The sequence below is a fragment of the Notothenia rossii genome (genome assembly GCF_949606895.1).
Source record: "Notothenia rossii genome assembly, chromosome: 4".
NCBI classification, from domain to species: Eukaryota; Metazoa; Chordata; class Actinopteri; order Perciformes; family Nototheniidae; genus Notothenia; species Notothenia rossii.
The window spans coordinates 81,298,416-81,370,504 of NC_136902.1; the positions used below are offsets into that span (position 1 = coordinate 81,298,416).

The following is a 72,089-nucleotide window of genomic DNA, read 5'->3' on the forward strand; positions in this document are numbered from 1 at the left end:
CATCCCTAGTCTAGACTACAGGATGCCGTAACTCAATTTAGAGATACAGAATCTCTAATTACTGACGATTGGGAGGACAACACAGCGGAAGGTAGCATGTATAAAGACACACACCGCACACGCACACCATACACACACAGCACACACACACACCGCACACGCACACCATACACACACAGCACACACACACACAATATGGTAGAAAGAAAGTCTTTCCAATATCGTCACAATTTGGCAAAATAAAGCAAAATCACATGTAAAGTAATATGATTTATTTTGCATTCATTTGCAAACTGCGCTGCCACTGAAATGGCACGCACACGAAGACTGACATAAACACATACACTCCACAGCCGTGCACTCACCTTTCTCCTCCCCTTACACGGCAACATAATGCAAGCCCAGCACATGAAACCAGCCTAACATGAACTGCATGCCTCATTGCTCATACTGCGACAAACATACATGGATAGGCGAACACTCACGTGTTCCTACACACACAGATGATGAGCTCATTAAGAGATTCCCAGAGGGTAGCCAAGAAAGACAGACATGGGAATCTGCCCCTCTGACCTGAACACACACATTGAAGACATACAAGACATACAGGAAATTAATGTTTATGTTACAGTATGTTGAAAACGTAGTCTTAAACTAAGTAATTATTTATTTTAGTTATCGGTTATTTTAAATAATTTGGAAATAGAGCCGCGTCCTAATGTCTATCAGAGCATATTTTTTTAATCTTTCCAACTCGAATAAACCATTATTATTTTTATAGGCCAAAGCTTCTTACAACATTGTATCTTAGAACAAATAACATACAGTACAAGCATACACAAAATCTAATTGTATGTGGAAAAGATATCGTTATCTTTGAATTTCTGCCATAGGAGCAAACATTTAAGGATTTTAGGTGGTGCTAGCCCCCCCAAAAAACATTATTTTAGTATTAAGGAGCCATTTCTGGCAGGCTTTGATGTGCCTGAAAGTTAGAGTTTCTCCCTTGATGATAATAGCTGTTGTGGTCAGCTCAAATGTGTGTTACTTACAAAAGTATGCAATACTAACAACACCTGTCTGAGTCCAAATAAACAGCTGTGGCATTTCAAGCATAGGCAAACACTTTAGTTTTACTATGCTTGAAATGCCACAGCTGCAACACTTGGAGTTCATATATTGTCCCTTTACTTATTTTCTATTCTTTTTTTAGAATTCATTTCGACATGTTATTAATTACTTATTTTAAAAGACGTTTCTTTGACATGGCTCTCAGGCTTTTGGTTAGTACACTTATATATGCCAACACACACACACACACACACACACACACACACACACACACACACACACACACACACACACACACACACACACACACACACACACACACACACACACACACACACACACACACACACACACACACACACACACACACACACAATCCATTCTAAAACACAGCACACGTCTCCCTCTACCGAAGCTAATCCCCCCTCCATCTGACATTAAGCCAAATGATGGAAGGATGAAGAGGTGAGCAGGGGATGAGACTGGGAGGACAAAAGAATAAATAGGCAGAGACATTTAAAAAACAAAATAAAAGAGAACAATGGTCTTTGCCCTGTTCACCTTTGACTTGTCTGGGCTATTAGTGGTGGTGCATATCTGAAATCGAGTAACTGCAGAATTATTATTATTTATTTTTTTTAGACTTTAGACTTAATTGTCTCTCGAGGGAAATTCGTCTCCACAGCACTGTAAACAACAGACAACAATACATACAGCAGCAGAAAATAAACAACTCAAAATGAAAGACAACTGTGGTGAGGTGGTGATTCAGAGGATGTGTGATTTCCTGTTCTATTAAGGTTGCAATGTGTAAAAAAACCTTAATGTAAAGTTCGGGGCAGGGAAATCTCTTGGAATGCATCGGCTATCGGTCATACAATATTAAACCTCTGGGTGCAGGGGATATGTTTTTGGTGTTCTGGTGAAGCCAGTGGATATCAATGCCATGTGCTTTACTGTTGTTTACAGTCTGATTAGCAACTTGAAGCAATAAGGGAGTTGGAGTTCAGAAACCACTTCTATGAAAAGATTGTATAAATAGAAGCCAGTTTACAAGATCATTTTTAATCTAATGAAAGCTGTGCCATTGTCAGATAGCTAATGGGGTCTGTGATTGCATTTAGGCTAGTGCCTTCTGCCTCTTTTGCTCTCTGCATTGACTGTTTGCTTGCATTTAAAGAAAGCCCACTCAAACATGTTCAAATCTTATCCCCTTGCACATTTGGGGACTAATTATCCTGCAGCCCCTGTGTTGGTTATGCGTGTTACTTTAAGACAGGATTTTAACTTTCAACTTTTACCCACATTTCTCATCTAAAAAACTTTTAACACTAGCAGTTTTCATTCAAATATACTGCGAAGCAAATGTCTTACACCCACACTCCATCTGAGTCATTCTAGATCAAAATAAAACCAAGGTTGAAGAATTAATAAAAAAGGAATTTGCATACGTATTCCACACAGGCTTGCATGAATTCAAGGATTTAAGGAAATGTCCAATTCTTATCATGTCCTGTCACCCTACGAACAAGCGAGATACTCAATGTGATTCTAGTATGTGTATTTCATTACTAGATGTATCTTTTTCCTACTCTGTTAGCCAAAGTCTTCCTATCATAGATGAAACAGACTGTCGTCTAAAACAGTACCTGAGGAGGTATTTTATTCATATAATAAGTATGGCTTTAATCAGACACACACACACACACACACACACACACACACACACACACACACACACACACACACACACACACACACACACACACACACACACACACACACACACACACACACACACACACACACACACACACACACACACACACACACACACACACACACACACACACACACACACACACACACACACACACACACACACACACACACACACACACACACACACACACACAAATATATATCATTAAGACCACACCAATTCTGGGAAACCAGCCCGTTTGGGCCAAAACCAGAAGCTGTATTATAACAGCATGTTTGTGTGAGTGTGTGTATTAAAAAGAGAGAGAATAACATAGCATATACAGTATGTCTCTAAAATATGCCGTGTTTGTGTGAAATCAAAACAAAGTTTGTGAAGCTGTTTAGTGAAAGGCACATTCCTTAATGGATGAAAAAATATATATACTATATTAAAAGGGACTTTCCACTAAAACAAAAATGTCCTTTTTGTTTGTATTACCCTGAGTGGCATATTGTGATTCCCATAGTCTTTTCAAGGTATCTGTCTTAAAAATGTGACACTCATGAGAACTGTTGAAAGTGTATTCTGTGGAATGATAGGCCTCGGAAGAGGTCTGCCCTCTTCACCTTTATTTTTCAGAGTTCAAATGTTTTCCTCAGACATACAGTATACAATAATGCCGAAAAATTCCTTTTTATGACGTTGTTAAATACAAATACAGTGCAGCTGTATATCAACCACCATTTTGTTGCATTGTTCAAGTTAAGGTTGGAAATACATAAACTGTTTAGAAGATGCAGCGTAGACCAGTTGTCATACCACAACACGAACCATCACCATTATAATTGTAGCCAGTCTCAACTCAAAGAAGCCTCAGACACCTGCCATGTAGAGTTAGTTTACCATGGGATTAGGCATTGACTATATTGATCTGCTTCTCCCAACATCACCTTGTTAGACAAATGAAAACTACACGTTTCTGTCACGTAACATGTCTTTCAGAGTATTATTTATCAAGCAATATCGATATAAAATCGTATTCGAAATATTCAGAAATGATATTATTTTCTATAGTGCTGAGGTGTCCTTACACCAACGTACTGTATACTGTGTAGAGCCCTGTTCAAGGGAACTTCAGCAATTACAGCAGGTCTATGAATGATGGAGATCACACCAGCGCCTTTTAATTTAATGGTTAACATTCTTGCTGAAAGACAAACCTGCCGTCCCCATATGCACATACACACACTAGACATTAAGGTTACACTGCAATACATCTATTAACTGTGGTGTCTCTTCAGGGAATACAAGACTAATGCAAGATCATTCAAGCAGGAATATGCTGCAACACACACACGCACCCACACACACACGCGCACACATACGCACACAGAAAATCTTCTTCCCATTGAATAGGCAAGGCAAGGCAAGTTTATTTATATAGTACCTTTCAACACAAGGCAATTCAAGGTGCTTAAAGGCATTTAAAAACACTAATTCAAAGCAAAGATATAAAATGGCATTTAAAAACAATTATTTAAAAGCAAAGATAATAAAACATGGATAAAGAAGGTACATGAATAAAAGTTACAGCGCAGTGTGAGATACACACATCTGAAATGTTTGGGTCTGCATTGCTAACTTTTTAGCAGAAGTGGTTTGCTATGACCTCACTTTCTTTCTACTTCCTTTTTTAACTTATCCTTGAGTTATTTCAATTGATACACGCTAAACCAACCCCCCTTTGGAAAATTCTAATCTGACCCCATACCTTTTAGTTTTCGTCGAAACTATCCCTCTTTTTTAAATGCACATTAGTTAAGTTGACCTTGTCTTTCTAGGCTAATCCTCCGCGAACCAGGGTCTTGAAACCAAAACGGATTCCTGTACCCCATGGTACCTTTTAGTTTTTACTCAAATTACGAATAATATACGGGAACGGAAAAGCAGTATCTGCACATCCACAAAACTAATATGTTATATACAGTACAGTATTAAGAAGTATATTTAGGATAAGAACAGACATAGAGCAGAGAGAAGTACTCTTAAGTACTTTTAATATTTTGTTTGGTGCTTTAATATACTCTAGCATTATCACTTTTCAGTGTATTACAGTGTCAGTAGCAGATTTCATCTATATCTTACCTAATTTCCCACTTGTTCTGCCCTTTTGTGTGCGTGTGTGTGCGTGTGCGCGTGTGTGTGTGTGTGTGTGTGTGTGTGTGTGTGTGTGTGTGTGTGTGTGTGTGTGTGTGTGTGTGTGTGTGTGTGTGTGTGTGTGTGTGTGTGTGTGTGTGTGTGTGTGTGTGTGTGTGTGTGTGTGTGTACACATGGAAGTGTGTTCATGACCGGCATTAATGGCATATGATGCATCTGTGCCCACCAGCGATCTTTATGTGTACTTAGAAATTCACTCCTCGGGTGCATTATGCCTTTGAAGCTCACCAGGGTGGTCTAATAGCTTTTAATTATAATTAATTTCCCCTCTCTATTAATAACCTATATCATTCCCTAAGTGGTTCAGAGATTTAAAGGTGCTGCTTTACTCATTAGCCAATTGCTGGGTAATGGGATGGCTTTTGCTGAGTCAGCAAGAACCTAAAGTTGGCAAGTTCAGCCAGTCAAAATAACTCTTAGAGCTAGATGTGATGAACCACATGGACATGGTTGACAAGAACGGAGAGTAAAGGTGAGGAGCTACAGTAAGTATGAGGCAATGAGTGACCAAAAGAGAAGGCGATATGGGCGATGAACACATATTGCTGCAAATATTGCATGTAAACCCTTGACATGTTATAGTTGTGGTTAAAATACTCACTAAAATGATCCCAAATGTTACGACTGTCGGAAATGCCTTTGGCTTACACAATCCTTCCTATTTAATGATTCCCGGCAATTCATTTCACATTATCAGAATCCTCAACAAGTGCTATCATGTCCTCTGTGTTGTGTTAAATGAGTTGGTTTATAAAGTGGGTGATTTGAAGAAGAAAAAAAATATCAGTGTCGGAACAGACAGATGGACGATTGCATTCACTGTATTCGTTTAGATTAAATCCATCTAAAATAGTCAACATTGCACCTTGCAGTCCTTATACGTATAGGACTAATAAGTGGAATGCAATGGCCTCCCTTCTGTCATTAGTTTACAAGTGAAGTCATGCCAGCTGTTTCCTCAGCTCTCTGTGTAATGACTACCAGGGAAAAGCTCACTCCAGAGACTTCCTCTGTAGTGAACCTCCCTGTGCTGTCCTCTGAGGGTTTCCTTTAAAAATGTTCCCTCTGTGATGCATTTCCTTAATCAACTCTAAAGGAAAAAATATACTAAAGTTCTTATTTAAAAAATATATTTTAATTGATACTATGAGTGTAATGATTTTAATAGAATCGTTTGTTTCTCCATGATTCCAGTGCTTTCTTCTGCCCCTCTAAACTCCTGCAGCAGCATCTCACTCAGTTACAGCCCTCCTCCTCCCCTTGCACACAGACACAACGTGAGCGCGCGCACCACTAAGTTGGCAAAGTTTGACGCGCCGACTTTCACAGCACAGACTCGTCTGATAGAAACCAGAAAACTATTCGGGATATTTTCAGTGACTCAACAAAATGTATGTACGATAAGAAGTTCGGCGCCTGTAAGCTCATGTCTGGCCGTGAACGGAGCTATATCACCCTCCACCTGCACTTAATTGTTTCGGAGTTCTGCTCTCGATTCCTGTGGGCGCGTAACTTTTTTAGACCAGGATAAAAACTGGGATTTTTTTGTGCACTTTGGCAGGCGACAGGACATCGTCTGCGCCAGGCAGAGAAGTCAACAAGTGCCTCTCATTTACGGTTAGAGGAGAGAGAGTATGTCAGCTTGAAGTTGCTGAATGGAAAGTTAGTGGCTACTTTCTTGGTCGCAGGGTATTTAGAGTAACATCTAGTTTGAACCACTGGAAGTTGAGGAGGACATTTATTCTTAAGGCGTTTACGAGTTTGTTATCACAATGAACGGACCAGTGGTTTTCCAGATGTGGACGGTTTTACTGTTGGGGACTATCACCGGGGTCTGCAGGGCTCAGGTCGCCACCGCCAAAGTGCTGAGAGGAAACATCAGGAGAGACGGTGAGTTCATTTTTAATTTGTTCTATAGGCCTATATTGTTGCTTGTGTGGTTAGTGTGTCTTTACTGCTAAGAGTCTCTACAACATTCATCAATGATATACTGTAGTAGTGAGCGTTTGTAGGATAATTATATAAGAGGTTTTGTTTCTACAGTATGTCAGTGTGTACAGTAAGTTATTGTATAGGCTACTTGAAGCCCTATAGTTTATAAAGCTTAGATGAGTTTCATGTATTCATTGGATCTATGTGTAGCCCTTTTATTTTCTTCCTAATCTTTAATACTGATTTGAAAAGATCAATGATATTTTATTGACAAATAGGAAATAAACTTCTTACAATTACGTATTGTCTTAGGGTGGTCAATAGCACTACTTAAAATATTCAGGATCAATTATTTGTACAAGAGTATCAGTTAACTAGCATGTTTTGCTGTAGTGAATGATGCAAGACAGAGTGGAAATGCTGGTGAAAGAAGGAGACAATGTAAACGATGTAAAGTGGATACAAAAGAAAAGGAAAAGCAAAGTCTTTTAGATAACAAGCTGCTTCACATTTTCAGACTTCAAAACTAAAAAGGTAGCATTCATATTTCAGACAACTGTACTATGAGTGAGACTCCTGTCATCGGTGCAGTTTGAGTTTCTTGCATCAAGCTTTAGACTCCCTTAGCCTCTTGCCTATCTGACTTCCTGCAGGTGCGCCATGCTTACTTTTTACTTGGCACTGAGGCTAAAGTTGCAGTGTTAACAGTACCTTTGAACACACCCACACACACACACACACCCACACCCACACACACACACACACACAGGATTGCTTTTGGCAGGGAAACATGAAAATACCACTGTATTAGGTTCTAACCTGGATGACTGCCCCTGAGGCCGGTCTCACCTCTCACTCCTTTTTGTGTGTGTGCGTGTGCGTGTGTGTGTGTGTGTGTGTGTGTGTGTGTGTGTGTGTGTGTGTGTGTGTGTGTGTGTGTGTGTGTGTGTGTGTGTGTGTGTGTGTGTGTGTGTGTGTGTGTGTGTGTGTGTTAATAAAATGGAGGTCATGACTTCCAGTCTTACTGTTTACACATAAAGTAGCTCCGGATGAAATTCCTGAGAATTTTCTGAAGTTCAAATAATGTTTTTCTACTGCAGTTACCTTTGATCAATAATGTTATGAACCAAGGCAGCTATACCATGCATGCAATTAGCATAGAGTCTGACATGCAATGATATGTCATAATCTACAGATGTTGATTGCAACCTGCCAAATAACAGTTGTGGGTCTTTTCTAGTCACAACAGCATCTAAAGTTAGAGTATAAATCACACAATTGAAGCCGAAAGTGACAGCTGTGCTGCAGCACTTAATGTAAGACAGGATAAAAAAGCAACAAGTGATGACAAATAAACATCTAGTTACAAAATAAAAGTTGATACTGTTAGGAGACGACAGCTGCACTAACTATTTGGTGAAGGTTTAAAACACCAACAGGACAAAAAATCTCCTATCTAAAAAGTATAAAGGGTTAGTCTGAACTAAAGCAGAGTTAAAGCTTCAACATGGTTTTACAATTGTTAGAAATGATAATTGTTTTATTATTTATAGAGACAAATCTAAAGTGCATCTCAATCTTAAAGAAAGTCTCCAAATTATTATCAGTTTTTTTTTACTTTCACGATAAAATCACCAGATTCTAATTATACACTGCTTCTCATTGTGTTTCAAACCCACACAAGGCCTTAAAGAAACACTTTTTTGTTATAAACACATTGTAAAGTTTTATTAGTTTGGTCACTTTTGAACTTAAAGAGAGAAACTCACTGCAGCACATATAACTGAGCTGTTTACTCTTGCCATCTGTCAAACTAATCCAAACGGAGGGAACTCCCTGTGATGATGTTGCCAGGAAATGATTGGTTTAGTGCACTCACTCAATGAAAAGATGGCCATTAACATCAGAAAAGAATTGTTCCTCACAAGCAGTCAGTGAAACTCATAGTTTTAAAGATGAGATGGTATTTTCTTCAACACTGCACTCTGCTTATTGTTCTCACAGATTTTTCAAACCACCTTTATGTCCTGTTTCTAATATCACATCAGATTGCTTTTATCTGTGATCTCCTATGATCTTTAGTTGCACAAAGGCTATGAGTGGCTGTGATAGTTGCTATTGAGACAGACTGGTTGTTATATGCTGCACAGCCTAATCGTTTTAATCCCCTGCAGTCTTACAAAAAATATACTGTGCTCAGAAGTTATCTTTATGTGTGTGTGTGTTTTTTGCATTACCAGGCGGCTTATGCGGAATATGAGAGCTTAGTTCCCTTGTTTGATTGACTGCTGCTGATTAGCTTGAATTTCCGCGTGCAGGGGTGAACCTCAAGCTGATAGGGGCTCCGCAGCTTTCACTCATCCATTTATCATTGTGGATGTGTGTGGGCACAGTGTAACTGTATATGTGTGTATGCATGTACAAGAGTGCTTTGACAGAATGTCTTAGCGGAATTCCCCCCAAGGTTTCTTCTGCCGTGTTTGTTCAAAGATGTACTTATTTTTCTTCTTATAGCATTCAATAGGTTTTTTTTGGGGGGGGGAACATTGTGTTCTTGTAGCAAAGGAAATACACATGTATGCATATTTACACAAACAACAAAGTAAACAATACCCGGCCAACAATACCTTTAGTTTAAAGTTTCAGGATTTTCCATTGGATTGATTTATTTTTAGGACCAAGTACAGGGATGCTTGCATTATAAGTCACAATCAAAAACAGAAACTGTCAGCAGTCCTTCCTAATTAGCTACAATATACTATTTAGATGTTGTATTATCTACATATATGGACACATGTCTTTCAAAGTGTAATTCCCTGGTACACTTAGGCTATACAGTGTTTCAAAATTCCAAGACCAAGACTCAGAGAAAGGTGTTGCACAACATTCTTAGTCTGAATGTGTAAAATACTTTTGAGATTTGAGTGCACTGTTATCTTTGTTTTTGTTTTGACCCTGTTAACTTTAAGATGAACTAAAGCTAAGCAGAAGTACTACTCCCACAGTATATTCTACACACTCGCATGCATTCGTGCATTCTCAGCTCACAGAATAACGAAGTTCAGGTACACAAACACAATATATGTTAGAAAGGCCTCCTGGCCTCTTTCTGATTCCTCTTCTTCTTTCTTCCAGTAGCCTACTCTTATCTGTTGCCTTCCTCTCTTATCAGTCTTTGCCTCGCTACGTATCACTCCATCGCTCCAGATCCTCCTCTTTCAATCTACCCCTTTCTCATTTCTTTCTTTATCTCCCCCCCATCTGTTTCAGCTGTTTTTAATCAAAAGCTTTTTCACCCTGTCGGCTCTACGAACAAATATAATGCGGCAAACATTTTCACAGACACGCACGTCAACACATCTACCTGCACAAGGACAATACTTTTAGTCACCCTTTCTGAACCAACAGAACTTTACCATCTATCATGGATACACTTAAAAGATTGACATTCACACTACTGTAAATAAAAGTGACAAAAATATTCTAACGGGAACTCTGATATAAATGCAGACAAGTAATATATGATTGGCCGTGTTAACAAAAGCATGTATGTTCTCATGCTGAGCTAAGCTAGGCGTTGGTGCTATCAGGCAGTGTGATGTCATGGTCCTTGACTGTGTCTGAAAACTCAAGGTGGCCTAGCCTCTAAAAACATACACCCTCACACACACACACACACACACACACACACACACACACACACACACACACACACACACACACACACACACACACACACACACACACACACACACACACACACACACACACACACACACACACACACACACACACATGGTCCATTTATTAACAGAGCTTTTGTTCATATCAATAAATAAACATATTATATCACACCACCTCTTACATTTAAACTGACACTTAATGGCAGATATTACAGTATTGTTTCTCTGTGTTTTAAATTACATACTGTATATTTGCTCTTGGGATGTGTAGAGGGCCATCACCCTGGTCACTCCATCCAGCGACCTTTGATTAATTGTAATCAATGAGTCACTCTCAGGCCACCCGACATGGAAGTACTCTCCACCCGCCCACCCAGGCCGACAGACACAATTACAGGATCTCCCTTCCAAGGGAATCCCCAAATAAACAATGTCATCACACACACACACACACACACACACACACACACACACACACACACACACACACACACACACACACACACACACACACACACACACACACACACACACACACACACACACACACACACACACACACACACACACACACACACACACACACACACACACACACACACACACACACACACACACACTTTCCAAGCAAGGAACGGCATGAGCCAAACTTACCCCACCCCAAAACATTTGGCCGACAATGTTTTCTCCTGCAAAGAGGAAAATGGGGTGGTGACCACTTGGACAGGAAAGCAAAAAGTGAGATGATGCCTTGGAAATGAAATGGAGTTAGGGGGAAGCTCAGTTGTGCTCAGGTTTAAGGAGGAGAGGGCAGCGGGACAGAAGTGAAAGTTTAGAAGGGATCTTAGAAGAGTTAGAGGGCACAGAGGAAGAGGATAGGGAAAGGTGTTTTGAGAGAGATATGCCAAGTTGAAAGCCCTGTCCCTTCACTTTTCTGCCCTGTCAGCTCAGAATGAGAGATAGTAAGACCAACGGCAAGCCAAATGGACAGAGTATAAAAGAGGAAATGGAAGAAAGCATCACTTATAGAGGAGTGGAGGGGAGGAAAGATAAGGTATTTCTGGAGAGGGAGAGCGGACAGAGTCTAGTGCCGAACATCAGCAGATGATCTGATCTCCGTATCGGATCAAAGCTTAAAGCAGAAAGAAAAAAGCAGGACAAAAGAGGTCATGACCACAGCTCTATCAGCAAGCATTACTGCACCAATGATGTACGCCCTAGACGGATCTGGCTTCCAAGATTTGGAGGGTCAGGCTACATGTGTGGACACCCAGAACATAATTAAGCTTCTTCACCTCATGCCCCAAATGTGATTGTACAATAGAACAACGAATTCCTCAAGATTATCCAAATACACAGACAATTCAGGAAAACTTTGAATCTTTAATGCTGAAGAAGTTAATTCATCTAAAGCCATCATCAAGTGTGTTCTCCTAGAAGAATTATTATAATAAGGAGTTATTGATAGAATGAGGCAAAGGCCTGACAAGGGGACTGTGAAAAATGATATTGTTCCCAAAAGCTTTGTGCTTTAATTAACTGCATATAAATAATTTAAAAGCAAACTACCTCAACATGACCACAACATCTTACACAATTTGATTTAGTAGTAGCTAAATCCACTGCTTGAATTAGGGGGAAGCGAGGGCTGCTTAGCTCCCCTAAGAGCTCCTCCCAATACAACAAAAGATCAAGCTTGGGCAGACAGACTGGCAGTCGTATTTTGTTGCCTTTGTACAGAGCCATGGTTCCATCTTTTCTACAGTGTTTATGCTAACTACTGTAAGCTGTAGCATCTTACAAACTGATGTGAGAGTAGATCTTCTCATTCAACTATCAGAAAAAAATCCAAGAATTGTAAAATTTGCTTTAAGTTGAACATTTGAACATAACTTTGTGGGTTTGTCTACTTTGACAATTTTGAGTATGTATTTACATTTCAAAGTTTTCTTTAACTTACACTGAAAAAACTGAAGGTTTGAATGAATTATTATTTAATTATTGGCATTCGACTAACCTCATACAATGATGTGACAAGTATAGACATAAGACATTTAATTAAAGTCAATGCTTCAGCTTTTTCAGTGTACTTTCGGTAAAGATAGTTATTTACCTCCAATGTACCATTTTCTTTTGGCTATACTAACTCAATGTGTAAGGCAACACATCTCTTTTTAACCTGAGCTGAGTTGGGGACACAGTAGAGGAGAATTATAGAGCTTGCTTGAAAGAAAGAGAAAGGGAGACAGATGTTTAGCCATTGGACAGTGGGCAGTTCTGTAACTCTGCCATCTGACTTGCACAGTAGATGAATGGTAGATAACGCCAGCAGAGACAGAAAGAAAGTAAGAGATGCATGGATAAATAGATAGGATAGGAGAGAGATGCAGGGAGACATTAGGAAAGAAAGGGGATTAGACCAGTGGATAAAAGAGATGAGAAGACATGGATGGAATAGGATAGGATACGATAGTGTAAATGATAGTCTTGGAGGAAGGTAGCAGAAAGCTTGTAAGAGAGAGAATAATGAACAGTGGTAGAAGTAAACGAGTCAAAGTTATAATTGAAGGGGAAATTAGAGGTCAAGAAGGATAAGATGGAGGAAGAACTGAAGGGATGAAGAAGAGAGATGGTGTTGTGCGCCAAAATGTAATTTAAAACAAAAACAGCTGACAGGGAGGGTGAAGAAAGAGCTGGAGAGGGAGAGAGTGTGAGAGAGAGGTAAGATGAGGCAAAGTAATATGAGAAGAGATAGAGCAGATGTGAGAAAAAAGAGTGATATAGTGCATGGCACTGCATAGCAGGAACAGGAGTGTGCTGAATAAGCAGTGACTGTGAAAAAAAGCACATCAAAGTTTAGAAGGAAAGGTGAGAAGGTTTGTTAACACACATTGAGTCACCCCCAAAGAGTGAAGGAAACACCTATGGATTCGAATGAAGGGTGATAAGGGGAGAAAAAGTGCGTTGATGACCGTATAGCGAGCTACGTTTCCTTTACTTTTGGGGGGTGACTCAATGTGTGTTAACAAACCTTCTCACCTTTTCTTCTAAACTTTGAAATGCTCTGTCTTAGTCCTTCACACACAGAGCTATTGTCACTTAACATTAAGAAAAATGAGAAAACGTATGATCCATTTGTGTAAATGTGGTAGAAATATAGAGATATACAAGAGAAGGATGTGTGTGCTTGTAAACACAAGCACACACATCCTTCTCGTGCATGAATGAAAGTGCAGTTATATTTGAACGCTGAACTCAACTGTAAGTACTACAATTAGCCATTTCCGTGGTATACGTTCATCACGCTAAATTAGCCATTTTTGGAAGTAATACTGCCAGCTACTTTGATTGGAAATGAGTTGGAAAATTAGGCTGGGTCTTTTCATTTGAAACGGTTTGTTAAGCAAAGCAATGCGCTAAAACATACAAGTTTAAAACATACCTGAAAAAAGCTACTTGGCTGTATTAAATACTTTCAGTTCAACAGTTATTTATAATGCAGCCAATAAACACTTTAACATAAATGGACCCAAACAAAGTCACCCCGGAATCAAATAACAAACATTTGGGTGGCAGGCAACATCAACGTTAAGTAATGGTAAAGTGCTGGACCACCACAAGCGGCCAGAAAAGCTTCTAGTAATTATAACAATACACTTCATATACAGTATACACATACAACTGGTGTGTAGCAATGCCACTTTAGCTGCAGGTGGTGGGTTAATAACATTGATATCCCCTCAGGCAAGGTGTTGTATTGAAACAGGACTTCCAAGGGGATGTAAGGGAAATTAAAAGGATCTCCAGTGTAGCTATTGGCAGTTACTTGGATTTAAGTAGAAAAACAGCCAGCTGATCTTTTATCAAGCTGCAGGCACATTATGTATATAACAGCAACGGATTGGTGTAGCAGCTACATCAAAAGAAAGGGTGTTCATTTCGGGATTTGCAAACATTCTCAATATGGCAGAAAATAACATTTTTCTGAGCCTATACAAACTGAAAATGTGTTGTCTGTTTGTGCCGAGTGATGGTAGCTTTGCCAATATGTCACACTTTGAGAAGAGATGTATCACTTTTGTCCTCACATGACTAGAAAATGAGTTGATGGTTAAACAGATGCTGAAAACAATCGTTAAGCTTGAAGGTAGTTGATGCAGATAACAGAAATGCACTGCACCTCACACATAACTTACTGCAACATAAATCTAATGAGTTATTTCCAAGAGGGCTGTTTATGCAGGCTGGAACACCTGCTGCTGCACTAAAGCTGCACCACACATTAACAAGAAAACTACTCTAACTTCTGCGTTTAGTAAACATCGCTGCTGCTGCCTCCAAATACACATCCACCTGTCGCATGTCTAGGTTATCCTGGGAGGGAAATTCCCATTGTCACTCCTCAATCTCTGCCGTGGTGAGTTGGGTGTAATACCTTCCATCAAATCCACCAAAAATCTGTCTTCAAGTAATGCCTTTGTGTACAGACCAATCTGCATCCTCTATGGAAGTTTATATTCTAAGTGTGTGTGAGGGGACACCGAGAGGAAACCGTTCATTCAACCCAAAACTGGCTAGTGCGCCTCTCCATTGAAATGAATGGAAAGGAGCGTGCAAGAAAGGTTCATGTGTACGGCCCCTAAGAGGTTAAGGTAGTTTAAAAACCTGAACTGTCGGCTTTTATCAATGAAAAGTATGTTTTGTGCTGACTGGCTTTGACAGTAATTTGATTGACAGATGGTTCATTAAATCAGCTGCCAAGTATTTTTTTAAACGTACCTGCCCCATTAAAAAAGTTTCCAATGACAGCTCATAAAATGGTTATGGGAAGCCTATCTTATGTGTCATGTTGTTGGGTGCATCTATGAGGAGTTTGAAAAGGTCAGAGCCAAAAATCTATTCTTTATGAATTATTTATAGATATACTATGCACATACTATTCTGGGTTTTGACTGACAGATACAAAGTTATAATAGTCATTTTAGACTTTGCCTTGTCTCTTGTAAGCCTCTTCTTTCATTCATAATCCAGCCCGCCAAGAAGAAGCAATGGGAAATAGGCCAGTAAATAAAACAAAAGCCACAACACTATAGAAGTCTAAATTCTGCACCTCTAGTGGAGGATATTTAGGGTGCTTTTGCGCTCAAAAGACAGCAAAGAATCAAGTGCTCCAAATGTTTTAAGTGCCTACTAAAACTTTTGAAGTACAACATACAGAGTGTTGAAAAAAGAATGTGTGATGCCAGTGAGTTTCAGCCTACAAGGGCTAAGTGAGGGTGAGAACATGACAAATGTCAGAAGTGACACTGCAGAAAGATGAGAGCAGAGCCGCTCTCACCCCAGGAGATTCGCCCCTGCTGAAAGAAAAAGATAAACGCTCTGTGTATTTATGTTGTGTGTTTTATATGTGTGTGTGTGTGTGTGTGTGTGTGAGAGAGAAAATTCCTTTAGTGCACTGTGAGAGCTATGTCTTTGTTACTCTGACAATGGTGCTCTGACACAAATGAAAAATATTATTTTCCTCTGTCAAACACTTTTATCTTCCCCTCTACAACTGTCAGCGTTTCCCCCCATATTCCCCTCACCCTCTCTGATTCTCCATTTGTGTATCTCAGCATTTCTCCTGCTGTCTCTCTCCCTCTCCTTCTGTCTCTTCTTGTCTTCATTAGCTTCCCTTCTCCTGTTTTCATTTAATCATTTTCCCTTCCTGAATTTGGTATCCGGGCAGCAGAGGGTGAGGAAAAGCAGAAAGAGAATTAGAGAATTCAAATATAGAGGAGAGAGGGAGAAATGGGTTTAGGGAACATACATAGGAGCATACAGAGTAGGCTTGTTCAAGGGATAACAGAGGAGAAAAAATGCAGCTGAAAGAAAAGTTAACAGTCAAAAAAAGAAGCAGAAGAGAGAAAGAGTATAAAAAGGAGAAGTGAAATGTCAGGAGGATGGTGCTATGTGCAACTGTGGAGCCGGCAGCAGGATAAGTGATCCCAGTGGTAGATGAAAGGTCAGATACACACTGACAGTGAGACCACTGCGTAACCCTGCGCTCTGACCACACACGCACACACACTGACTGACACTGGCACATATACACAAATGCACACTTCTAGACACACACAGCTGATGTGAGGCAGACAGACTGAGAGCAGGATGGCTGTCAACACATCAGCATCTGCTCAGCATCACACACAACGCTCAGAGCAAACACACAGACATACATCAAGCAAGCAGCGTCCGAGCAGCCCTCAGAGACATCCAGGCTGATATTTGATAAACTTGTGCTACCCGAGCTGGAGCTGAGCAAAAACACACACACACACACACACACACACACACACACACAAACTCTAAGACCAATACACACACACACACAGCACCGCAACAGCCAATTTCACCCAGTTTTTTCTGAAGTTATGTGATGAAACATAATAATAATGAATAATTCCTTATATTTATTATAGCGCTTTTCAATTACTCAAAGCGCTTTACAGACACACATTACACATGCATATCATACATACATCTAATGGTCATGTACTGTGGACAATACCCACAGGAGAAAATAAGGCTAAAGAGATATAAGGGAATTTGCATTTGGTATTTCATTATATTGAAATGTTATTTTGAATGTTTATGTACTTATACACTGAACAAAAATATAAACGCAACACTTTTGTTTTTGCTCCCATTTTTCATGGGATGAACTCAAAGATCTAAAACATTTTATACATACATACACAAAATAACCATTTCTCTCAAATATTGTTCACAAATCTGAAAAGATCTATGATAGTGAGCATTTCTCCTTTGCCGAGATAATCCATCCCACCTCACAGGTGTGGCATATCAAGATGCTGATTAGACAGCATGATTATTGCACATGTGTGCCTTAGGCTGGCCACAATAAAAGGCCACTCTGAAACATGCATTTTTGCTTTATTGGGGGGGTCTGGGGGGGTCCGAAAACCAGTCAGTATCTGGTGTAGGGGTTAGGGTTAGGGTTAGGGTTAGGGTTAGAATTAGGGTAATGTTGTGAATCGAGTGGCCTGTGTTCATCGTCCATACCATACGCCTGCCCATACCATAACCCCACCACCACCATGGGCCACTCGATTCACAACATTGCCCTAACCCTAACCCTAACCCTCACACCAGATACTGACTGGTTTTCGGACCCCCCCAGACCCCCCCAATAAAGCAAAAATACATGTTTCAGAGTGGCCTTTTATTGTGGCCAGCCTAAGGCACACCTGTGCAACAATCATGCTGTCTAATCAGCATCTTGATATGCCACACCTGTGAGGTGGGATGGATTATCTCGGCAAAGGAGAAGTGCTCACTATCACAGATTTTTTCAGATTTGTGAACAATATTTGAGAGAAATGGTTATTTTGTGTATGTAGAAAATGTTTTAGATCTTTGAGTTCATCACATGAAAAACGGGATTAAAAACAAAAGTGTTGCGTTTATATTTTTGTTCAGTGTATAATATACTATATTGTATAATATAATATTGTACTATATAATAGAATATTGTGTTATATTATATTGTATTTTATATATACAGTGTGTGTGCGTGTGCGTGTGCGTGTGTGTGTGTGTGTGTGTGTGTGTGTGTGTGTGTTTGCTAATTGATTGTCCTCATCAGCCCTGCTGTTTAGACTGCAGTAACTGTCAGCAGGAGCCAACTGCTACTCTAACAAGCCTTACAAAAACACAAATGTGTACACTCACACACTTTCATACAGTACTCTCTCACAAGCACACACACACACACACACACACACACACACACACACACACACACACACACACACACACACACACACACACACACACACACACACACACACACACACACACACACACACACACACACACACACACACACACACACACACACACACACACACACACCATCACAGTAGCCCTTCACATAAAAAGAAATGCAGTAACACTTAAGTCCACCTGTAGAGCAGCTCAATAAATCTATAAAATGCGTGGGGGGTGATTGCGTCTATGATGGTTTTCTTGATAATTAGCAGTTTGAATGACAGATGTTTGAACTATCCAAAGAATTCCCTGGCAGTTCTTGGTACGAACAGAAATGCACCTCTATTGGTTTAACTAACAAACTCAGTTCATCTGATTATTCAAACTCCTAAAAAAAAGAATGCACACGCAATGCAACACTCTGCAACAAGCCCCGCATATTGTACACACACACACACACACACACACACACACACACACACACACACACACACACACACACACACACACACACACACACACACACACACACACACACACACACACACACACACACACACACACACACACACACACACACACACACACACACACACACACACAGGAAATTGCTAATGAAGTGTGGGTAAATACACTCCATCACAGTGTAGGAGGTTACACAGGGACAAGCCCCTCTCATCCCTCATCCTCTGCTGCTCTCTATCCTTCCCCTCCTTTAAACCCGCCTCACAATCTGTTGTTACAACTTGAGCTGGCTTCCTACACACACCTGCTCTCTCCTCTCTTCTTCCTGCACTTATGGTCTTATCAACCCCTTCCTTGTCCCACCTCTTCGCTTTTCCTCTAAGTCTTCCTGTCCTCCTCCCTGTCCTTTATTTTTTTTCTTCTCTCATCAATTGTTTGGAGTAATTTGTTCTCCACCTTCCCATTTAGCCAGAGTGAGCTTTCTGTCAGACTCTGTCCTTTGACGCCTCCTTAACATTTCCCTTAGTGCAACACTGTCGCTGTGTATGACTCATGAGCGCATGTGCGCCTGTAAGGCTGTGCAAGCAACACATTAATGAATGTGTATATTAGGACTGGGCAATATATCAATATCAAATTGATGTTGAGATATGAGACTAGATATGGTCTTAGATGTACAATATTGTAAAGTTGTTTTTTTTAAGATTAAACACGTACAGTAAAGTAAAGTGATAGAATTTTCTTAACTTAGCAGACATTTTTCTAGCAGATCTAATATTTGCCTCAACATTAGACTTTACTTTATAACATTATTCGTTATATCCCAATAACTGATATTATATCCTGACTGCAAATATATGATAAATATATAGTAAATACTACATTGTCAATATAAGTATTCATTGGATGAAGTTAGCTTTTCTCCATATTGCTCAGTGTGCGTTTATATCTCTGTGACTGAGAGAAAATGTGTATATGTGCTTATTTGTTGTATACTATTATTGCGAATGTATTTTATTATGCATGTCATCATTTGTAAAAGTTGGTTAAAACCATATAACATGATATCATCATACCTCAGACTACAGTAGGAGGCATGCTGTAATCTGCATTGATAATGCATTTCCTCCCCTCTCTTTACCTTAAGAGCTCAATGCTATACGCAGATCTCTACTTACATTTGATGTGCCCCGGGCTCTCTTTCCCTTTCCAATTGTCTACCCTTTTCTCTTTCCTTATATGTGAATGTGCTACTGCTTTTCAGTTTAACTGACACCATGAATATGTATACATTGACTTATATAACCAGCCATGTATCTGCTTGTGTGGGCCACCCCTCTATTTGTGTTAAGGCTGCTCAAGCCGTTCAACCACAAAGTCTCCACTGACCTGTCCTCAGTGCTGACTCAGCAAGTGTTGGTCCCCTCTGCATTATTCAGTAAGCTTAGCCAAGGCGTTAAACAGGAGCACATCACAGCAGAGGACCGGAGCATGCTAAGTGGACTGGCACCAGAAAGGGGGAATGTAGATATGTTAGCAGAGTGCGATACACAGATTAGCTTGTAGAAACAAGCCTAAAACTTTTTCCCATTTCCATTCATAAATGACTTTGATTTGAGAATGTAGTGTGAAGTTAGCATACATACTAAATGTTATTGATGTTTGAGTGTAAATGCTTTGATACCCACTAGTGTCCCATAATGCAATACACAATAAATGAATCGTCACAGTCAAGAAACATTGATTAAATATGATCAGTCCATTATAGAATATAGAAGAACTGTTATGCTTTTAAACAGAATTGCAGTAATGTAAATTAATGTGTGGCTAACATGTTCAAGTCCATGGCATGGTCTTTTAATTGCAGTTTAAAAAAGTGTGAACATGGTTTATGTGTGTGCATGAAGAAAAAGGCATGTAGTTGTTGAAGTGGAGAAAAAAGAACATTTGAATGCTTTAAGTTTCCTAAACAGAGGATTGTTACAAAGTTAGACTTTAATCTATTCTACGTGTTACGGTATATGCTGGGGTTAATATTCAATGTTATCAATGTGGTATAAAGGTTAAGGAATGACTTGTGGATATTATATTTTCAAATTTTCCAACACAGATTTTCCACCCTAGTTGGCAGTGTTGTTCATCCCTCTTCTTTATACCAATTAGGGTGATTTGTCCCCATCAACAAGTGTTGAGTCATAGATGCCTGAGAGGCACTCGTGGAAGCTAAGTGGATGCTAATGCTAATCAAAGGCCCAACAGGACCATTGAAACTCAATGGTCATGATGTAAAAGCAAAAAATCTCCACCGCCAAAGAAAATGTAAAATGCATTGGGAGTCACAGCTTCCTATATAATTATCTTCTTTGAAATAGACAAGAGCAAGTAGTGCTGCATTTTTGCATTCCAGACACATAACCTCACACATGCACACAAAGCAGTTATAACCTTCTCTTAACTCAGACATGCCCTTTGTTTGCCTAAACTGTGTTTGATGTGTTGAGGCCTTTCAATGTTGTTTTCACAGCACAACCTGTGGCTTTTTCTCTGTGTCTTTCCACTGCTCCCTTTTGTATGTATCGGCTCAGTTTGTACATGAAGTTTCTCTTCCTCTTTCCCCTTTATTTCTTCTCTCTTACTTTACTAAATATATCCTCCATTTCTCTCATCCATTGCACACTCCATCTACTGTATGCTTGAGCTCTTGGTTCTCACCTTCATTTTTGCTTTCTCTGTATTTTTGTCAACGTGTTTTTTCTTCTCTGTTTACACTGAGTTGTGTGTAGTCAAGAGGAAGGTAAGCCCAGTGAACAGTGTTTTGTCATGTCTGTGGCTGTTTGTCTAACCTTCTGTGTCTGTGTCACAGAACATGCCTTTGTGTAGCTTCAAAGGAACACACACACAATTTTCTAAGTCCTTTAAAAGAGGTTTGCTCATCCAAAAACTCACAGAGCACACACACACACATGCTCTCATGCACACTGTCACATACTGACGCTTTTACAATTCATTTTTTGTTTTATTTAAAGTTAAACAGGTTTGCATGAAGTTTTCTGAATAGGATTTCAGTCCGAGTGTGACTTGTCAACATGTCAATATTGTGTCAATATCTAAACCTTCTTGTCACTTGAGTCAACTAAAATCTTGAACATTCTACATCATAAGGTCGCCTGGCAACCAAGATTTATTTTAATTAGATGTTTTAAAGGAAACCTCATTATACAAATAGACAAGTAAGATAATTGGAAGTGGATAGAAAAAGTGAATATAATTTCAAGTTTTAAAAGAGAGTCTGGCTATCATTATGTCTCTCCCTTTCATGGGTCCATTTGTGCTGTACGAATTTAGCAGAGTAATTAATTAAACAATAAATAACTAGAAAAATCAAATCTAACAGGATAAGCTCAAATCACAGATGGACTAAGATAATGACATCGACAGCTGCTGTAGAAGAAGCCGATAATACAGACATTTTCTTTTAAATGTAATGAAATGACACATGGTCAAAACATCACCAAAGGTTTCATCTACAGTTTTTCCTATCAAGCAAAATTAACTTTTTAGTTTGAACTCTGTTTTTAAACAACCATCCATCATTTTACAAAGGGAGTTCATGTTTTGTGTTTGTTTGTCTGTATCTATATTTTCCTTGAGGTTTTTGCTATTTAAATAGATTTCCAAAAGTAATTCAGATATCCATTTATAGGCATGTTATCCTATGACACTTTTCTTACAACAGCTCTTTTGCCATCCAACTATACAGCAGCTCTTGTGTGTACAACTAAAGGCACACGATGCATGTGCTGAGTTCTTGTCTATAATTATATATACAGGCCGGCTGTTCTCTATAATTCATGTGTATGTAAGCTCCAGCTGCATGTAACCCTCAGATGAATGCCTATGTGGCCTGCCTAATGCACTAGATACACTTGTTCTTAAAACATGTATTCTGCTTCCTAATCATCACTTCAGTTAGTCAGACTGGAGAGTGACTGAAAGGTCCCGCCTGTCTATCCCTTGAATATGCTACATTCCCCTCCATGCATTAGATACACTTCATAATCCCAATTCCCCACACTTTTACGCTGACTGCGAAAAACATGCTCTTGTGCATAAAATAGAGTGATGGAAGTTAATTGGATGCAGCAAAGGTGGGGCTGCAGCAAAATGGTTATCTGAAAGAAAAGAGTAAGATATCAGAAGGGAAAGACAGACGCAGTTGTGGCTATTGCTGCAACATTTACTCCAATGAAATCAATTTTCACACATTTCATTGATTAGTGGTTAAATCCCAGTTACATTGAGACATCACAAAAAGAGATGTTTTAAAACATTTGTATGCCATAAGTCAGAGACAGGTATATAATATATATCTTAGTTTTTACCCTTTACTCTCATTGCATGACTGCATCCCCCAATGGCCATTTATTCAATCTGCTGTTTTTTCTTGCTGTAACAATTTCAAAAAAGACAAGGAATACCCCTTTTATTAAATAAAGCGCTGTAAATATGACCATTTTGCTTTTATCTTTTTATCCAATGAATAATCGATCAATCAAATGAATAATCTTTTACCAAATAGTTGTTAGTTGAAGCCCTTGAAGTAACGCACTTGTATTTTCTGATTATTCTCAATGAATTAATATTTAGCGCTGCAGAGAGTAAGTTAAACCTTGGGGTGTATCTTGTGTCTTGGTCCCTGAGCTGTGCAATATTAAAACATGTGAAAATGTAAATCAGGGGTCAATTTGATGTTAACCAAAAATAAAAATTGAGCTTAAGTGTTTTTGTCATGGTCAAAAAGAGAGGGAAGCAGAGGTAGAGAAGATGGTGCAGGATGGAGGGATCAGAGGACGTGAAGAGAGAGGAGCAGAAATGTGGGGAGAGAGCCGATGCTGACCAAAGCTGACACCCCTCGGAATGCAGTGTTCACCTCCAGGGTGTGTGTGTGTGTGTGTGTGTGTGTGTGTGTGTGTGTGTGTGTGTGTGTGTGTGTGTGTGTGTGTGTGTGTGTGTGTGTGTGTGTGTGTGTGTGTGTGTGTGTGTGTGTGTGTGTGTGTGTGTGTGTGTGTGTGTGTGTGTGTGTGTGTGTGTGTGTGTGTGTGTGTGTGTGTGTGTGTGTTTTTCATGCCTCTATGCTTTTGTGGGTGTGACTGAGAAGCAAGGGAGAATATTTAAAGCTGGTTTGTCATGAGAGTGGTAAAGCAGTAGAGCCAGCACAGGCTTGATAAGGATGCAGCATAGTGATGCACAACACACACTTACACACATACACACATACACACATACACACAAACACACACACAGTGTTCAGCGGTCGTTTTGCTGCTAATGGGCACTGTTTTACAATCTGTTGCCAAACACAGATGAATAAACAATTTACCAGATAACCAGGGATGACAGCAAATGGGTCCGTTATAAAGTATATGCAATAATAACAGCAGTAGTGTTGTTGTTAGTAGTAATGATCATTTATTAGAGAACTGTTTAAGATACTAGTCTTTTTTTTTAAGGAGGGTATTTTTGTAGATTATTGAGGTATTCCTCAAGGTTTTTTATTTGATTTTATTTTTTTATTGTCTTGTATCGTACTCACAAAAATTCATTATCTTCACTATTAACTAAAACCCATCGACAGAGCCAGTTACTGTCTCACTATATGAATTGATTTGAAGTAATTAAAAGTTGCATAAAATAACGAAAAGTTATTCCCTTGACATGTCTGACTTTTCAGATACCTGTGTTTAATATCAAAATATTCCCCCCTCAAAGCATTAATTTAACATTTTGGAAAATACAATTAAATCCTTTGGTTGCCAGGCAATAAGGAGACTACAGTACAGGTATAGTTACTGCTCCCAACCAAGACATTCTTGTTTTTCTTGAATTGGTAGATTACATTATCTGTGGATTTAGCCAGAATAGCTGTTTCAAGTCATTGTGCTAAACTTAGCCAACCATAAGCAGCAGTAGCCATATGGTGCATTCACACCATATGGAAAACAGTCTTTTGCGAGTCGCGATTAAAAAAGTGAATGCAAAGGCATGGAAAGCTAATCGTGTACCCAGAACATGTATGGCACTTTTACAACATGCCCAGCAATGGTGCTTGTTTTGGTTTGTATCTCTAGGCATCTGCACTGAGATAAGCCCCGCCTCCTCTCTGGCGGATTTAGTTTGAGTGACACGAGTAAATACAAATCATGCCGCAGTCAAACAGGCGCGAGTAATGAGGTCAATCTTTACCCCGGTAGCACTCTTAGATTAATCGGACATATACGAGTGTTTCCAATCTTTTATCCAACTCTCTGCCAGAATGCAAACCAGCCCATTTCCTAAAATGTCAAACAGTGACAAGGTAAGATTGCTTGCATCTAAACTGATGTAGTTACTTAATTTCACCATTTTATAATACCTAAAAACAGGAATTCCCAATCCATGATGGTTTAAAACACCTTATTTTTAGACAGAATCTGGGAATGCCACCAACATCGAGAAGAGTAACATTGCATGTCTCTGGGGAGTTCTTCACAGCTGAGAGTGAATGTATTATGTCTGTCCTGTTAGGTAGTGTCTGGGCTTATGAGAATTCATCTTGAGAAGATAAAAGTCAAGCACGAGATGTTAGACGGCATGGTGGATGTAGGAAATGGGGCTTCCTTGTTATAGGTAAAGTCCTGTGGGAGTGTGTCTCTGAGTGAGAATGTGTCATAAGCAAACTGTCACTCAAGATGCAATAGTTTGTTTCGGCACAGAAATGAGACTTGGATTTAAAAAAGTGAAGTTTAATATTAGGAGTGTTTGCACACCTGTGGCACTTTTAATTATGAGCGAAATATTAAGAATAATATCTCGTCTACATTATCAGATCTTTTCTCCTGAGTTCTTTGGTTTCTCTTCACTGGTTGCTGAGTGATTAGAGTGTGATTGGCACTTGGATCAGAAATAGATCTCAGAGCCATGAAGAACATCACACCCTGGTACTGGAGGTGGGAGAGACAAGTTTCATTTGTGAGAATGTACCCACATACATCCTGGCAGCCGTGCATCTATACAAATAAACCTTAAACACACAAGACTCACACATCACACAGTCCCACAGCATCATTGTCACGGTTATTCAAGTGTCAGATCAGGAGTCTGAAGGCTTAATTGCCAGTGTGAGACATCGCGTGCGTGCGTGTTCAAATCTAGGCATGTGACTCAGACTGTCAGTTATATTATTATCCTAAGAGACTGCAGAACTTTCTGTTCAGAACAGATCCGCGTTATTCGACTGGTTTAAAACAGGTTTTGTGGCTTAGATGGAAAACATTTGATATCATTTTATGCTAAAATGGTTACAAAGGATTAAAAAAGACCATGAATCGATCAGGGAAAAGAAGGATCAAACATAGAGAATGAAATAAGTTGCAGCAGTACATTCATAAACAGTGGTATTGCGTTTTTCACAAAGATTTCTGACTATTCGTGCAGATGTGCCACCTACTACTTTTTTTTTATCCAAACAAATACAATTATAATTGCATTTATTTAAAAAAAACACTTAAGAAATACTTTGTAAAACACCAATGAGCCATTCAAAAATACATCAAATTAGCTTGAGCTAGATTTTGTAAGACTTGTTTTTATCAATTTCCCATTGAAAGCACCAGATGCTGAGACCTCACACATCAGAGCAGCTGGGATAGTTACTTTTTGAAAAACAATAGCAATTTAATTTAATGTTATAACATATCGTGTGTAACTGACAACATGAAGGGTTTTAAATAGAGATGAAAAAGAGAGAAGAAGTGATGGGTATAAAAAAAGAGACATATTTAATTAGATCCATATTTCAAAATGATTTACTGGAAGAACATGTCTTCCCAGAACAGTAATAACACCGTCTCATGAGCTCAGATATGTTATTCTCCCTGTTCCCACACTGCATTGATATAGTTTGAACAGTATCACTTTCTTTATTTTGTATTAAATATAATTGGATCTGAATAAAGCCTGGCATAGGTTGAAGTGCTGACATGATGGGGTTCACATGTCATAAACAAGTATAGCATTCTTAGCCTTTTCTCCACTTACTGCCTTTTAGAGACATTTAAAACATAAATGTAAAAACTCCAAATATGTTTTTTATTTTGAAGATGTTCTTCAGTCAGTAATTGTGTTAAGTCTATAATCCACTGAAACTAGCTTCCCTAGTGAAGCACTGTCAGGCATGTACTGCTGCCATCTTCGCTGCTGTCTAATTCCTGGCCTTCAGCTGTGAAACACACATTTAGGTGACATGCACAGTTACTGTAGGTACATGCCACTGTTTTTCTTATTATTATGGTTGACTCTTCTGTATGCTTAAGACAATCTGCTGTATTGTGCGTAAAATTGGAAAAATGTAAAGAAAGCTTTTGAATGTTGCCCTTTTTAATCGATACAAATTTGAAAACCTTTATACACTCAAACAATAAGTCAGTTTAGTCTCTGTTTCAGTTCAAGTCAAATATAGGGCAGTCAAATCAAACAGAAAAAACGTAATGTGTCTCTTTCCAAACGGCACAGCATCTCCCACTGTGCCTCCAAAGTATGTGTTGGATTTGGGATTCTGCTCTAAATCTGATTCAATATCAGATTTTACCCAAAATAGTATCATTGCACTTGTTGGTATAATGAAAGCCGAAACAAAGCTGTTGATTTCTCTGGAATTAAATTGTAATGGAGACATATTTTTTCCTCATTGAATCTATCATTCCCAGAAATGTGCCATGGTCTATGTCAATGCACACAACCCTGTGTTAATGTTTGAACTCATGTTAATTTGTTATGTTTTTTTATTTTCGAGAAGATTTGTAAAAAAGTTTAAGCCCACCTGCTGTTTTTATCCAATCAGCAAACCATTAGATGAAACCATTAATCATTATGCCACAAAACTTCCCAAGGACAAATAAATGAAAGAGGAGTTGGATGTGTCCCTCATCCAGCAGGAAAATATTACATTTTTAGCGTCCATGACAAAACAATTAAATTGGCAAGAGCTAGGCCAACATAGGCAATCAAACCAAATTAAATGTGATGACCCAGGATGTTTGGTGTTTGGCTGTTAATCCACAGCTGGCTTCCACAAATTCACTGTAATACAGAACTCTCTTATTCCACTGGAAATCACAATACATGCAACAAATGTTTAAAGACAAATGCAAAAGAGAAATGTGTCTATTGTTCCTTTGCTGCAGGTACACTTGTCATTAGAGAGGCTACAAGGGCAGAGATAGGAAACACTGAAACAAATTAATTCAAATGCAAGTGACAGCAATTATATATTCTCTTTTGGCTGTCCCAATCCAGGGAAATCGATACAAAAGCAGTACAATTATAAATATCCTGCAATTTTAAAAGCAGGATTAGTATGAATTAATATGACCTTTTACTCAGTAGAACAATTATCTTATTGGCTCATTCACTAACCCTCCACAGCCAGTTAAAAGACAGTAGTGTAGAGGAAGGCAGCATAGTCCAAAATAAAAAGCCACATTAATGGATGTCACATTTTAGAGGGGCAGAGATGAGTTTCTCTGTTTGTTTCTTTTTCTTACAATTTGAAGTTGTCTCACTCATTTCGCAGTGGCATGCTGGCACTGCTAATGTTCTCTGTTGTCCTGGAGAAGGTCAAAGGCATGTCTCATTTGATATGCATGGATTGAATTAGCCACTTCTGTTTGCCTGACATTAAAACATCTTTGCATTTCTGGGGAACACAAGGCAGAGGTTATTGATTTTGTGCAGGGAACATAACTGCTAACAACTGCTGCTTTCCTGTATTTTTTTGAGGGAGTCCCAGATATAGTATGACCTACTGTGTGTGCTAGGCAATGAGCATTTACCCACAAAAGCCAACAAGAATTTGTCAACATTGAAACTCGGGGATTTGGACAGTTGTTGTAGCTGTGCTATATCCGTCACAGTGGCACACTGTATAGATTCGAGATGAGATTGCTGAACCTTCACACACAGGCTTCTGATCATCAGTGGGAGGATTCCTTTACAAAGAAAGCCCACACTCACTCAGAAATGCACATGCATGCATTTTGACATTCTCACACAAGCATAAATGCTCATAGGTGAAAGTACACACACTCTCTCACACACCCATTCTTACACAGACCCCCCTCCCTCTATCTCCCCACAAACAAACATAAACACACACTTAGGGACAGTGTTAATTGCTGGAATGACTGATGAGACAGAATTACTGACAGAAGCAAAGAGGAAGAAGGGGAGAGACGGGATAGGACCGGTGGAGGAATTACGGGTTTGCAGTGAAGAGGTGGAGGAAAGGGCCAAAGCTTCATCATCATCTCCCAGGGGTGCAGGCTGAAGTGGCTTGATTATGCATTCAGCTCTTTTTGCAAAAACCACACACCTCTCAGAAAATACAGCCCTGTCAGCCTACTGCGGCACAAAGCCTCACCTTCAACTATAACATGTGTTGTGTAATTCTAATGTACAGAAAGTAGGCAAAGGAAAATGTATATATTGATTATTAAATATAAAAACTGTTTATGAATTGGGTTGATCCATTATGATTTGACATCTGGTTGATTATGATGTTCATCATGACTAATGAGAAAATATTGAACTTAAAACGTGACTTAAAAAAGGTTTATAGTTTATAGTAGCCAGTACAGCAATGCATCTCAAAACAGATATTAGGTAGGAAGGTACAATACATTCTGTGTTTTGTGCACAGTAACAGCAAAGATACTCTGTGTCAGTACAGCAGTGCAATAAACTTGAGCATATAGGCAGACACTGTTATTTACACACACTTCTAAGCATCCTTAAACAAAGCACACCATGTTTTATTTGCTATGTTCCTTGTATAGTACATACTGTACCTTACACACTACAGTATATTCCCTTTGTTAAAGACTATGTATTACTTGACATGGTTCTTGGGCACCAGAGAATTATTCCTCAAGGTTTTAGTTAATCCTTAATTCCTATTTGAACGGTATGTTGGTCCATGACCAGATTTCCTCTCATATTTGCTGTCGATATTCTTGATCATCATAAAATGAATCTGACCATACTCGTTGACACCTTGACCTTTTCACTAGTAACCCAGTCAGGACAAATGTTCTAGTTGTACAGAAGAGGTATCAAAATCAAATGTGTGATAAGTTCAGACTTGTTAGACACAGTTACACAAAAACACAAACAAACACTCTTAAAAAAACACAAGAATACAAAATCAATGATAATTTCAAATATAACTCTCCCTTTCCTAGAATCAAGAAAGTTTTATTTATTTTGTCAGCTATCAAATATAACTATTTCTACAAACCGTGCTAGAACGGACTAGAATGGTAAAGGAATAGCTCATCCCTTTGCTCTCTCTAAAGATTGACGAAAAAAAGCCAAGAACCATTCATAAAGTTTTGAATGAACACATTCGATTTTGTTTGTCTTATCAGTACATAACATCAAACTGATGTTTAATGAGGATCTGTTTACCTTCTGACGGAGCCAGGTTTGGCGTTTCCAGTCTCACAGTTAAGCTAAAAGGAATTATGGCTGTAAGTTCATATTGAGGGGACATACCGTATCTAAGAGCTGTATCAACCTCTTATTTAAATCTGAAAAGGGAATGTCAATAGGCATGTTTGCACAGCTATTTAGTTAGGTATGTCTTTATACATCAGGCAGGAAACTCAAGAAGTGCCTGAGGAAATGTGCAGTCTGTGTTTTTGTCTCTCTTATCTATACGTTTATTCTTGTTTTTGCCCGTAGCATTCTAATTTGTGTCTATAAACAATCTGCTTGAATTGCTTTTACTTAGAATTGGATAAACTAACTGATAAGTTGTAACCACTAACAGACAGCAATCGCCTCACCACAGACTTTTACCGCAAAGAGGAAAACATCACAGTGACGCCGGTGAGAGGAGCCATCTACAGCCCACGCTACCCCAACGCTTACCCCCGCAATCTGCTGTTGTCATGGAAACTGCTGTCCCCACCTGGGAGCCGCATACACCTGGAGTTCGACGGACACTTCGGACTGGAGGAGGCTGAGAATGAGGTCTGCAGGTAAGACACAGGATTGAGGGAGGGATGATCTCAGTAGATTCGAGCTTAGTAGCAAAACAGACAGAATGAGACACGGACAATACCTGAGTGGAAGTTAGAAGGATACAGGTACTAAAGAAGAGCAAGTCTTGATGAATTACAAGCTGCTGTAAAGGAGGAAAGTCAGATGAAAGTAACTAATGATGCAGAGTGTGAGTAAAGATATGATGGATTGGACTGTTTGGAAGATAACAGGAAAAGTTTATGGAGCAGAAATCTCGAGTTGAAAGGCTGTACAACAACAACAACAACATCAATAAAATATGTAAAAATGATCTGATGATGTATTCATATTAGTGCGCCAGCTAAGGATGTAAGGGGAACTAATATAATGAAGGTGTTGGGAATGGATGGATAGTTGAAGTTTGCTTTTTTGGCAGGAAGAAGTTTGTCCTTGAGGTTTGAGGGTAGGAAATAGACTTTTTAATCCCCATATGCAACTCAGCCTTCTTTGTAAGCACTTTGCTGAAAAGACAATAGGGAGCAGCAGGGGGGAGAATTTGGAAAGGGTTAGCCTTACCCGGTTTTTGAAATCTGGTGTGTGTGTGTGTGTGTGTGTGTGTGTGTGTGTGTGTGTGTGTGTGTGTGTGTGTGTGTGTGTGTGTGTGTGTGTGTGTGTGTGTGTGTGTGTGTGTGTGTGTGTGTGTGTGTGTGTGTGTGTGTGTGTGTGTGTGTGTGTGTGTGTGTGTGTGTGTGTGTGTGTGTGTGTGTGTTGCACTAATTGACTGTAGCATTGATTGCTGGAAAGTTTTTCTCACAACCTTTCCTACAAAAGGATTGTTGTCCTGAAGTTTGCCAAGGTGGCTTTTAGTGATTTAACATTTTGATTACCATAGTTTAAGTATCAAAGACAGTACAATCAACATCAATTGTGCTTAGCAGTGTCAGAATGAGCTGTACGCAATAACTTTGAGGGAAATTAGTTTAACAAAGTGGGTCTTATTTCGTAGTGCATATTTTTTTTTTTCTAATGTCCGCTGAATTCCTAAATGTCACAGTATTTTATTTTCTAAAGGATAAAAGGTACAAAAATAAGCCCCCTGTTTATAAGCCAATTAATTTCCCTCAATGTTAATTCCTTTATTGGTGAAGACACCTTCATGTTTAACCTTTTCTTTTTGTTGCAATGTGACATTTTCATCATCCATCTTTTGCTCTTCCCTGCCACACATTCATCTTCCTCTCCATCACCATCTCTCGCTCCAGGTATGACTTTGTTGAAGTGGAGGACCAATCAGAGACCAGCACTATAATTTGGGGTCGCTGGTGTGGACAGAAGGCACCGCCTATTCTCAACTCCAAATCCAACATGCTCAGAGTCACCTTCAAGTCTGACGATTACTTTGTTGCAAAGCCGGGATTCAAAGTCTTCTACTCCCTGCTGGTGAGAGCACTTTATCACCCACACACACACACACACACACACACACACACACACACACACACACACACACACACACACACACACACACACACACACACACACACACACACACACACACACACACACACACACACACACACACACACACACACACACACACACACACACACACACACACACACACACACACACACACACACACACAATGATTTGTTACATGGGACACAGCTTAAAGGTTTTATTATTATTTGTGTCACATCGGGTTCAGCCCAAGTACCACTGCAATGCTTGAGGTAAAGTACTGAGATGGGATCATGGGAGCAGATATGTCGATGGGAGAGGAGGAAGGGGGAGAGGGAGGATCTAGTTACACTGTCAGTGTAATGCCAAAATGCATTAGCCAACTATTCTTTTCTCACACGTCCACTCGACAGTAGAGGAGAGATGCAGTGATAGGGGAAACAGGGGAGGAGGGGGGGTGACGATGAGAAAGTGTTCGCTTAAAGGCTGTCAAACAAACGGATAAGGAGATTAACTTTGTCATTCTGTCAGGGAGAGAAAAGAAGAAAGAGAGGGACTCTGATTTGAAGATGTTCTCCCACTTTATAATGGGGAGGGAAAGAGCAGCTGTTGTAATGTTCTCCGGTTTTCTCCTTTAGTGCAGAGGAGAGAGAACGGAAGAGACTTATGCGGCTTTCACACCAGCGCTTTTCCCTTTCTAGCTCCGAGCTAGAACTTTTCTAGTTCAGCTCCGGTTTCCCTTTTCTGCTCCCGCTCTGTTCACACCGCCCAGAGCCTGACTGGTGTGGTGCAGCCGCTGCATCATGACGTCACCGTTTACATCGCTGATTTGCTCCCCAACGGGGCTCACAACAACGGCGGACTGCGTCGGGTCGATGATCGTGTTGCTTTTAATCACACGAAGTCAGATTAAATAAAATAAAGACTTCCCCAAGCTTATACTTTTCTCCAGAGTGCCGTGGTTCATTGTTATTAATGTGTTTCAGCGGCATTTACCGACCGCTGCAGTGCTGGTTGCTATTCCACGGGAGTTTATTCTCCCATTAGCTCCCATTAGCTCCCGGTTAGCTCACACTGCAGCGGCCGCTCTAAAGTATTCACTGTCTGACTGTCACACAAGCAGCTGATACATATCCCCAATTCCCCTTAATTGTGTGTGTCAGTCTGAATTGACGCTGTTTGGCATCACAACGCTGTTATTAAAGTGTCTCTGGTATAAAATGGGTGATGTTAGCATAGCAACCGAAGGTAAACTGACTACTTGCTATGGCATAAGCCGTTTTCTACTGGCACATTTTACCGGCGTATTTTTCATTATGATTCTACTTGTGATAGTCCGACACGACAACCTGTGCAGCCCATGTATTGATTCCATCCGATAGCTGCTATAATACAAAACAAAACCTCTGCCTGCTCTCCACAATGATCAATAACAGCGAACGGATGGTCAAAGTAAGGTACAAATAAACAGAATCACACGAAGCCTGGTTAGTGTTGCCTGACTTTATAAAGTGTGTTTCTTTTTATAAATGTGTGGTTGCCTTCTAGTCACTTTGCTCAGCACTACTGCTTGTAGGCAGGCATGACGAGACTCTTCAGTCGACCCATGTTCAGGGGAGGTGGGTTTAGTTTCCTGCACGCCTCGACGTAAGCGACGCCGCCTCTTAGCTCCGAAGCTCTTGCCTTAGAGAGACCGACAATTTTTTTGGAGCTGGAAGTGAACCTGATTCCGGAGCTAAGAGGCGGCGCCGCTGGGGTGTGAACAGGAAGAACCGGTACTTGTCAGGCTCCAGCTCCGAGCCAGAGCTGAAAACGTGTTGGTGAAAGGGGCAATAAAAACACGGACAAGGTTGAACCGGTGGCATCGCCTATTATCTGGGAAAGAAAGTCGAAAAAAAGAAAATTGTATGAGCACAGATGGAGTAAAGGCCAAGACAGAGAGAGAAATACTGCATCCTTCACTTTCATGCCATCTCTTTTTACATTATAGCTCCAGCAATAACAGTTACCCAGGCTCTCATCACAATTTGTACTAAAACCTCTACACTTCCCCAGCAAAAACATTTATTTTCTCTCTCCCGAAATACAAAGTTCCAAGACTTTTTACTTGAGTGATAAGCTGTCATCATTCCATGGGTTTTTGTTTGTCAACACTTTATAACTTCCCTACCCTGTCAGATAAATTCATTGGTTTCTGTAGAAGACGTTAACATTAATATAATTTCTTTGTTTTGTTTTTAAGCAAATGCCACTCAAACTGGAGTAAATAATTCATTTTTGGAGGATATTACAACTGCAGATCAATACACACTTGTAGTTAACTAGTATTTATGGCAGAAGGCCGGTAAGGGATGAGGGATGTAATCACCTACAGTGCCCATGTTTATCTTAGTGAAGTAAAATGACTGACTAAGCCTTAGTAGATTTTAAACATCAATATCAGAGAGGAATAAGTTACTTGTATCACGCTTAGCTAACATAGTTATGCATTCTCCTTTAAGCAGAAGTAACAATTCCACAATGTAAAAATACCCAAAAGAAAGTCTTCCCAGTTTTAATTAATCCAAGAAACAGAAGTATTGGATGACAACCATAAGATTGCTATGTTGGGTTAATATTAGTGATGCATTCATGTTTAGGCTACTGTTGGTTGAACTGAAGCAAAGTAGATCAATAATCCTGTTTTTCCCCGTATGTTAGTAGTTCACATAATTTACAAAACATTAAAACATCAAACAACAGCAACAAATCCCTATAGTGTATTCTTAACGATGTCCAGACACCAAGATTAAGGTGGCGTCCTTATTGAAGGCAAATCAAATCAAGACAATCACAGAAATGCAGATGACCTCCAAAGCCCCACACCACAACAAATCCACGGGTTGCCATAGCAACATGGCACAAAGTTCTAAGGGCACCACAGCCACAAACGTGTGTGTGTGTGTGAGACAAATGTGTGTGTGAGATAAATGAGCCCCCAAAGAACCTCTACTGAAACCACCAGCAAGCAACTTCACACTGTTCAACCCAACATGATGACAACAAAGTAAAAGTTCCCCAAACTATAACTCCCTTATCTCTCTCTCTCAGACGTTCTCTCTGCTGCCTTCTCGTCTTCCCTCCCTCCCCTCCTCACCCTTTGTTATTCCTCCTCTGGTCAAATAAACGCAACTCTGTGTAGAATCCAACTCCTGAGGTTTATCTTATTGGATCCGTTTTACCCATTTTTCAAAGAGCCCGTGTTTTTGAGTATGTGTTTATATCTTTCCAACACACACACACACACACACACACACACACACACACACACACACACACACACACACACACACACACACACACACACACACACACACACACACACACACACACACACACACACACACACACACACACACACACACACACACACACACACACACACACACACACACACACACACACACACACACACACACACACTTTAGCTAGACTGGAGCTGTGTGTGTGGCTTAATTTAGCAGGTCTAATTTGTTCTCTCTAGACCTGTCGAACAGATAAGACGGAGGAGGAGAAGAGGCAGCCAGAGGAAAGGAGGAAGAGCGAGGCAGAGAGAGAATGAGCAGAAGCAGCATTGGAAGGAGAGAACAGGTGTCTGAGATGGTATCAGCATGTCAGCTAATCACTGAAACAACCTGAACTGAGAGCAGCAGACAGAGAGAGGCATGTGTGAGGTAGTGAGCTATGGAATGGACTGTGGTTGACTAGATAAAGAAGAATACATGAGGGGAAGCAAAAGAGTGTCAGTGTGAGATAAAAAAAAAAGGAGAGTGGAGTCACATGAAAGCATACAGGGAAATAAGAGTAAACCCTTGCCATGTCAAAATGTGTGTGGGTCTAATTTTAAACCAGAGCAGCCACACTATGAACTCTTATCACGAGTGTGTCAAAATAAGAAAACTGTGTTATTTGAGGCAAAGCAGAGGATGTGAAATGCGGTAAAAATGGCGTTTATTGCTGCCGTTAATGACTTTTTGTGGCTGCTCTTTAATTAGAGGAGCGTCGTGTCACTGCAGTGTATGTCTTTTCTCTTTCTTCTTACTAAAACTTTTCAACACATACAGAAATACAGGATAAATAGGAAGTTGTTAAAGTAATGTATTTAGAGCCTGATCAGTTCAACCCCCTTGATGAGCTGTTGATGACAGAGCCCTGATCTGTTTGGTTGAGGAAGCGGTGTCAGTAGAAGCCATGAAGATGAACACTTGTCTTGCTTGTCGTACATAAAGGCGAGTTATCGATGTTTGTGTTGTTGCTGCACTGTTATTGTTATAACTTAACTGCTGAAGTGCCCATTTACTCTTCATTTTCCTTTTCTTCATTTTTAGCCGATACCAAACAGCTTCAGGAGCATGCACACTGAGCTGGAGGTTTACGTAGACTTGCATGTAGCATGGAAAAACCAAGACAAATAGCAATTCGATTTGTCATCTGACTTATGGAGACACATATATTACATTTTGTCCAAGTGTAAAGTATATTACAAATCCCAATTGTATTCATATTTAAAACACTTGAAATTAAATTGACAGCACATTTCAGAACAGGGCTAAATATCCTTGGACTTTTTTGTCCAATATAAAAACACAGTGCTCCCTCCAACAAATACATACGAGCATTGTCTGCAATCAAACAGAGGCCTTACTCAATATTCTGGTCACTGTTTCTGCCCTAATTCACTATTCTTTGATTCTTTCCAGATCTTGCTTTAAGCCGGTGTGATTTGTCTGCAGTGCAGGTTCAAATCAAGCAATAAGTGCTTCTGATTGCATAAGATAAAGATTTTAGGAACCGTTTGCTTAGAAAGGCTCAATGAAACCTCAAGACTGCACAAAAACATTATATTTATTGTGTAGAGAAGTTGCTCTCAGTTGATCTTTGTAAGGCTTGACAATTGTATAGATTTTGTATTGTGTTTGTTTGTCTCCCATATTGATTTTGGCTGTGTTGGATCATACAAGTAACAGTAATGTATTTTTGATGGGTATTCCAGAGAAGTGCTGCTAGCCAGATGCAGCGGGAAATTACGATTGATCAGGAAATAGGATCCAAGCTAGTTCCCAGAATCCCATAGTCATTCAACATGTGTGATTCTCATACTGAATGGGGATTCCTCAGAATTTCACACAAAATGATACCAACAACACCCCATTGTGTGAGCATCTACTAACTTCAATGTCCTTTGGCACTAAGTGAGATAACCGGTCATGCGGAGTAAAAGTGGACAGGGATATGCTCTTGCCTTCCTCCCCATCTACCCCACACCTAACCCTCAGACACTCAAGTGTCCAACTGTACAAAATGGGGGTTGAAAAGGGCAGCTCCCTGGTGTCCCCTCCACTAGACTGCAACTGTAAATAACAATCTATTCCCTCACCACCGGAGAATATGGCAACCTCACCAGCAATATTATTGTTCAGCCTCCTAAACAAATATTATACATGATATTTTGTTCAAAGTTGATTCAAAAACAATTCAGCTACAGAATGAGCTTCTTAGCAACTTCATTGCGAAAGCACTAGGATGGGTTAAATGCAGAGGTCCAATTGCACTGTGTGTGTTGTGTGCATGGACATGTGTGTGACAAATAAAGAGGGTTTTATCCTCCGATTCTAATCTAATCTTCATAAAAAATCCATTTATGACTACTACATATCTAAATGCTACATTAACATGTATATACTGCTTGGTTTAGCAAAACTGTAAGCAGTGAATCTGAGGTTTAAAAGGGTTTCCTTACTCATAGCCTGTTTTGTCTGAAAACTCTGCTTCACTAAGGCTTGTCTATAAACCTTAAGCCTCAGACAGGTAGAGAGCGGCTCAGGCCCAACCCATGCAAGAGAACATTTCCATTCAACTAGAACTAGAGATACAAATGTGATTCGTAATTTGAGAGGGAAAAAGTGTGGTACTGTAGCTGTCAGGGACTTCAGACTGATCGGAGGTTTACAGTCCTCCCTCCTAATGTTCTGTCTCATAAACCTTTTTCCAACCATAAGTGTCCCAGATGTGTTTGATGAAGCATTTAACCTTAAAAGGAAATGAGACAAGGAATCTGTAAACATGCATTTACTCGCACAAACCTTCTGAACTCAATCGCAGCTGGCTTGAATGTACAAGTGCATTTATCCAAAGGCTACATCTGTTTAACAAAAACTTTTGCACACAGACAAGCGTTGATGCCAATTATATTACATTAGCACGCGTGCACACACACACACACACGCACACACACACACACACACTGAGGGCACGGTGTCTTTGAAGTGCGTTTGAGAAAGATTTACTGTTCCATATTGACCGCGGATGGTATTTAAGACTCTAAAAGAGATTGGAGTGCCAGTTGAGTTGATGTACTGTGTGTGTGTGTGTGTGTGTGTGTGTGTGTGTGTGTGTGTGTGTGTGTGTGTGTGTGTGTGTGTGTGTGTGTGTGTGTGTGTGTGTGTGTGTGTGTGTGTGTGTGTGTGTGTGTGTGTGTGTGTGTGTGTGTGTGTGTGTGTGTGTGTGTGTGTGTGTGTGTGTGTGTGTGTGTGTGTGTGTGTGAGCGAGAGAGAGAGAGAGGGCAATGGAGACAGTAAGACAGAGATAGAGGAAGAAAGAAAAATACAAATAATTTGTGCATGTGTGCCAAATATGTCAGTCTGATGAGTGTTTTTATGATCTAAACATGCTTTGACCAGAGTCTGACTGCTTCCACAAACACACAGAAAGGCATGCTGGGACCGGCTTCACTGGAAATTCTTTTAGGATCATACTGACAGTCAGTCAGCCAGCTACAGACAGATACCTGAGAATCTTGGATAACCGTACATAACATGTTGAGCTCCACCCCAAGACAACTATTTTGAGATAAAGAGAAAAGGAGCATTTCAGTGATATATAGAATTAATTTGCCTTAGGCTGCACCTCGGAACTTTTTACATGTGGATTCATTTCTGTTTTTTAACCTCAGACGTCACTCACAGTAACTGTAATAAAATATTATGTACCATATGAATGAATGCCATTTTTGAGAAATGAAAAATCATGTGGCTAAATAACTAAAGTGCAACAATGTTTTTGCGTCCGTGGGCTATCTAACAGAACAGATACACTTTCACTTTCAAAGCAGTTTCAGCAACAACAGGACTTTTGTGCATAGCAGAGCAAAAACCCGTAGGTCACTACGCCCTAACACAGGATCATGATTATATTATTCTCACCTAAATCATATACACAGTTGCTTTGGGAACTATTGGCAAATGCTTTATTTTACCTTAAGTCCTCAATCATTCATAATCTCAAGTTATCTGAAAAACCACTTGACCTTTTTTTAAAAAGGTACTCAATTCATTTGGTGTCTCAATGTCTGCTCAATTGACCAACTGATGAATGGTTATTCCTGTGTTCCTCTCCTGCAGTATGAATCTCCCCGGCCTGCGTCCAACACCAACTGGGAGGCCGTCACCATGCTCATGTCGGTGAGTCATGCACATTCGCACTTTATAAATAGTTATATATTAAAATAAAAAATAAAAATGTATGATGATCTCAGCCAAAGATATCAGAGAGATATTTTTTCGGCAAAAAAAAGAGCCATCAAATTAGCCATTTAAAATACAAATACATATATTGGTATAAATGTGTCTTTAGTAGTTATATAAAACATAAAAATAAATGTACAGCTAGGAAAATCTTATCACTATCTTCAGTGTTGTTTGAAGACCTTTAATTCCTTTGTTCCAAACTACGTTTTGATAACTGCATATACCATTATAGAAAAAATAACATGATATTTCAAAACCAACAGCCAACCTGCCTTCCAACCATGTCAGCTCACATATAAGTGTGTTCTTAAGCACAGCAGGGAACAATGGCTACACTAATGAATATGACAAATGGGCCATTTGCATAGGCTAACCCACACAGAATGCATTCATGCATTTATATACTTGAGCATGAAGCCTAAGATTTAAAATGGCATGCTTCTATAGTCTAATGTTTTTATACATCAGTGTAATCTGTGTGTGTTCGTGTACAGTATAAGAGTAGTGGGGTTCAGTGACATATGTGACCGTAATAATTAGTATGCGTTGGGCCGTGTGGCAGTTTTTCCTGCATGGATCGATGATGGTTAAATGTGTGTGTGGGTGTATGTTTTCCATGGTTAGGTATGTCACTGCCAGTAGAGATGGGCGTCACATGTAGTCTCCTCCATTTTATATTCAAATGGCCCTGAACTAATTTGTAATCATGAGTTTCTCCCTGGGATTTGTGATAATTTTACATTAGGGTTCTTGGTTTTTCCTTAAATCAGAAAATACAAATAGCGATATATTAATTCTTTCATCTCTTCACCTCTCATTGGTTTTCAAAATTCCTGACTCATATTGTAAAACAAACAAAAAAAATTACAATTTATAGTGGAAATTAAAAAAAAAAAATTGTATCAGATGGCAATATTTCGTTTATTTGAAAAAAAATCTAATTGAGCATTTGACTTGTCTTATGTGGTGCCATAACATGGTTTACATACACACATTTATTGCAAACAATATCATAAAACGTTGATTTCAATGTATACTTATTAAGTCCATGTATTGAACTTAGCTCTTACAATAAATGTTAACTTTGAAACTAAGTGTGAAGCTGACAATTGAGCGGCCCGACCAAGCAAGGAGGCAGAACGTCCAAAATACAACCCGGTGTGGGCATTTATTAAATCATAAATATATGACACAGCCTCAATCTGCTGCCCACGTGAACACGGTCACCAGCCACCACAAGGATCTCACACACACTACCAGCCTCTAACAAGAAAACGGCACCTAAATACACACACAGACCAACAAGACACAGGTGAGGGGGGGAGCAATTAGACACAGGTGGGGGGGAGGAGACAACACAGGGCACCAGGTGCAGACAATCCAGCAACAGACAAGGGGAAAGGGAACACTTTTCAGAATAAAACCAGGAACGAGAGACAGACAAACTAGTTACATCAATTACATATATTCCCATGCTTCCTGTGCAATGTTTTTAGTGTTATATTACCCGTAACGGAGGCCGAGATCTATGGGCCCAGAGATCACCTCCGTAACACTAAGTCTTAGTAAACTTCAGTTTTCATGTTGGTCTCCATCTCAGCTGCATCTCTGTGTATACAGCTGCTGCGTGAGTTGTCCCCTCGCTGTCCAGTAACTTTTAAATGAGGTCACACTTTATTTCTATAAGCATAATAATGGTGGAACAAACCAACACATTCCAAGGAGCTTTTGACACATAGCTCATGTGCTGTTGGTATTAATGTATGAATTAACAATTGCTGAAGTAAGAATGTGCCTAAATGAATATTATAATTGGTCATTTTGTCTTTGACTTTTGTTATCTGCAGGACAATGCTGAAAGGCAGATGCCAGTGGCAGTCACCGAGGTTCCATTCTCATTGGAGGATTTGGACCGGACCATTGCTGCCTTTGAAACCGTAGAGCAGCTGTTCAGGTCGCTCAGCCCAGACACCTGGAGACAGGACCTGGACAGCATCTACACTCAAACACACATACACTATAGATCCAGGGCCTATCATCTGGCGAGCAGACAGAATAAAGGTAAGATATACTTTACATCTCCAAAGTTTATAAGCCATACATTAAACTGTCCAACAAATACATATAAATAATCTTGAAGAGATTCAGTTCAGACACAATGAAAGCAAACATACACTGTCGTTGCATGACAATAATCAGTTTCACCGTCAATAATATAAATGCTGACACCAGAATTAGCTGACACATTACAAGATAGTTTAAAAAACCAAACTGAAATTCAACACTATGCAAAAAAGTACACATTTGTTGGATAATATCAAACTATAAACAAATCAAAAGTCAACATTTAAGGAAGGCTTCAGTTCTGCAGCATTTAAATAGTCATACATGTACCATGTCCCTACAATGTGTGTACATCCAGCAGATTTGCATATCACCTACTATACAAAAGATGAAAATGAAAAACTAATTATGCGAAATGTAAAATATTGCCTAAATGGTGAAGTGTAAAAAGGCTGTAAAATGAGTGAATGGAGATAATAACGCAAAATGTGTTTTTTCATGTGATTGAAAATCCCAAAGATAATACCAGGGAGAAAATTGTTCAGACATAAAAATGTAATTTGGGGTTTTAGTTTTTCACTTGACGAAATGATCATATGCATCCATCTGATTCTCAAGCACATGCAGAGATGTTTTTCTTTGAATGTAATGAGACGTTCAATACAAATCCTGACTACAGGTCCAGTATTCACACATAAAGTCAGTCAAGTTCATGCAGGACGATTAGAGTGGTGTCTTTTGATCCCATTTGATTGTGCTACAGATGGTGATCCTCCACAACTCTGCTGCACTCACAGTATTTCTCTGCAGACTGGTGCAGTCACTGGTACAGTAGCTGGTGTAATAAAGGAGGGGGGGGAGGGGGGGGAGAGCGTGATGCCTCGTGCTGTCCAAGGATGAGCCACACAACATGAGGCCCATTCTTACATATTGCGCCTTACATAACACTCAGTGGTACAACATTGCAGCGGACAAAGTTAACGGCTCGGTCACTTTAAAGGGAAGTAAGTCTGGGATGGAGCCATATTACTGCTTTGCGATGAAACATTTACAGAAATGGAGAAAGAAAATTGGCTTAAAAGAACATTCAGATGGTTCTGGATGTGAAAGCACTTTTTGAACTTGAAAGGTAGACATATAAAAGTAAAATGTAAATGTTTGCCCTTTTTCTAGTATTTAGAAATATAAAACATCAATAGTAAAAAAAAAAAAAAAGGAAGCAGCTCCTGCTGAGTGGTGATGCAACGACTGTAGCCTGAATACAGTCGTTGCATCATCAAATGAGCAGTTTGCCCTCTCGTGGGTTGAAAAGTGAGTCACTGATTGATTTAAGGTGACACGGAAACAGCGGGTTCAACGCAATTCTGGACCTGGAGTCACTGACGCAATAGATGTTGCCTAGAAATGCACATAGCGGCTGTCTTAACACGAATATGCTTATCACACACAGACGTCACACAATCATGGGGCATGAGTGTGTCCAGTAAAATGACTTTTAAAGGAGTGCTTTTCACTCCGTCTCTCACCTGTTCCCCCGTATCTCTCTCTCCCTCTTTCTACCCAGTGGCCCTCCTGGACCTTAGTAAACATTTGTGTCTGACAGCAAATCTATTTCTATTTATCAGTGCATGCTCGTGCTGACAGGCATTAAAAGGTCTATATATTGGGAGTTTGTGCATGCTGCAGCACTACAGAAAGGTGCATATGGTACAGTAGGTGCTGCAGGTATTTCATCCACGGTACGGCGTAGCTTTCTCTAATTGGAAATTCAACCTGTGCAGCGAAGCAGAAATGTGCCTCAGTCAGCAGCTTAGCTTTGTTTTCATTAGGGGACACACACTCAGTAGCTCACGCCCACCTTTGTTCCCATGAAGGACAGTAAGCCTTATTATAATATAAATTGGGATACTTTTAAGTCCAAGTAACTAACACATATATAATTCACAAACAATAATAACACAAACCCTTGTCAACAACTTTAGGGCAGAAACTTATTTGATAATTTTCCCTTTTTCATGTTGGTGTGAACAACATAGCACTTTCTGCAGTCGTGCTTTCTCTGGGTCTTGCTGTTCCTGTCTGTCGTTTCTCCTCCACACGCTGACAGGGTTCCACGCCACTGCCTTTCTGAGATTACACTTATTCCCTTTAAAGAGACACAAGCTCGGCCATGCAAGCGCAGGAACACGAACAGTATACACCCCAACACATTCAGGCATGACGTGTGCCTTTGTCTTCACTGATACAGCGTAAAAATGCAACACACACACACACACACACACACACACACACACACACACACACACACACACACACACACACACACACACACACACACACACACACACACACACACACACACACACACACACACACACACACACACACACACACACACACACACACACACACACACACACACACACACACACACACACACCTGTTGTTCCCTGCATTGAATGAGTCTGTCTCGATGATTCAATGTTCTTTTGAATCTGCTTCTTTACATCAAGCCTTTCATCACCTTGGGAGAGGTAGACAGACATTACAAAGGTTAGAAACACGTGTTATGATTTCTGCATCACAACTCTGCCATCAACAACAATATAACCGTCGCTTGTTGAAAGTCGGCTATTTTGCTTCTCACTAAAATCACAACAAAAAACAACAGCAAAGATGGGTCCACTGCCATCTATATTTTTCACAACAAAGGAAGAAGCAGCAAACAAAAATCTAAAATTTGTTTTTGAGACAAAGTATTTCGCTCCTCCTGCATTTGCTGTATTTTGAAGAAAAACATGCATTGCTATTCTACACTCAAATGTCAAATGTCTTCAAGCCCATACATTGCATCTATCTGTTGCTACAGTATATGATGGGGTTAAAACCAGGTCATACAGTGGAGTTTCTACATGACTAGAATAGTATAGCAAAGAGTCTGTATTTTCAGTTTCTCTTAATATTATTTAAAATGACCGGATTGATATAAACTCAAAAGTGATATTTTTCCAATTATCCAAGTACACACCGATAAATCCCCTGATTTTGTTAAACCTGAAAAACATACTGTTAAGTATCAGTTGTCCTTTTTGAACCTGTTATTACTCACACAGATGCAGACATGAACTAAAAATGTATTTTCTATCAGCCCATTATATCTAATATTATTGTTTATAATCTGCCATGCAACTGTAAAGGGCTCGAATGAAACACGGGTAATGTTACCACTGAGATGGAAGCACAATCAATGATGTTGCTAAAACAATTGATTATATTGCCTGCTCTTATCTTTTCATTGTTCACCGGCTTCCCACATGTTTTATGTCATGAATTGAAACCCCTTCAGCAAAGACTTCTTTTTGTGAACAATTGCTTATTGATTATCAATGCCATTATGCTCTCCTTGACCCCATTGCACTTCCCTTTGGTTCCTTACGCTCACTCTTATTATACTAATGACGAGGATATGCGATTTCTAGGCAGTTTCTATTGCATGACTGATCTTTATGGTTGCAGCAAAGCTCAAAAGCCAATGCAAGCCAATCACAAGAAATGGTAGCTCTATTTCACCTCAAATATTGATCTAGGCAAGTCTTTATTCTCGTATTGGGTTATAAAAGCCCTTTCCACTTCATTGAAGGGAAACATTTAGCAATGACCAAATAAAACCTAATTCATCTTCACTTCAAATGAACTCCTGTGAAAAAATATTTTACTTGTTTCAAGAAATGATTATCCCATTTCACACTATTTTGCTTACCCTTACTACCCTGCTTCTCTCTTCTTTCAGTCTGATAATGCTAAAATGTCTCAACACTGCTTACTCCAAGCCAAATTACATAACATATAAACAATTGGTGATGAAGCCACTTACACCCCAGTTTTAGTGAACCTACTAAAATAAGAAGATAACATTACTTGGGAGGCCATTTATGGTATGGGCATTAAATAGCTTCAGACTCAAAATAGCATGTATTGTGCGTAGACACAGTCCACTATCAGTCTCTAAAGGGCAAGCTCTACTCACTACTCTGTTCAAAAGTCTAGCGCCCTTTACCTATTCTCTTGAACAGGGGACACTTGCATTCGACCATACCGGTAAATGCATCAGCAATTGTTTTCTTGTCATGTTGCTTTTGCTGAGAGATTGTTCAGTCACTCTCTCCTAAAGTGAAGCACCAGAATGAAGTCCAGTGGATGTCTGCCCTGGCCCTTAAAACTGTCTTTTATAAAGCTCAGCAGACCATTAAGGGAATATCCTTGCCTTTTTACGTGCTTTTTTATAAGTGCAGTAAATAAAACAAACAAGGGGGAACAAATAGAGCTAGAATCAGTTCTGCTTACACCGAAGCTTCATAAGAAAAGCACAGCCTGTCCTCCTACAAAAAACGACCAAATAGGTAGATTGTTTAAACAGCTTAGATTACGACTCATAGCCACGTGTTAAAGTGTAGCACCTCTAGTGGTCGTGTAAGAAACAACATGCTCCCGTTTATTTGTTTATTCACAAATAACCCTCTCTGGAAAATCCTAAATTGTAGAATAGTTTGGCCATTAAAATGCTTTTTGATTAGATTTCTAGCGAGAAGTGTATATTGTACTCTTAGAATCCACGTCCAGTCGATGTGTAGGATCTATAGTTTGATCGATATTTACGAAGATGCTTTGAGGTCTCGCCAGGATAACGTGTATGCAGCTTCCATGTAAAGTTAGCGTGGGTGAAAACAGTTTTTTCGGTCTCGAAGTTTTCATAATAAAACCGGCTATATTCCCCTCACTGTCAAATGATTACACAGTGATATCTGCATTACTCATCCACTAAAAAACATCAGTTTATCCTTGTTAATTACACAATATTGATTGGTTTACAATGTACAATGCTTTTGTGTTTTTAACCTTCGATTCAGAGAAACAAATACTTTTGTAGGAGTTTAGACACTACAGTTTCCGAAGACACTACACTACCCAGAATCCCCAGCTATCGTTTGGGACTACAACATCCGCCTTGCTTTACAAACCCCGTGATTAGTCGTCAAGCCCTGTGATTGATGTTGGAGTGGCAGTGCGACAAGGTTACGCTGAGCGTCAACAGCTCTTTGAAATGGAATGGAATCCCTTTCTATCAGCTGTGCACCGTTATGGTGTAAATAATATAACCTATCTACCGATTGGATCAAATATAAAAGTCAGCCGAATTAGTGTTGATATTGTAAGGAGACGTATTGTGTGAAAATAAATGGAAGATGTTGTTTAATTGCTAATATATTTATGATCCACGTCACATATTCAGTTTTGGCGGCATTTCTTACAGTTTGTCAAAAGGTCTAAATATTACATATCTACGGCAGATATGTAATATTTAATGCAGCCGAACCGTGTATTACAACGCCGTTATGAGATGACTTCCAAAGAGAAAAGCAAGAACACTCGGAATAAAGTATTATTTAAAAAAGATGTTTTTCCGATTTCATATCGGATAAACACCATATCCCGACATGCATTGCGGCTAAAACAATCGATGTTTTAGCCTATCAAAACCTCTGTAAAAAGAAAGGTGTCTCTCAGAATCGAAAGAGACAAACCTATGGGAAAAACACAAAAGCATTGTACAGAATTTAAACCAATACATGTCGTATAATTAACAAGGATAAACTGATGTTTTTTAGTTGATGAGTACTGCAGATATCACTGTTAAATCATTTGATCATTGGTTTTATTATGAAAACGTAGAGACCGGATATACTGTTTTTAACCCGTAACTTTACATGGAGGCTGCCGCCCGCATACGTCAAATCATCTTCGTAATATCTATCAAACTATAGATCCTACATATCGACTGGATGTGGATTCTAAAAGTATAATATACACTTCTCGCTAGAAATCTAATCAAAAAGCGTTTTAAGGCCCAAACTATCCTACAATTTAGGATTTTACAGAAAGGGTTACTTGTGAATAAACGACCATCTGTAACGTTTGCATTCAACGGGAACACTAGAGGGTGAATACTTTAAAACGTAATTATAGGACGTATTAAGCGATTGAACAAACAACATATTTGGTCGTAATAAGGGCCTGAACAATCGGCCCATTCGGTCGTATGAGTTGGAGGAGTTGTTGGAAAAGCACGGTGATCAAGGGCTTAAAATCAACCATTCATGTTGACTAATGACTCTACTCACAATCCACCAATGTTTTGTTCTGTTTATCTTAAACTTAACACTAATCAAGTTTATTGTGATAGACATAATGTGGCTCACGCCTATATTGATTGTGTGTTACTATGTCATCAAGCTGTTTTGAGTTCTAATGGGATCCTCCTAGAAAAAGTCTGTAGAGCTTATTTGCAGAACAAACCGGGATCAGGAATACCTATATCACGGTTAACGTAAACTTTATTCCTCCAAGCAGCAAATGAGCAACTTCACAGCGATAAACAATGCTGTGTTTTCACATAAATAATTCCTTTTTATTGGAATGTATGCAGAAGTCACTACCGAATATAAAATCATGTTGTTTAGAGTTTCCAATTCAGAGACGGATGCATTTTGTTATCAAAAAATGCTGCCATTTTGCATAACTTATATATGTATTGCTCTATCCACAGATGAAAGTAAACATCTTAAAGCTTAGAGGTTTAACTAGTATTGTAGTATTGCAAAATAACTTTTACAATGGCGATGTGTGATCACCACCCATTTTTTCCCATATTATTTATGCCCTCTAATTTATTTTCTGTCTCCAGAAACCCACTTCTCTTTTAAACCACCTGAGCAACAATATGTAATTCTGCTGATATAGTTAGTGGTCTCTAATGACAATACTAGTGTAACATAGAACCAGGACATATTTGAATCAAGATTATGGTTCAGGAGCTCCTGCTTTCCCCTCTAGACTAGAGTGGAGTCTCATAATTCCCTTCAGCTTGTCCTGTAATCCTTTCGGTTCTCTTGAAATTAGTTTTGCACCATTACAGGAGGCCAATGAACAAAGGTGCACACACACAGAGTCATTTTCTCCAAAGTGGTGACAGGAAGACTGCGGTCAATACATTCAATGTACTGTACAATCAATTAATGATCCCTGCGTCCTTCTATGGCTTATGTTCTCTCTTCCTGCATCTTTGTGTCTGTCTTCTCTCTATCTGTTCCTGAGCAGTCCATTTCTGTTGCAATTGTACTCGTATCTAAAAAGTACCCCCCCCCCCCGCCTTTCAACCATTTTCATTCAATCAATGCTGGCCATATTTTCTACAAGAATTGCTGCTACTTTGCTTTTCTCGTCCCTACTGTATAATCCTTCCATCTCTTGCTCCATTATGTCACACATTTGTATTATTGATGATGCTAAGCAATTGGCAACCAGGAATGAAATCAAAATGGCTTTTTGTCTCCTTCACACTTCCTTTTAGTGGAGTCCAAAACAGACACATCAAAATGGAAACTTAATAAACAAAAACTGAACTAATTGCCTTATCTGCTCTCTTTTTCTGACGCACTGTCCAGTTGATCTGAACCGCCTTTATGACGACGTCAAGCGCTACAGCTGTACGCCTCGGAATTACTCGGTGAACCTGAGAGAGGAGCTGAGGGCCACCAACGCCGTCTTCTTCCCCCGATGTCTGCTGCTCAAACGCTGTGGAGGCAACTGTGGCTGCGGAACGGAGAACTGGAACAACGGCTGTACCTGTCAGGCCTCCAAGACGACTCTCAAACTACACGAGGTAGACACACACACACACACACACTCACTCACACACTTCTGTCTTGTGTCCTGGGGTATTTGGTACACGGTGTGCGAAAGGAAGCATCATCAAATTCTCCAGCAGAAAATTGGAAATTAATGAAATGATAAATGAAAGAACATTACCAGTGATTCTGTAGCTGCTCTCATAATTAAGCAACATTGTGAGCATGGTGGATCCCTGACCTTGCTGAAGCATAGGAAACAAGTACAAGATGTTAGGCTGTGACCTTTGCTAATTCATATTTGCTGACAAGAACATGGTTAGGATGCATGATGATTATTCCCTTTTTTATCCTTCGCCTTGACAGGGAAAAATAACCTCTGGTCAACTGATCTGGAATGAGAGCATTAATTCAGTCAAACAGCTTTGCTTTTACAGGAGGTAGTTCTTTTTTGCTTTCGATAGCACTCCCAAAGTCTGTATGCTAGTGTGAGCTGAGGCCCTTTCATTAATATGACAGTTTATAGTTGATCTGTGCTGGAAGCGTTACAGAAAATTGATGCGTGGGCTTTTTCTAACATGAGCCTTACATGTGACATTTCTGGCACATTTTAGGTGTAGTTGAAAGGGGCTAAAAAGATGGTGTGAGAGTTAGTGAGTGAGAAGGAGAGAGATGTTGGGTGTGCAAAGGAAGGCGCTGCATCAACAATGAAGCAGCAGTGCACCAGAAGCCTCACAAATTCTCTCTCCAATCTCTCCCATTGCATTGTTAGCATTGTATCACTCTGTCTGTCTCTCTAGACTGCCATCATCCTTTCATTTTCCCCAATTCCCATTTTCAATGTATCCCTTTGCAATGCACCATTATTGTTCTTTAAGCCTGTCATTCATTCTTTTCTCACTCTTCCCTCCATCTCTTTGTGTCTTTGTTCTTGTATAGCTTCATTATTGAAACATGGTCCGCAGGGTTTCTCTCTCTGTCTCTCTCTCCCTTGCCGTCCTTACTAAATAAATGTAGACAAAAGTGGGATTCGGGTTGTAATTGTATGTGTATGTAAGCCGGTGTGTATTTAAGCGTTGAAAATATAGTGTTTTGTATATATTGTACATGCGGAAAATAGCTTACAAGTTTTCAACTACTTTCCTCTCCCCTTGTAGGCTGTTAGACCTGTACCTGCTTCCTTCACTGACTTCACTTCTTAAGAAACACATTATTACTCACACTATTGTTTCAGTGCCGGGAAGCCCTGACATAAATCATGGGCAGTTTTGCTTTCACTGAGCTTTGGAGAGCAAATTGACTACATCAGTTGTGGAACAATTTGTACTTCTACGACACAGTCAGTAAGAGGGAAACACACTATAAAATCAACTCCCTCCCTAGTACTTATAACCTCTAATATTTGTTATGAAAATGTCAACTTTTTTGATATATTGTAAAACAGCAAACTGTTTGTCTGTTTTTATCTGTGATTGCTGTGCACACTGTACATATGTTTGGTGTGTTATCTGAGATACTGCAAAAACATTTCTATTTCACAATCAGCACGGTTCCTTGGCAACCTGTCCTGCAGTTTCTCCCAATGGGAACAAGTCCAAGTTTCCCTGATAAAAATATGAAGGAATGAATGTTGAAATAGTACAGTGTGGTGATTTATGATTAACAAGATAAAGGGTGGATGTGTAATTGTTGTCTCCTGGCCGCCACTGTTTCACAGTACAACAATGCACTTTAGAAACCTTGCCTGCTATCTAATCTGTATTTTACTTGCTTCAGTATGAAGTTATTTGTTCTTATTTTCATCAGCATTTCTCATGTCCTTCACTTTTTCAAATTGGATTTTTTTTTTGGCGTCAGCTACAATGAGCTGATAAGTATTGTCAACACCTACCCACCGACCCCTTCCCGTAACACTAACCCTCCAGGCAAAAGTAAATCAATGTTATCACCGCCCCTCTTCATCCTTGCTCTCTTATCCCACTCCTTTAGGTGCTGAAGTACGCCCCAGAGGTCAGTCTGCATCAGCGCCATCGGAGGCCGGTGAAGGTGCGCTGGGTCATAGATGAGATCTTCCTCACACACCATGAAAAGTGTGAGTGTGCGTGTCCCTCCCAGCCCCCCCGCTGAGACACCCAGCCTGGGAGGAGCATCAGCAAATGATGGACAAGTTTCTTTTTTATACATTTTTTGCAAACGGACTACTTATAATTACAGCAACGCAGACACACATGCAGCAAAGAAGAAGGCAACAATCTGACAAACGCTGCTCGCATCGTAAACAGGGACAGTTGATCGTGCATGTACAGTTAATGCATTTACAGCCACATTTGTAAATGTTAAGACACATATGTTCTTATTTAACTTTCCTGGAACTTGGAGTCTTAAGTTTTCCCTATTGTTCCCTCAAAAAAATGTAGACAGAATAAATACCATACCAAACTATGTGAAAATACTCCAACACCGCATCAAATTTACATTCTGATTGACGAGTTTAACAGATACAAATTTGAACGAATTTAAATGTAACTGTATGCAACTGCTGTGTTAACGGTATTCATTCCTGTTTCATGTTTATGTGTTTGCATTTCTGCGTGATATCAAAAGGGTATTTGCAGAAACTTCAATCCCTCTGCCAGGAGCATGCTGAGATGAGTGAGCGTAAGACAGAAGGAGGGAGGGAGAAGGGTTGGAGGAAGCGTAAACCAAAATAATACTTTATCTCAATGTGAAATAAGGCTAACCACAACCCTCCAGAACCTACTTGGACACTAGCACACATTCACACTCCAGGCAAAAGTATATTAGTTTTACTAAATTCTTCACTTCACATTTCTTGCTTTTTTTGTGCATACATTCCTGACTGCATACATTCAGGCTTCTCTTTGTCCTTCCATCCATAGGCTCTCTGCTCCTCGTGTTTCTTTCTCCCGGACTCCATGCACACACACTTTCTCTCCCTTCATCACTCACTTTCACAACACATCAAAGGAGATGTCAGATGAAGCTGCTGCGCTTTGCCTACTTTTCTATGCGTTCCTGGCATTCCCACTGCTAACCGGAATTCTGCTAACACGAATAAAACCATGATCCTCAAGCTCTGAAAACATGAGGGGAAAGAGCTATTTTTTTTAAGGAGAGGCTGCTCACAGAAAATAGACAATCAAGCCAGCTATTTGTAGATTACCAGCACTTCTGGATGAGAGATGAGAGCGGAGCCACTTTGTAGATGCAATATAAAAGATTGCAGCTACTCTAGGCGTTTCAATCAGCATGTTTATATATTCAGCTAGCCTGATTTTTTTTTGTCAAACTGCTTTTTACCTTCTCGCAAAGATGCTAACATGTATCAACCAACTCTGCAGCGGCACCACAGTGAAAAAGATCTGTGGGAATTAGACTAATGTTCTTGGTCTCTGCTGAAAATATAACTTGAGTGTGGTGGTGAGAGAGAGGGCTGTGTGTTACCGCTCAGGAAGAGGTCCTTTTGTTTAAAGGGTGGGGGGGGTTACCAACAGTCTGCGAAAGCTGGCAGCCGATACAAGCAGGGGAAAGGTGAGCATGTGACCGTGCTCGCAAGTGCTTATGTGAGTGTGTGCAGGTAGCTGGAGTATCAAAGCAATAGAGCAAGAATTCAAAGTAACTGCTTATCATTTCCAAACACATGATCCAGCTGTGCGGAATCAAACACAGCAGCGTTAGTCATCTCTCCATCCTCACCCCCCCCCCATGTGTCACACGCTCAGGCCCCACTTACAGGACTGAATTACTCCGAGAAAATTGGATTTTACACACTTCTTTTGTTCTAAAGAAAGACACAAAAAAAACTGGACAGTGAGACAATCCCTCAGTCACAGTGAAACCTGATCAGCTGCGGGCCCGCGCCGCTTTTATGTGCATGTGTGTACTGTAAGTCACGGGTATTATTCGGCAGGCGTGGGATACAGAAACGCTCTTAAATATTCCAGATGTTTTTAGGGTTGTGCCGTAGTTACATTACAAGTAATTTGGCCCAGACATCCTCCACACACACACACACACACACACACACACACACACACACACACACACACACACACACACACACACACACACACACACACACACACACACACACACACACACACACACACACACACACACACACACACACTTTGTTTTTGGATGTTGCTTCCCTTTGTTGTAAAGCTTTTGACTTTTGTTCTCATGCAAAGTTTGATTTCAATCCTCTGGGTTGCATTTTGAAACACACAGATAATACAGAGTCGGCCTGAAAATCATATACTGTTACATTTTTAGTAGCTAACAAACCAAAAATGAATTGAGGTATTCAGTCATTTTTCAAGATACCTATTGCGAAATGCATAGTTACGCTAGTATTTTATTAAATCTGCTGCAAACGTATTATTTAGTTTTACTATTTGAAATATGTGTGTTTATATATATATATATATATATATAATATACACACATCACACGTGTGTGTGTGTGTGTGTGTGTGTGTGTGTGTGTGTGTGTGTGTGTGTGTGTGTGTGTGTGTGTGTGTGTGTGTGTGTGTGTGTGTGTGTGTGTGTGTGTGTGTGTGTGTACTTCCTGTGCCTGCCAGTTTGTTGGTGTTATCAGCACATTCCATTGTTGCGTGCTCAAATGAATTTCCTCTTTGACTTATTTTCTCCTCTTGTCTTTGCAATAGAACCGCATGTATTTCAAGTTCATACTTTCAATCCTGCTTGTGTACAGTAGGTTTTTGGATTTCTCATGTGCATCAAAAACAAACATTAGACCTTAGAGAAATCTTGTGACTTCAATGCTTTGGATAAGATAAAATCCAGAGTTTCACCTCCCCTTCTGAGGACTGTGGGGATTGAGGAATGTTTGTTTTAGCCAAAAACGTGCTCTGCTGTGTTCAGCAAAACATTCATGACAAAACTGTACATGTGCTTATCCTTAATAATTTATTGTGTCTTTCTCTATTGTTTTATTAAAAGATATTAGCTGTTTGATCTTGATAAATAAAATGTTTCTAGACTTAAAGTACTGTCTCCATTGCTTTTCTTTATGACCTAAATGCTTTTTCAGATATTTAACTGTACTCTGTTTTTCTATGATGTGGATCAATTGCTTTTGTAGTGTGTTATAGCAGATGTGTTATGTTTCAGTTGATATTGGAGAGTAAAAAGAGAGAGATAAAGACCAACTGGGACAAAGTAACTAGGTTCGACACAATCCTGGGGTGCTTTGCTCACTTTAAAAAGCTTCATATTCAAGATATTGACATTTAAACATTTAGATTTCCATTGATTCTCCAACTGAATATGTTTGCATGAATGTAGAGTTTTTTGTCAGAGAGTTAAGACTCGACTAAACGTCTTGTGTAAACACATTAGTTGCTTTGGGAAGCTTTACTTCAGCTACAGCAGTGCTTGAAGCTAGATGCTAATGTCAGCTTGCTAACAAGCTAATGCATTGATGATATGCTGATGTTAAGTGTCTAAAATGTTTACTATGTTCAGGGTCTTAGTTTAGCATGTTATTATGCTGATAGTTGTTAATAACTCTAAACACGAAGTGAATATCACGAGCGGAGAAGTCAGGGGATCAGCAAGGCAGAAAGCTCCATCCTCCGGATTATCACGAATGCCAGCACTTCTGCATTTCTGGCATCTAGCAATTTGTTCAGATTTCACAGTCAGTACAGACATTATAAAACATTTGCAAGATCTGTCATTGATAACATGGGACAACATCTGTTCAATTCATGTTTAATGACTTTTTGCTATTAATAAATGCTAAGTTAACATAATGATGTTCCTAACAAGTTGTCCTCTCATAATAATAATAGAAAATAATGTAAAAAAAAAGCTACAAACAGGTAATTCATCCCATAAAATATAAACACATCACCAATTTCATGGTTAAGAATATGCTGATGACAATAATCATTTGTCTTTAAAAGGGTTCACTGTATCAAAGGAATACATGTATTTTCATTCAAGTCCTTCTCTATATCTCTAAAGGCTGTTTCCTGTCCCTGCGTTGCTGCGGCAACCCTTCCTGTGCTTCTATCATTACACAGCAGGCTCCCTCCTACAGCAGCCAGTCACATCCCGCAACATCCATCCATTCATCCATGGGCCCATCCTTCCATGTGTCCGTCCATCTATCCTTTTATCCACATTTCTCCACTGACTAGTTGTTGCATTATTCTAAAAGAAAAAGATGCAAGAAAAAACAACATTCTCTCAATCCCCCGTGGAGTTCACAGACACTCAGAAACATCCATCAAAATAAACAAGAGTGAGAAGAATTAATATTAAGGTAAAAAAAAAGAAAAAAGAAAGGGAGATATAAAGAGTAAATAGACTATAAAGAAGGCAGATCAATCATAAAGGAGAGAGAGAAGGTCAGAGAGAGAGGGCTTGCTTTTTGTTTAAACCCAAATTCCTACAAGGCTGTTTTTGTGTCTGTCAGCGGCTTTTTATCTTTTCCTTGCGGGCAAACACACACACACACAAAATGTCAACTCGCTATGTTAACAGAAAAGGATGTCCTCATTTTGTATTTCCTTTTTATTTTTTGTATTTATATGAATACATATTGAAGATATTTTTGTATAAAACCACTTGTTTAGCGGTCCCCTCAGTCCCTACTGTGCTTCCTCATGTTAGTCTCCCTCGTTCCTTTTGTTCAACTTATGGTTCACATTTCTCTTTTGCATTATGTCCTTCTTCTTTCTCTAAACGCTTCTGTCCCATGATGTGGTTTGTTTATGTTCTTTATCAGGACAAATCACTTCCGAGCTGTTACCCCAGAAGCCAGGAAATTAAACCATAAAAGATGGAGGGAAACATCGGAGGACATTTTTTCAAACTTCTGTCACAATATCTCTCTCATGTTCCTCCTTATATCTTCTATAACCCATGTGTCATTCCCCCAATGTTAAGGGGACTTTTATCAATCGTACTATCATACATTAGTCATGGGGATGGCCCTCACTATGCTTCTCTAACCATTTCCATATCTCTTTCTTTGGTCTGTGGTTGAGGGCAGAGCTCGACATTGCTCAGAGGGACCAGCTGCACATTAGATGAGCCACAGCTGAGGCAATATTTGAAGAATTATTTTTGAAGAATAACTTCTTGTTAGAATACCAATCGGATTGCCATATTCAAATTTTAAAGCTTCATTAATCAATATTTTGACATAAAATATAGATCGACTTATTAATGAAACGTTATGATAGATGACGCTTGTTGTGATGAACCAAAAGAGAAAACGCCCACACTGGGACAGTTTCCGGCTCAAACTTTGTTATTTTGGTTCACTCTCATTGCTCTTTCTATATTGTTATTTATAGATTAATCAGGGAACTTTTAACAGGAAAAGGGCTCTGATAAATCCACAATATTCCATCATCCCAGATTAAAAGGGTTGTACGAAGAAATAAAGTGACTAAATGATAAACTTGTTGAGCTGAAAAAAAAGTCAATAAATAAACATGAATAAATGTTTCAACTAAATAAATGAGGGACTCACAAAAACATTTTAAATGAATGAACTTCAAATTACAGAAGCAAAGGCCCAGATATATTAAACCTAGTTAAACATAAAAATGACTGAAACTAAATGAAATATACTTTTCAAATTTCGGAAATCTTCCCCCAGAGATATGATATAACTGTTTTTGCTTTGCATAGACAGGCTTTTCCTTCTCATGGAGAGTAGACGGACCTTTAACAGTGAAAATCAGTGATACCATTTTCTTTATGTGTGTGTGTGTAGTTGTAGCATGGATTGTAAGGACGACAACACCTTTCAATCAGGCTTTAATAAAACAGCAAAGAAAGGGAGGGAATTCAATTAAATGGGAAATGCTGTCTCTAGTTTGGGTGACCTGCCCTTTAACCACAGCTTAGCTCAGCAATTGTTCAATTTAGATAAAGCTCAGAAAGAACCCTCGAGAGAAATCTATTTTTATTCTCCTCTTTTCAGTCATCCACGGTCTCTGCAGCTGCTTTAATATGATTTCCTTTATCATACACCATTATCAAATAGTTAAAACGCTGGTACCAATATGAGCTGTGATTGAATTTTGCCAAGCTTAGCATGTTACCAGCAATCACAAACGAAAACTGGTGGGGTCATCTTTGTTGTAAAAAAACTGGCAACATAAAAGTGGAAAGAATGATCTAATTTAGGGTGTAGGCTCATCAAAGTTAAACAGCCAGGACAATGTTTGGGATGGGAAGGGTTGGACGACAAACAGGCACAATTGAGAAGGATGATCTGTTTAACTGAGAAAGACAGGAAGAAGAATGACACCGATGATGGAGAGAAGTAGACCCAAACACGAAGAAATACCTAAAAAGACAGAAAGAGGGTTTTAGAGAGACAGACAGGCGTAGAAAGAAAGCGAAACACATACAGATGATGAGGAGGTGGAGGAGGGCTGATGAAGTCATTGAGGCGTGTAGGAAAGTATGGTGAGAATATGACCCATAACTGAGACATGATGTAGCGAGACGGCGCTGCCCTACATCACACTCTGAGCTGAAATGTAGCAGAAATTAATATGAGGAGCTCTGTCAATCTGTCCTTTCTTTTTTCTCAAGCCGATGTCGAACACAAGATAAGAAACATGCTTTACCGTGACAGCAACCCATTTCACTATTTACATAGTCCCTCTAACATGGTTATTTCTTTCTCCATTTGCTACGCGGTTTGAAACACCAGAAGTCTCCTGAGGTCTGAGGAGTTTGTTTACAAATGTGCGGGTGAAGATTTGACTTCATCACTTCAACCTAGCTTCTCTCACTTTTCTTCCTTTTGGCAGATTCTTCTCCAGTTTTGGGGTTTTTTTCTTCACTCATTCGCAAAATTAATTGAACACATACAGAATAAAGACCCAAAATACACACACACCCACCCCCACACACACCATCATCATTTCTCCGTCCTTCCCGACCTCCAGGCCCATCCTTCCTCCTTGTCCCTTGCTCCCATACCCGGTCTTTCACACTACATTATAGAACAGCTTTCATTTAGGTATGAATATTAGATATTGCTTTTGAATAATGGAGAAAGACCTTATGTGAGGAATCTGCAGACATAAGGAGAAAAAGGACAGTGGTACTCGTAGGTCTTCACTTGCACATTTAAAATAGTCCAATAAAAATGACATTCTCAGATCCAAACTGTTCCATTAAATAAATGATTAACTTAAAGTGCAAGTCAAGAAGTGAGGTGTGTGTCTGTCTTCGTGTTAGGAGACGGAAAGATTCTCCGTATTATTATTCCAGGAACTACTGCAAATCTGAAATACTGCAGAAATGAGCTAATGTTTATTCAAAGTGACACATTTGCTTTTTAAAATATAAAAGGCCTTTTTTTTTTTACTTGAATGCAATGTTATTAACCTTCTTAAACGGTGGTGCTTTGACGTATGAGACAGCAGTTAAGGTTTTTAAATGTTCCACATGACTTCCACAATAGTGGAGACAAGCACAAACACATACTGTACTGTATATGATGTTTTTTCTTAGTTCATGGAAGGTCAGGTTTTGAAATGTATATAAATAAATGTGTCATATTGAGAGATAACAGGGCAGAGGGAGAAAGGAAGGCTAGGTTGAGGAAACAGGAAGAAACAAATAACAGAAGCTCTGAGGTGCCGGAGTTACTTTAATTTGAAGGAAGTGATTCACTGCTGTGCGTGTGTGCGTGTGTGCGTGTGTGCGTACCTGCGTGTTGGTGTCAGCTATACAATAGTTTCTTCTGGAAGCATGGAAACCTCCTGGCACACTTTATACTAAAAGACTATTCAATTACCTGAATTACCTGGTGCAGAAGCTGGGAGCTTATCTACACTCACACACAGTCACACTGCCGTCACAAACAAAACATGCAGAGAGCGTTACAGACACACACACCAAACATCAACAAGTCAGAGAAAACACAGATTTGAGTCGCATTTAAATGAGATTAAGAGCTTTACTTCCCAAGTGACGCATACTCGTAGGGTTTGCTTTGTGAATCTAGTGGATCTTCTCTGGTACACACACACACACACACACACACACACACACACACACACACACACACACACACACACACACACACACACACACACACACACACACACACACACACACACACACACACACACACACACACACACACACACACACACACACACACACACACACACACACACACACACACACACACACACACACACACACACACACACACACACACACACACACAGAGCTATGAATGATTGCAGGCATGATTCCTGTTTGTACCCTGTGGTTTTCGTTCCACACATACCAACATGAATATCAAATCATTCACTAGAATAACCTTACTTTCCTTTCCCGAAGCTACGCCTCACATTTCCATTTCATGACTGTAGATTTCTTGTCCGGTCTTAAAGGTTGCCTCTATTTGTAGTCTATTTTTAAAATACACTCAGTTACCACCTACTGTATGGGTGCAGTCAGCCAACAATGATTACCATGCAAACAGTTTCTAAGAGAATGCACTTGTATCTGTAGCATGTATACACATTATATACAGCAGGGATATTTACTATATGAATCAACAGATCTATTGTGGGACTGAATAAGATCCTTCAGCCCAAATAGTATTATCATTATTAAACCTATTTTGTTCACCCTATATATGCTTCCGTTAGGCAATATTATAAGGAATCATTCTGTAAACTTTCATTGTTATGCGGATGATACTCAACTATATTTATCAATCAAGCCTGATGAAATTAATCATCTAAATAAAATTCAAGACTGCCTCAAGGACTTAAAAACGTGGATGACCTTACATTTTTTGATGTTAAACACGACCAAAACTGAAGTTATTGTACTTGGCCCGAAGAATCTACGAAACAAATTATCTAAAGATATATTAACTATGGATGGCATTAATTTGGCCTCCAGTGAGACTGTAAGGAATCTTGGTGTTATATTTGATCAGGATTTATCCTTTAACGCCCACATAAAATCAATTTCAAGGACCGCCTACTTCCATCTACGTAACATTGCAAAAATCAGGCATATCTTGCCTCAAAACGATGCAGAGAAACTAGTCCATGCATTTGTTACTTCAAGGCTGGATTATTGTAACTCTTTATTATCAGGGTGTACCAAGAAGTCAGTCAAGTCGCTTCAGCTGATTCAAAATGCTGCAGCTCGTGTACTAACCAGAGTTAGGAAAAGGGACCACATTACTCCTGTTCTGGCTGCTTTACACTGGCTCCCTATAGAACACAGGATAGAATTTAAAATTCTTCTTCTTGCCTACAAAGCCCTTAATGGGCAGGCGCCATCTTACCTTAAAGAACTCATTATACCCTATTGTCCTACTAGGGCATTGCGTTACAAGAATGCAGGGTTGTTGGTTGTTCCTAGAGTCTCTAAAAGTACAATGGGAGCCAGAGCCTTTTCTTATCAAGCTCCACTTTTGTGGAATCAGCTTCCAGTTTGTGTTCGGGCGGCAGACAGCCTATCCGTTTTTAAGAGTGCGCTTAAGACCTTCCTTTTTGATAAAGCTTTTAGTTAGGGCTGATTAGATTCAGCCCCTAGTTTTGCTGATATAGGCTTAGTTTGTCGGGGGACATCTTACTTCTTCCTTCTCTCTGTCTATACCTGTGTGCTCTCATGTTCCGATTAACCCAGCTTCCCCAAATTTCTTTCTTTTTGGTGTCTATATACGCCGGGATCCGGAGTCATGGATGATCCTGCGGTCCTGTGTCATGGATTGCGAGTCCTGGATCTTGAGTCGTGGCTGTGGTCCTGGATCATAAGTCCTGGATGGATATCCTCGTGGATTCATCTTCCGATTATACACACATGCATTTCCAAACATTTGGACTACCTAGGTTGCAAATGTATTATCTTTTCAATTTACACACGGCATCTATTGCACGTCTGTCCGTCCTGGTAGAGGGATCCCTCCTCTGTTGCTCTCCCTGAGGTTTCTCCCATTTTTCCCTTTAAACTGTGGGTTTTCTCTGGAAGTTTTTCCTTGTACGATGTGAGGGTCTAAGGACAGAGGGTGTCGTATTGTCATACTGATATTCTGTACAAACTGTGAAGTCCACTGAGACAAATGTAACATTTGTGATATTGGGCTATATAAATAAACATTGATTGATTGATTGAAACAACTGGACCAATTTTGGGATGAAGACGCTGGTCCTTCATGCAATGAGGAAAGAGTACTAAAATGATCGCTTGCTTTCACCCAGATTTGTGTGAGGCGCTTTCACACCGGAGTACTTTTCCCAGGAATAGTTCAGATAGTTCCTGGGATTTTGCGTTCACACCGAAAAGATCTGGAACTAGAACTTTTTTTTTGGAACCTTTTCACCCCTTTTCAGTCCCTGCTAGAGGTGGTACTTTCCTGGGGAGGAAAAGGTTCCAATTTCTGATTGGCTGGGCGAATTGCAAACCACGCCCCATAAAACTCTGAAAGGTTTTGTGAAGCCACCATTTTATTTGCTCGCATTAGCATTATTAGCATTAGCCCAGCGCACCAACGGAGAGAGACTAACTTATGGCAACACAAAAGAAAACATGAGAGCGGTGGAGATGAGGAGCTGTCTGCGTTCTGGCGATTTACTCGGAAGGCTTCATTAGAAGCTGCTGGGAGTCACAGCAGCTTCTACTGAAGCCAGTCCCCAACTCCGGGGACATCCGGCCGGGGACTTCGGGTGGCAGTATACGCCGTGAAGTTGTTTGCGGCCTGCGAGTAAACCCAAAGCAGAAGAAAAAGTGACGTCAGCGGCTTAATTTGCGTAATCCTCCCTCAGGGACTTATTCCGGTGTGAACGTGATCTACTAGATAGTTCCGAAACTAAAGATTTCCGGGGAACTAAGTTCCAGGAGCTATTCCTGGGAAAAGTACTCGCACTCAACCCGTGCAGCAAATAAAGCTTTACGCAAGTTCAACCAGGAAGACCATCCTCAGTCATTCATTCACATATTCCCTTATTACTACTCTCTCTTCTCTAAATCAGTGAGCGGGGGCATCACTCCCCAGCTAAACCTATCACTTCGCCTCTATTCCCACAAGCCTATCATAGTGCATTGCTAAACCTTTAAATCTGCTCTCTCCCCTTCCTCACAGTTGTCATTTCAGGTGACTCAACGTAGCCCTCCTCCACCCCTTCCACCTTCCTTTCTTCCAAATCCAGGGTCAAGCTTAAACCACAACTCTTCAGACTGACCTCCATCATTCCCTTCATGCCTCCACCACTACCAGTGTGTAGACCACAGGGGGGAATCATCGGTTCGGTTTTTCCCCTCCACATTTGAGCACAACAGGGTCTAATCGCCAAACACCGTTACATGCATCTGTGTATTCCCGGCAATAAAAAGATATCGTTATATCAAAGGAAACTTGTCTCTCCTGATTGAAACAGAGTTGGCAGAGCTCAGCAACCATCATGCTCTGGTCTCTGACTCGTACAGGTTGATCAGGATGCCTGGTCAGCAGGGACGGTGCAATCTGCAGAGAACAGCATGAACCTCTCAAGGTGAGCCTCCTCACTGTGTACACAGGGAGGCAACTGGTGGTTTCCTGGAGCAGCCATGGTTTGGCAGTTACACACACTGCATACACAATGTGGAATTGGCAATGAATGAACAGTCTGGCATGTCTTTCTTATTCCTCTGCCCTCTTTTATCAATAGCTATTGAATTTGTGTTTTTATGTACCATTTCAAGGTGGCTTTTTTTATTTTTATGAAGGGACTGCAGATTAAAGATAGCTATGTATCTAACTTTTGCACAAGTAATGTCTATTAATGTTCACTGTGCCCGTAACTCTGTTTTCTGAAATAGGCTCCATTAATGAATACAAATATTATTCTGATTTGAAAATTGTTTTAAAAAGGAATATATTAATAATAAGAATAATGCAACAAATACAACATTGTAATAGAAAGGTTAATCAATCTTAAATAAAACATCTTCCCATTCACATTTCTCATATCTAACCCTCCAAAAACGTCCTTTCCCCTTCAACAATTTACCACTTTTTGCTTGCCCAACTCCTTCCAATTTCTATGAATAATAACAATTAAAAAAACAACTGATGTCATATATTTCCCAAGCTCTTTAAGGAAAAAAAGAAAGAATAACATTAAAGAAGATTGATGGAGGAAACACAATAAATCTATAAACAGCATGAGAGTAGGAAATAGCAGATCCTGGAAAACAGCATTACAAAGTGACATATTTAGTGACTGCTCCAAGCAGGAAAGTGTGTCGTCTGCGCTTTGTCTCTGAAGTATCATTTATTTTGTGTGTGAAAGAAACCTGTCTGGGAGATCTGGGTTTAGTCAGAGCAAAAAAGTGCAAAAAACAGGAAACACATGGTAGAAAGGCTAAAAAGCTCACCTCAGACCATCTGACACACACCCCCACACACACGCTATAATAGAATGTTCTAGGGTTGTTAGAGTTGGAGGGTTATTATTATTAGCTATGGGGTGAGTAAGTTTGTTATCACATAATTGAATTCCAAAGTTTCACTGGAGCAGACTCTACATACATTATTTACTTTGAAAAAGGTACGTTTACATGATATATACTTTTTACTTAATGATCCCAAATTCAGATCAAACACAAGCAAGCTGAAATGGGAAATTCTGCGACCAACAATTCAGATACAAATTGTTAGAAATGTTTCAATCGCACTAACTGATATCCAGTAAACTGATATAGCAAATACATTTGTTCTGTTCCACAACGACAGAACAAGATATTTCCACAGACAGTTAACTTTATGACATTAGCCCCAACAAAAGACTCATATCTTCAGAAATCATTCCAATAAGTTCCTGCAGCAGGTCTACTGGGTCGTCTGCTGTAATGCGATATTCATAAGGTAAAATGTAGGTTAGCCTGTTGGACTGCTACATTAGCACATCAGTGAAAGTCATCCTCTGGGGACCATGAATTTCTGGACAAGATGTTGTGCCAAACCATCCACTTGGTATTAAGATATTTCACTTTACATGTGAAAACTTTGATTAGCAGGTGGCTTTAGAAGGAAGATTAAGGAATGACAAAAGCCATTACGATTTATCCTATGGGCAACATTGAAATGTGGACAGGCTGATTGATGATGACGAAAATACAGTTATTCAACTCGTATTTTATTCCTACAGTAAGCACTAAAATAGTTTGTCCTATTCAAGATTCAAGGCTTTTATTGGCATTCGTACATAGCTACAGTGTAGTTATGTCAATGAAATATGGACAGAGACAAATGATAGTAAGGATCTAAGAATAACCAAAGAAGTATGCGCTGTAGCCTCAAATCCTGAAGCATCTGCTCTGTTTACCCAGTGGCCTCCGAGTACTGTACAACTCATAAAGCCCAGTGAGTGTGACACTCATAATAAAACCTCTGAGCAACTTGTAAAAAGGAGACAACATCTACCTAAACCACAGCTGGGGAGGGAAGTCTGTGGTCTTTGCACAAACACGCTTACCATCACACTTTACCTGTTCATTAGAAAACTTTAGCATTCCAAGGTTGTTTCCCTGAATCTCTGGATAAACACACAACCACTTATGTAACGGGAATGTGAACCGCACTAAACACAATGTTTAACTTCAAGTTCCCCATGCTGGTGTTTAAACAGCTGCTGAAACCCCTTAGGGCTCACTTGTAGCTCAATAATAACTGCACTATAAAGTTTTAATGTAAAGGTAAGATGTTTGTAAATCTGAAGTAGGAACAATTTCAGACTGATATTATCAGTCGATTGAGGTAATACCAAAATCATCCAAAGATGCACCTGGGTTACCTGAACACTGCATGTATACAGCAAAACTAACAATATTTGTAATGAAAGATATAGATATATATATATTTTACTAACTTTCAAGATTAGAGTATTGTATCCTGTATGAGTGTAATGCCTTGGTGCATTCCAGATAAGGTTTTTTAAGTGTTAATCTGTTACACCAACTGGACTTCCTGGATTAACATCAGACCTCCAGCATAGCAGTGTGGCGCTGTGCTGGGCTGTTTTCAGTCTGAATCTCCATAACATAAATATAATGTTCTGCACCCCACATTGTGTGGAAGGGTCATGTAAGTTGCAATAGTTAGGGAGACGAGGACAGTGTTATTCACCTTGATACAGTGTCTATTCACACGCAGCAATGACACAAGGTCATATCACCATCACACATACCTCTCACCACTGTAGAGCAAGAAAATATGCAGAAGGTTGAAAATCAAAAGTTTAATTGATTCGAAACATACTGGAAAATATTTAAATTTGCAATTTAACATAACAAAATAGTATGCCACAAAAAGTCTACATAACCTTATTCACCCAAACATACAATCCTTTTTAGAAAATCTGAGGCTTTCAAGGCCAAACAAATCAGACATGACTTCACCTACTGAGCAAACAATCCAGTGTGAACCGCTAACCTCTGAGCAACACTTCCCTCTGCAAAACAAACCGCTCATACAGATTATGATTCACCATCAGTAAAAAGTATTTTGACAAGAACTCAAAAAAGCAATAACTTCGTTGTGGTGTGTGCAAAGGGGGAGGACTGATTACTCACCTTAGACGCTTCGTGAATAAGTGTCTGGTAAACAGTCCATTAGCTAGTTCTTACTGGAAAAGAAAGTCATTTTAAGACCAGCACATGTTGGGGGAAATGCTTTTTGAAGACAAGGACATAAGTGGAGTGACAAGAAGAAAAAAAAAAGTTATTTTCTTTCCTGGGTTCTGCTTGAAAAGATGCACACCGCAGAGAAGCCTTTTAACATCTGAAATAGAGTCTGAAAAGCTTGATTACCTTACGTTATGTAAACATCACTTGAGGACAATTTCCTGAATAGGTAAAGTGGAAAACATTTAAGTAATTACAACTGTTGAAGGTCTACCCTGTACCACATGGGGTCACATCATTTTCAGTAAATAAAGATATTAGAAATCCACAAATATATGTCTTTAAATGCATTTTCCATTTCAACAAAAACATATTTGGAAAGTGTTGCTTTCATTTAAATCAAGAAACACACTAAATCTGGATTCAAAAATAAATACACGATAAACATTTGTGAAGCGAGAAATGTACATGTAAATCCTGAATTAAATATGTGAATCCTGCATGGGCATTTGGTATATTGAAAGTAATCCAACCGCATAGTGACATGAGTGTGACTTTTCGTACATTTTTTAAATTGCATTTAGAGGAATGTGTGTGCATTTTTAAAAGTGTGATCGGCAGTCTATCCTTCCACAGTAGCAGACACACACTGACACACACACTCCCTAAATGAAGTCCACACTGTCTGCCCTGATGGCCCTCAGCTAAATATTTTAAAGTGAGTGTCTCACAACATCTGACCTGCTTTTTGATGATGTTGGTGGAAAGTTTCAGACCATAAATGAAGTCTGAGCAAAATCCTGACTCAGGGATACACTTTTTATATATTAGTGCGACTTTGCTGAAGGTGGGGAAAGGGACAGTTTGGCTCTTAGCTGCCTATGTATTGCCTCTAATTTGTTTTATAAGACAAAAACAGCACACAGCTGATTCTCAGTTGTAATCCGCAGTAGGCTACTAACGAATACACATACGACATATAATTAATGTTACTTTAAGAAATTTCACTGTAAACATGTCATGCTTGATATATAATGTAAGCATCCATCCTCTTAGGGAGCAGTGACAAGATGCATCGTCTCCATATTTTATGAAAATTGCAATTATGGTGAAGTGACAGTGTCATACTTTTCACAGTGACAGTGTGTCATACAGTTTGCCAAACAAACGTCAGTTACTTTACGTCAAAGTAGATCAGAATTACTTTTTATTAATAACATGGTCAGGAGGAAACAAATGGATTATGATTTAACTTCACAATAATTGTGCTCGTCTATGAAGCACTGAATGGCCTTTCTTTCTACTTTTTAATAAAAGCATAATCTTAGTAATTGAATACTTTATCTAATAGGTCAAGCACCATGAGATCTGAGGGAGGCAGGAATGTCTAATCTTATATCAGAGTTAGAAATATGGGGGGGACACAGAAAGCCTTGTAAAATAAATGAATTGGGAGATCTAAAATATGCCTTTTTGTGGTGTCTTTTCTTCTGTATCTATCATTTATTTCACAGTTTATGTGTTTCAACTTTGCACATGTATTCCTACATGGGCAAGTTGAAGGTGTGACAGTTTGATGCATATACTAAAAAGGAAGCTTAGCACCTTTAAATAATCAAGAGAATCATTTATCAATAAGTTTGTCAAGTTGAAGTCAATGCGATGTGGAGGCTTACTCTAAGTTTGTCTCTGAATAAACACTGCAACTTCTTAAAATTAAAGAATATTTTCTGTGTCTTGCTTCCAAACTCCTGGGTAACATAAAGGGGAGTTGGCACAGAAGAGAGGATACACTTTGGTCCTCGCGAGAAATAAACAATGTCCTCGCCAGTCTTCGAGCACGAGGACTCCCGTATGATGTATTTGCTTTGCCACTTTACCTCAGAAATGTGTTACTATGCAGCATGTATTACCGAGCATTGGGTGTGGTGTTTTCAGATATTGGACAAATAGTGTTTTCAGTGTTTCCATAAAACTTAGATGATATGACAATGTGGTCATGTTCATAGTTGTTATTGGATTCAACCCAGGTCTGTCTGTTCAACAAACGCAAGCCAGGAACTGTTCACTGCGAGTTGCCTCTTTTGAATTTGTGGGCGGTGAGCAGTTAGGGTTAAGTCCTGCAACAGTTAATAGTTATTTTGTGCTTTCCAACAATAAATATTTACATAAATGTATAAATAATATACATTATTGTATTATCAGTTCATGTGTACAGTAACCTCCCATCCTAAAAAGCCACGGTTTGATTCTAAACACTGTCTTTATTCCACACGTGTTAAAGAGAGATCACATAAATGTCAATGAACATAGTGTCATTTAGTTTAGTGGTTTAAACATTATGCTGGGTTTTCATGAAATGTGAAAGGTCTAACCTGTCTGCGTTTACAAATGAGGATAAGAGCAGTATCGGTTTTAAGTGGTTTACATGCTCATACTGTGGGCTTTATTTAAAAATTGCACACATCTTAATATGCCCGCTGATAGACTCAAGCCCATACCCACCACCCACCTGTTTATATATGTTTTACTCTCAATGCCGTTTACACTGTATATATATATTCATCTGTTTATAGCCTATTTATAATTATTCTATTTATAATAATCCCATGTATAATTATCCTTATTATGTAGACTCCTGCACTGCTATTTTGCACTTCTGGTCAGATGCCTAAACTTACATTTCGTCACTAGTACATGTACTACGTACGTAATGACAATAAAGTTGAATCTGAATCTTGCCTGACGAAATAAACACTAAATACACAAACTGTCAATGTGTACAAAAAGAAGAACCAAAACCGAGGTAAAACATACAGGGTTAACATTCAGCTTTCTAAAGAAAACCTATTTGCGTACACATTTCCATTTCCAGCGACCATTTTGTGCAAATGCTGTAATTGGACCAATGAAAGCAAGATGGAGAAGGTAAGAGTCTGATTTGCGTGGGTGGGAGTGTTAAAAGCCTCTTCGAACCGTTAACGCCATTTTCCCTCCTTTCACAGCCTTTAATAGCAATGCAGTGTGACAGTCTCGTTCAGTGCAGGGCGCTTTGACTGTGGATCTGTCTCTCAAAGAAAAGGGTGAAATCAAGTTGGATGAAGATTAGTCAACCTGGCATTCCTCCCTTGAAGAAGTTTCATTAGAAGAGCACTCTCAGATAGGTATGGGCTGGTTTAGAAAGCAATAAAAACGCTCAAGAGATGATCACAGTAGATGTATCGTAATGGATTAAGATTGAATATCCTCAGGAGTGATATTAAAAAGCTGTCTAGCTCGCAATGGTGGTAGTAGAGTGAATAAAGTTGCATAAAGTTTTGTATCTATATTTATGCAGGGGGACCATATGACTATCAATAACCCCATTTGATTGTATTTGACTAAAAGGTGCCCACAAAGAAATTCCTGTATGTAATGCAAAATTAATATGCTCTTTTTACATGCAAACCGTATTTCAGTTTCCCTTTGAAAATGAAATCTCCAGCTCTCCTTGTAGTTGATTCGTCTTTGTGTAAATGCATTTGTTTATATATATGTAATTCCTCTCCACCTACAGTATAATCTATTTTCTTCTATTCCAAACTCTTTTCCCGTCTCCATCAGTCTTTCCTATTTCTTTACACTATGGGCTTTTTTCTTTAATATTCGGCCAAAACAAACATCTTGGCTTTTTATCTTCCTCCCTTTTTAATCTCTGTGTCCCATATTTTGGTATTTCCTTTTCTCCATCTCGTCCTAAGCCTCTTTCTCTGCCGTTCTAATTTTACTTTCCCTACATTTCCCGTTTCTAGAGTCCTGTCTTGGAGGGCCCAAAACCCAGCTCGAATTCTGTCGGCTTTTCTATTGAATTTACTCTACAAACATTTTCTTCATACCATAGATTAACAGTCAAATGATAACATATATGGACTGCACACATGCAGCATTAAAAAGCGTATTAAAAATGTAGAAATGTTGCTGCTAAGGATTAAATGACCTTATCCAACGTTCACTTCACCACCTGTCCCCCTCACATCGCTACACACACTCTCCATTTGTTCAGCTGTTGTGTCTTTCTGTCTGAATGCTTGGCTGACTTCATCTTTACTAATGAAGCATGTTAGTGAAAGAAACACTGTACTAATCCTGCCCTGGATGCAGCACTTAATAGAATTACATACACACAAATTAACAGACAAACCATCCAACAGGAATTAAAATGTACTGTAGACAATGTTCCATTGAGTCACATGAGAGCTGGTATGATGTTGGAGAAAGTGTGCGTCCAATTGAGGATATTTAGTTGTTTAATTTCCCCTTCCGAGGAAAATCAAAAAGTTAAAAGAAGCCATGTTGCATCAGCTGCCGATCTTTTCAAGACACATTCGAAGGCTTAAACACATTTTCATCATCAAGTATTTACAAAAATGCTGAGATTTCCAGACCACTGGGGCCAGAGCTACAGTTGTCTGTTCCTCAAGACGGAGGATTTTAAAGAGCTACTCTGAGTCAAACAATCCACAGATCTTCTGATGCAATGCTGATGATATAGAGGAAATGCAAAGGTAACAGTCTCAGGCAAACACAGAGGAGCGTACACACAGAAAAGCAGATACGAGTATGATCACAAACACATAAATAATATCTTTACATGCACAATAGTTTTCTATATACACAAATGTTTCACTGCTCAGGAACATCATTTGTTTTTTCAAAAGTCCTCTGCCAAGTGAAATGAAGATGGGCTTTGCAGAAGTTGCTGAATCTAAAAGTTGAGTTTTGCAGGTGTCCGGCAAGACACTTCATTAGTTTTGCCAAAATACTACTCATAATAATCTATGCAACAGCAATTATCAAAATATTCTTGTGAACACAGTGACGGACCAAAAGTGCAACTGTTGTTTGAATCTAAAGAACCTCATGCGTCTTTTTAACAGACTAATTTGACTTTTTTTTTTATTCTATTAATAAAGAAATGTCTGTGAGATTGCATATATGCATTGGGCACAATCCAAATATAAATCATTTTGGGTTTAAAGCAACATATTGGTAATTTTTGTCTATGGCTAATCAAAAATCTTCTCTTGATTCACTGTAAAAAGTTATTGGGCTCATTCTCTTCTAAAGAGAGAATACAGTCATAGCATGAGGTGAAGAATAGTTTCAACTTGCAGTTAATATACTTGTGAAAGTGGCCTGTGTTGAAACAGTTTTTGATTATGAAACACATTTGGTGCCACTGGTCCTCTGTGAATGGTTGTTTGGCAAAAGCAATGTTTTAACAATGATAAAAACCAGCCGCAGCTCAAACTGATCATTCACTGCCTAATATTCAGCCAGAAAACTGCCTCTGGGTTTAGGACACTGATGCTTCTATTTGAAAAATCAGTAACACAAAATGCATTAGGGAGTAAAATGGTGAATTTTGGTTCTCTATTCTTCTTACGAATATATGCGAATCAAATTGGCCAGTGTCAGCCCACACATGGTCTGAATCTGAAGCAGTCGCTGCGTGATTGTTACTGACACTTCCCGACTGCGCCTCTCCTCCCACATCAGTGACGCCAAGGTCATGATGAGTCATGGAAAACAAAATGGATACAGGTGAGAAGAAACTGATGATAAATGCTATTTTTCTGAACCCCCACCCCCCACCATGAACTGTCACACACACAAATCCCCTTTTAAAAAAAACAATTCCTGTCAAAGCCTTGCACTTTTACCTCAAATCCACAGATGTATTAAGTTCCCTCTTTCTCACCAGA

At 39.4% G+C, this 72,089-nt stretch overlaps 1 protein-coding gene across 2 annotated transcripts; it reads left to right on the plus strand.

Moving 5' to 3' along the window:
• Positions 1–6,275: 6,275 nt before the first annotated feature.
• On the plus strand, positions 6,276–54,710 carry pdgfd (platelet derived growth factor d). Of its 2 annotated transcripts, none has more exons than XM_079674722.1 (7): positions 6,276–6,883; positions 30,713–30,923; positions 32,169–32,346; positions 39,807–39,866; positions 41,780–41,993; positions 49,499–49,716; positions 51,671–54,710. In XM_079674722.1, the coding sequence occupies exons 1-7, from the start codon at positions 6,766–6,768 to the stop codon at positions 51,806–51,808; spliced, it is 1,137 nt and encodes a 378-aa protein (XP_079530848.1). In that variant the 5' UTR covers positions 6,276–6,765; the 3' UTR covers positions 51,809–54,710. The 2 variants fall into 2 exon arrangements, with proteins under 2 accessions (XP_079530848.1, XP_079530849.1); XM_079674723.1 differs by having other exon boundaries at positions 30,734–30,923.
• The last annotated feature ends 17,379 nt before the right edge of the window (positions 54,711–72,089 follow it).

Bases quoted from the DNA above. Each gene is read 5' to 3' on its own strand.
- pdgfd (XM_079674722.1), top strand. From the start codon at position 6,766: ATGAACGGACCAGTGGTTTTCCAGATGTGGACGGTTTTACTGTTGGGG. The intron at 32,347-39,806 runs GTGAGAGCACTT...CCTCTCCTGCAG, and splicing joins AAGTCTTCTACTCCCTGCTG to TATGAATCTCCCCGGCCTGC. The intron at 39,867-41,779 runs GTGAGTCATGCA...TGTTATCTGCAG, and splicing joins CCGTCACCATGCTCATGTCG to GACAATGCTGAAAGGCAGAT.